Source organism: Peromyscus eremicus, chromosome 5, assembly GCF_949786415.1.
Source record: "Peromyscus eremicus chromosome 5, PerEre_H2_v1, whole genome shotgun sequence".
Taxonomy (NCBI): Eukaryota; Metazoa; Chordata; class Mammalia; order Rodentia; family Cricetidae; genus Peromyscus; species Peromyscus eremicus.
In genome coordinates this window covers 19,052,094-19,124,182 of record NC_081420.1, presented here as the reverse complement: position 1 = coordinate 19,124,182, position 72,089 = coordinate 19,052,094, and the positions used below count along the sequence as shown (strand labels likewise).

The 72,089-nt window shown below is 44.9% G+C and overlaps 1 pseudogene; it reads right to left on the bottom strand.

Moving 5' to 3' along the window:
* Positions 1 to 26,891: 26,891 nt before the first annotated feature.
* On the bottom strand, positions 26,892 to 52,211 carry LOC131910681 (small ribosomal subunit protein eS21-like; annotated as a pseudogene).
* Between the last annotated feature and the right edge of the window lie 19,878 nt (positions 52,212 to 72,089).

Sequence of the window (72,089 nt, the reverse complement as noted above, 5' to 3'; positions counted from 1 at the left end):
ATGGTTCCAAGTGTCAACTAGGCAAGAGGATGGGTGATATGAGGGAAGTTGCAACGCTAGTGAATTAGTGACTGTTGTGGGGGACAGCTCTGGAATCGCCTAGCAGCAGGGCAGGAGAATCCTGCCATTCATGGTCAAGGGGGCAATGGCCTGCAGCCACCCACATCCACAAAGACAGCATCCCTCTTTCCTTCCTTCTTTCTTTGTTTTCTTCCTTCCTTCCTTCCTTCCTTCCTTCCTTCCTTCCTTCCTTTCTTCCTATTTTTTGTAAGACCACAGTCACATAAGGCACCCAGAAACACACCAGGCTAGCCTCACACTCACAGGCACCATCCTGTCTCAGCCTCCCAAGCTGCTAGGATTACATGGGTCACCTCAAGGCGAATTCAAAGCACCCAATGGCCTCCCACTAAATGCATTAGCATTTTACCCTTACTACTGTTTAAAGGCTTAAGTCCAAAACTTAGGCTCCTTAATGTGAAGAAGCCTCTGCTAATTTCTCCTTCTGGTTCATCATCCTACTTGAGCAAGATGTTGCAACCACACTGAATGTACCGGGAGTGTGGCTGTTAATAACCACTTGTACATCTTCACTAGGGGGCTGGTGAAAACACCCAGGTGAAAAGTTACACACCAAGACACATGCAGGCACAAGCAGGCATGTAGACATAAGCAGCAAAGGAGGAATAATCTTGGGAGTGTGCCAACGTTCTCCTATTTGTTACTGTGCTGGGGATAAAAGCCAGGGTCTTATGCATGCTGGACAAACACTCTACCTCTGTGCCACATTCATGGTGCCCAATGTCAACTGTACAATACTTCATTGAGGTTGTTTGGGTTTGGGTTGGGTTTTTTTTATTACATTTATTTATCTTGTGTGTCTGTGTTCACGCACATGTGCATGCTAGAATATACATATACAGAGGCCACAGAACAACTTTCATCTTCTACCATTGGGTCCTGGGGATCAAACTCAGGTAGTCAGACTTGATGGCAGCAAATGCCTTTCCTGCTAAGCCATCTCACTGGCCCTATTATTTGAGACAAGATCTCATTACATAGTAAGTGCTAGCCTTGAACTCAAGATCCTCCTTCCTCATCTTTCCAAGTGTTAGCATTACAGCCCAGGACACCTTGCCCTTTCTGGCTCCCTTTCTCAATCTGTCTTTTCAACATATCTTTACCCCCACATATGAACCTGGGCCATGCACATGTTAGATGAGTGCTCTACCACTCAGCTACCTCACCAGAACTCTTCTTACTTTTCATTTGGAGACAAGGTCTCCCCAAGTTGCCCAGCATGGCCTTCAACTTCTGCTCGTCCTCCTGATCTTCTCATGTGCTTGGATTAGAAGCAGGCACCACCAGGCTTGGCTTCTTTAATTCTCTATAAGTGATGATTTGCTATCTAAGCTGCCTCTCCAAGGTTAGCCATTTCCTAAAAATGGTAAGCCACTGCCGGTAAGCATGTACACCAACCCATCCTCAGGCCATACCCAACCACCTCTATTTTCGTTCGGTCACAGTCTGGCCCCTAGCCGTCTGCCACAGTCACTTCAAAACCAGTTACCAAGAATCTAGAAACCGTCTCATTCCATCCCACCCCACCCCCGCAGAGCCCAGTGAAATTATTCAACCCTGCCAATTCTGAGTCTGTGTATTAATCACTTTTCTCATCGCTGTGACAAAATCCCTGAGAAAAGCAGCTGAAGAGAAGAAGAGTTATTTTGGCTCACACAGTTTGAGGGTGCAGCCACTGGGGCATGGCTACATGATGGTCGTGTCACATTTGAAGTCCAGAAGCAGAGAGAGAGGAACACTGGTACTCACCTTACTTCTCTTTATCAGTTTGGAGTTCCAGCACCTGGAATGGCCCCACCCACATCCAGGTGTGTCTTCTCTTCAACATGCCCACACAGGTATCATCCAGGTGATCACAGATCTGGTAAAATTGACAATGAAGGTTACTCATCGGAGCCTACTCCCCATGTCCTGGCTATTCTTTCTTAGGAAACCACAATAGAGGCTCTTGCCTCTACCTCCTGAGTGGCACACATACTCATAATCCCTTTGTGGTCCCTCATGGCATGGCATGGCCTCTCCTCTTGAGATCTGTAAGAAACATGCTCCAAAGAGAATAGGAAAGCTTTGCTCAGCCAGATTTCAAACTGAAAATGTAAATATCATTCACAATAGCCCACAGGTAGAAAAAAAAAACCAAGAGTCCATCAAGAGATGTCTAGACAAACAAAATGTGCTCTGTCCTCACAATGAAATATCATTCAGCCTTAGGAAGAAACCCTGTCACATGCTGTAACATGAATGAACCTTGAGGACATTAGGCTACATGAAATAGGCCAGACAAAAAGAATGAGTGCTCGATGATTTGATTGACATGAAGAGCCATCAAATTCATGGAAAAAGAAGAATGGTGGTGTCAGGGGGATGGAAATGACAGGGAAAGGAGAGATAGTAAATAAGGACAACGTTTTTGTTTTGTGTTGTTTAAGTTTGGTGTGGATTTTTGTTGTTTTTGTTGTGTTGTGTTTTGTTTTGTTTTGAGACAGGGTTTCTCTATGTAGCTCTGGTTGTCCTGGAACTTGCTCTGTAGACCAGGATGGCTATGAACTCACAGAGATCCACCTGCCTTTGCCTCCCAAATACTAGAATTAAAGGCATGAGCCATCATGCCTGACAAGAACAGCACTTCTGTTTTACAGGATAAAAAAGTTCTAGAAACAAGTGGTAATGATTGGACAATATTGCAAATATGTGTAAAGACACTAAATGATACACTTAGAAATGATTAAGAGCCAAGCATGTTGGTGCATGCCTGCAATCCAAGCACTCAAAAGGCCAAAAGATAGCTAGCTACAAGTTCAAGGCCAGCCTGTTCCACAAAGTGAGTTCCAGGCCAGCCAGGGCTACACAGTCAAACTTTCTCAATTAAAGAAATAAATCCACTCTCCACCGTCATTTCTTTGAGGTTTCCCATGCTGTCCCATGGGCTACCCTGGCTTCAGCGCCTTCTGCCTTCTGCCTACACGCTCACAACCTAAGCCAGACTTGAACAACAGGTCCCCATTTGGAGCCTTTCAAACCTTCACTGTCCCTGCTGTCCCTACCTCCTTCACCCGCTGCCCCTGCTGCCACCTCCAAGGACACTTGTCACTCTCTATTGGATCTCCTAGCCACCTTTCAAAGGCCAACCAGTCCCAAGACCCCCACCCTGTAGTGTCCCTCCAAAGTGTCCTTACTCAATGCTCTCTCACTGTGTCCTTTATTCTTTCATTACACCGCGTATCTACTTGTGTTAGTGAGTCCATTCCGAGGAGTGAAGCTCTAAGGAATGTGAAGAGATTATTTGTTCAAATCCCTTCATTTGTAGTGAGGAAAGCAGCCCTACGTGAATGCGTCCCCAGTGCTCAGCATTCATTAGTGATGGAGGAGAAAAAAGAATCCATGCCTCAGTGTATATTCCCCTTTCTCTCTCTTCCTTTTCTTTCGAGACTGGGTTTCTCTGTATAGCTCTAGCTGTCCTGGAACTCGCTCTGTTGACCAGGCGGGCTTCAAACTCAGCCAGCCTCGGCCTCCTGAGTGCTGGGATTAAAGGCATGTGCCACTACCATGTGCTGTGGGATGTCTTTCTGTACGCTGTGAATATGTGTTGCTCTGATTGGTTGATAAATAAAGCCGCATTGGCCTATAGCAAGAGAGAAGAAAAGAGAGGAGGGAGAGACGCCAGCCACCACAGAAGGAGTAGCAAGATGCCAGCAGACCGGTAATGCCAGAGCCTCGTGGAAACTTATAGATTAATAGAAATGGGTTATTTATAAGAGCTAGCTAGCGAGAAGCCTACCATAGGCTATACAGTTGGTAATTAATATTAAGCCTCTGAATGATTATTTTATAAGCAGATGAAGGACCAAGGGGCCAGGCGTGACGAGAGAAAATTCTGGCTACAACCGCAGGACTCCCTTTTCTTTCTATAACACCAAGCTGCCTCTATTTAACTATATATAAGCATTAGCCAACCAGGCATGCTAGTAGCACCTGCCTTTAACACTACCGTTTGAGATACTAAGGCAGGAGAATCAGAAGTTCAAGGTTAGTCCTCATCTACATAGCAAGTTCAATTCACAGCAATAGAACAGTGACTAAGACACTGGGCTACCTGAGATTTTGTCTAAGAAATGAAAAACAATCTAAATGTGTTAGCTTTGCTGTCCCCAACATGGGCAGTGTCAGGATAAACACTGGCCATATTTCATGTCATTTGTGCCCCCAAAGCACCTAAGAACATCTTCACAAGTCCATGTTGAACCTGAGTGTGTTTCTAGGCCCACCCGCCTACCTGTGGCCTGTGGATTTTCGCAGCTGGCTCTTTCCTTTTATTATTGCTAATTTATGTTTGTTTTGTTTTATTTTTGTTTGTTGGTTTTGAGATGGCCTAGAACTAATGACAGATTTCCTGCCCCAGTCTTTCAAGTGCTGGGTTTGTAGATTTCAAGCTCGAGAGCCAGCTTTATTTTTTTTAATTTCTATCTGTCTATCTATCTATCTATCTATCTATCTATCTATCTATCTATCTCTCATCTATCTATCTTTCATCTATCTCTCATCTATCTATCTATCTATCTATCTATCTATCTATCTATCTATCTATCTATCTATTCATCTATCTATCATCACAGAGTCTCACTAGGTAGGTCAGGCAGGTCTTGAACTCATGATCCTCCTCTTCTACCTCCTGAGTCCTGAGATTGCATGTGGCTGCACTCTGACACAGTTCCTTATGAGCAAAATACTTTGAGACTTGCAGTGCAGCTCAGTGACAGTGTTTGCTCATGGATTAGGTGTGAGGCCCTAGATTTGACCCCCCCCCCAGCAGTGAAAGAAAAAAAGAATAAAATGATGTTATCCTCCAAATCGAGACAGGTTTCCTTGTGAGATGCACCAGCTGGGTGTCTAACACGGCCAGCAGAACGCCGGCCTTGCACACACAAAGCCCTGGGGTTGATTCCTGACATGATCAGGTAAGTGGCACGCACCATAAGCCTAACATTCAGAAACTAAAGGCAGAAGGTGAAGGCATTCAAGGTCTTTAGTTACATGGCACTTGGCTACAAGGCTAGCTCAAGGCCAACCTGGACTACATGAGACTCTATCTTTAAAAAAAAAAAAAAGGCAACGGGGGTGGAGGTGGGGTGGGGGGGTGGGGGGGTGCACGTCTTAATCCCAGCACTTGGGAGGCAGAGGCAGGAGGATCTCTGTGAGTTCGAGGTCAGCCTGGGCTACAGAGTGAGTTCCAGGAAAGGCTCCAAAGCTACACAGAGAAACCCTGTCTCAAAAAAACAAAAAAAAAAACAAAAAAAAAAGCAAAACAAAACAAATAGAAATAGATACTACCCCTGGGGGGAGGGGGGGTGGATTGCAACTTCAAAGCACGGTCTGGTTTTTTTTTTTCTGGAACCTAACTGTGGTGTTTGCAACAATGACACTTGTTCTAATTTTATCTCAACTTTGCAGGCAGATCGTTCCCAAGGTTGGCCTGGTTCATCTATTTCCTAGTCCATTAATCCATCGCTCTCGCTGCCTTGGCTGTGTGGGCATTTTTTCAGATGGAACATACACGAGCTGCTTCCTCCCCCACATTGCTCTTGAAAAACAAAAAAGAAAGCAAACGCAGCCAGCCGTCCTGCAGAAGCTTCCTCTCTCCTTGTAGACGCTGGCCCCATTGCAGGTCCAACAGCATTCTCGCAGTTATTTGTTCAAGTCCCATTACTTAGGGCGAAACACACTCCTCTGCAGACAAGCTCATCTTTCTGGGAGACTATTCCTTTCTTGGCTTAATGGATCCTGTCAAAGACAGGATGTGGCTTTTGCCATCACAACCCTTCTCCCTCCCTCCCCGCCCCCCAAAAAAGACCCATAGGGATAAAGGCAACGGAGATGGTGCCTCTGTGCCGGCCCCATCAGCATCAGGATTTGATGAAGAGGAAGAGGAAAAATATGGAAAGTTCAGAACACTAAATAACTTTTGAGAGACACTCAGATACATAATTACAAGAGTGGCTTGCAATTTTTAATTAAAACTTGGGTGGAAACGAACACCCAGAAATGAGTGTCATTCATCAACTTAAAACACCAAGTAAGGTAAACACTGCCACAAACTCAGGGTGGGGGAGCCAAGGAGGAGAAAGGAAAGTGGAGTGATCACTCTAGATATCAAGCAAATCAAATTACCCTGAAGGCCCTGCCAGACACCCACATTAATCATTGGTTATCCCAGCTACACACCTGTACAGAGGAGAACCTGGCTACTCAAAAAACAAAAACAAAAACCATACAGCTAGCAGAGTGGATGAGCAGGAGGGATGTGGAGGCAGACAGTCCACACACAGGCCAATCCGGAAATGTCTAAATGGCACTCCCAGCTCCCCCTAGGCCTGGTTATAGCTAGAGGAGCTGGTTCTGGGCAGAACTATCCTTCACTCTCAGCCAATTCCCAACCCATTTTTTTTTTTTTTTTTGCGCTCTCTCTCTCTCTCTCTCTCTCTCTCTCTCTCTCTCTCTCTCTCTCTCTCTCTCGTGTCTGTGTGTGTCTGTGTGTCTGTGTATATGTGTCTGTGTGTGTCTGTGTGTGTGTGTGTGTCTCTGTGTGTATGTGTGTCTCTGTGTGTATGTGTCTGTGTGTGTGTCTTTTTCCCTGGAGTCCTGGGGGTGGAAAAACCACCCCAGACACCAATTCCCCCAAAGGGAGCTGGGGTGACATGGGGACAAACAGCCTCTGACTTTGTTTCTTGTGTGGCCCAGGCTCTGGACACACACCCACAAGATGTCCCTAGGGCTGGTCACACACAGGAGGCTGGGAAGCAGCTTGCCATCAGGCTGGAAGCTATTTGCCCTTGATGAGCACTTTCAAGTGGGGACCATCTGAGTGTGTACTGTGTGCATGCCAGAGTGCATTTAGAGGGAACAAATGATTTATTATTAGGGCCTCCACACACCCTCCCTCAAAAAGGGAGGAACCTTTCCCCCTAGCTCTTTATCATGAAAACCTTAAAGCAGTGGAGTCTATCTGGGCTCTTAAGCCAGCCTGGAAGGGAGTCACAGCTAATCAAGCAGCCAGCTCCGCTCCTCTGAGTACAACAATATGTAGAAACTGGTAAAATGGACTGCAGATCACTTGGATGTTAAACAGGGGAGGGGGGCTCTCAAACAATGCAAAAACCGTGTCTCAGATTAGCTCTTCCATGTCCTTCTTGCAGAACAAATCTGAGGTGCACACAGCGGGACTGCCCTCCAGAGGTGGGGGGCGTGGTTTGGGGGGGGCTAAATAACGACTCCTTTCAGATACAGCACTTCCCAGCAAAACAGATTGGCCAGTCTCCTCTTCTAAATGACTGCTCTGACTAAGCATGATGCTGCTAATAAAAGATAAATATGTAAACAAAAACAAAACAACAACAAGGAAAAAAACACCACTATCTTTTAAGCAGTTGCTGGGAATGATGCTCCGAGAATTTTTAGGGGCTGAAGAGATGTTTAGGGCCAGGATTAGTTTCCACATGGTGTCTCACAACCATTCCTAACTCCAGTTCCTCGAGATCCCACGCCCTCCTCTGACTTCCAAAGACATGCATGTGGTACATACATACATACACACATACACACACACACACACACACACACTCACACACTCACACTCAGAGGCAAAATACTCATACACAGAAAATAAACCAACTTTTTTCTTTTTAAAAAAGAACTCTGCACTCACTAGCCCTCTATCCCTGCAACGACCAAGTGAGATACAAATAATTTTTTCCACCTTGACTGTGGAGGAATTGGTGGAGGTTAAGGGACAGGCCTAGAGTGCCGTGGCCTGCAGAGGGGCTCCATGCTTGGGTCTCTGAGATCCCAAGTCTCTTTATGGAATACATAGTTATTCTTGCTTCCATTTTTATGAACAAAGGTGGCAAACCTTCCTTCCCTTGGGAAAACAATGTTCTATATGAGCAAACAGTCTGGACACTTCAAACTAATTCTTTGAATGTTTTTAAGTTTTCAGGTCACTGGAAATGGAACTTTTCTAATTGTATGTTCTATGTTTCCACGGCCAACAAAAGAGCCAAAGCTGAGGAAATGTCCCGAGGAACAGTTCCCCAGCAGGCAGGAACTGCAGCCTTTAGTCTCTGAGGAGCTAGGGGAAGGGAATCTGGCACCCAAGACTGCTGCTTGTGGCAATGGAGGAATGGGGGCAAGATCCAGGAGATGAAAGCCAGAGAGGAGAGCCAAAGAGGTTGAGGGTTGTTAGTTGAATGAAACCCACCCAAGAATAAAGAGATTGCAAAGGCTTTTAACCACCATGGAATGAAGACACTACTATGGATCAAGAAATAAAAACAGCCAGCCAGTGTAATGACAAGTTTTAATCCCAAGATTTAGAAAGCTGAAACAGGAGGATTACTGTGAGTTAGAGTCTCTGGACTACAGAGACTCTGTCTCAAGAAAAGTACAAAATATATTAAAACATAGACACAGGCCATTAATGGTATCCACATCTATATTCACAGCACTCAGGAAGCAGAGGCAGAAGAATTGGAGTTCAAGGCCAACTTCGGCTACATATTGAACTCAAGGCCAGCCTAGGCTATGTGAGACAATGTCTGGAAAAAAAAAGGAGGAGGAGAGTGTCCTGGAGAGGTTACAGTGTTCCTGCAGAGGACCTAACTTCAGTTTCCAGCACCCATGCTCACAATCATCTAAAACTCCAGATCCAAGGGATCCAACACCTTCATCTGGGTTACTGAACTCACACATGTATATAACCACACACAGAGACACAGATATATAATTAAAAATAAATATATTTAAGAATATTTAAGTAAATAGATAAATAAAACCAGGTGTTGCAGCTTATACTTATAATCCCAATGAACAGGAGGTTGAGGCAGGAGGGTCACCAAGATCATCACATAGAAAGATCCTCTCTAAAAAAAAAAAATAGAATAAAATTGTTTTGCCCAAGCCCCTAAATGTTATGCCCAGATCTAGGGGACCCCCAAAAGACTATCACGGAGACCAAATCCCGCATGTAAAAGCAAAGAGCCTTTATTTTCAAGCTCTGGGGCTTAGTCTGTCTGTTCCACACAGTGGTAAGAGCAGAGAGATCCCTGAGCCCAGGTAGGATAGAGTTTTTATCATAGAAGAGGTTGGGGTAAGGGGATTTCCAGGGTTCAGGACCCTGATTGGCTGACAGTTGTCTAAGGGTATCTGTAACACAAAATTAGGTGTGTGCTAGACTCAGGGACATCTGGCCACCTTATCTAATGGTTGGAATGTTTGGGACATCAGGTACTTCCTCACCCCTGGGTGGATCCCTGGGTGGTGTCAGCTTAAGGCTTTTCCTAGGTCTGGGTGTTGCCTGCCAGTAAGCCTGTCACAGAAGCTGTGTCTGGGCCCCTAAGCCTGTCATGGCAGCTGTGTGGTCAAGCTGTTTTGGGGCCCCTGCACAGAAATAAAACAAAATTTTGGCCAGGTAGTGGTGGCATACACATTTAATCCCAGCACTCGGGAGGCAGAGGCAGACAGATCTCTGTGAGTTCAAGACCAGCCTGGTCTACAGAGCGAGATCCAAGACTACACAGAGAAACCTTGTCTCGGAAAAATAAAAAATAAATTTAAAACAGCAAATGTAGTGGAGCACACTTGTAATCCCAGCTGGATACAGCAGGACCAGAAGTTCAAGATCATCTTCAATTACTTAGCAAGTTTGATGCTAGCCTGGGCTACCTATCGCAAACAAACAAAAAGAAAACACACACATATACATTCAGTTTTTTTAATTCATAATTAACTTTAGGTTAGATATTTTGTTTTGTTTTATTTTGAGACAGAGTCTCATTATATAGCTTTGGCTGGCCTAGAACTCACTAGTAGATCAAGCTGGCCCCTAACTTACAGAGATCTGCCGCCTCTGCCTCCTGAGTGCTGGGATTAAAGGTATGGGCCACAATGCCTCACAATAAATACATTTTTAAAAAATAAAAAACATGTCAGATGTTGGTGGCATGTGCCTTTAATCCCAGCACTTAAAAGGCAGCAGCAAGAGAATCTCTATGAATTTTGAGGCCAGCCTGGTCTACAAAGTGAGTTCCGGGACATCCAGGGCTACACAGAGTAACACTGTCTCAAAAAAATCAAATAAATAAATAAAAGACATTATAAAAGTTTTTTTAGGCATGTATATTGTCTCACTTCGCCCAGTGACAATATATTTCAGGACACGTTACCTCCAAAATATGACCTCTCGGCCTCCAGAAGAGAACAGGACACACTCTCATCTTCCTCCCAGCCTTCCTCCCTGCAGTCTTTTTTTTTTTTTTTTTTTTTTTTTTTTTTTGGTTTTTGGAGACAGGGTTTCTCTGTGTAGCTTTGTGCCTTTCCTGGAGCTCACTTGGTAGCCCAGGCTGGCCTCGAACTCACAGAGATCCGCCTGGCTCTGCTTCCCGAGTGCTGGGATTAAAGGCGTGCGCCACCACCGCCCAGCCCCTCCCTGCAGTCTTAAAACCCTCCTTTGAGATGGGCTCCTTTCAACCCTAAGGAAGGGAGCCTCCTTATCTCTGAAGACCCAGGAACTCCAAAAAGAACCGGAGCACAAGGTAGATTGTGCTCCCAGTCAGGAGCTCTTACAATTAGATGTCTCATTCTGATAGACCACACCAAGACCACTCCTTCATCACCAGCCCACACACACCTGTTTCTTCAGGGTCTCTGTTTCTGGCATCCCTCCTATCTATCACTCAGCACTTACATTAAGCATGCTGATATGCTTTTCTCCTAATAATCTGTCTTCTGTTATGAGGACCCCCAGCTATGAACTCAGCCATAAGTGGAAAAAGACACATACTGTTAACCCTCACAGCCCTAAGTCACCTGGAGGAAAGCAAACCTTTGCAAAACAAAAAATGTGCATGAACAAAATGTAAACAATTGTGGCAGCTAAATGATGGCATTCCCTTTCTACTTCTTCCTTACTGCGTGGGGACTCCGTTTATTATTATTGTTGTTGTTGTTATTATTATTATTATTATTACATCTACTTGTGTATGAGGACATGTGTAAGTGTGCACATGCCAGGGTACATGTACAGAGGTCAGAAGACAACTTGCAGAAGTTGGTTCTCTCCTTCCACCATGTGTGTCCCTGGGATTGAACTCAGGCGGTCAGTGGGAGGGGAGGGGCAGTGTCTTTACCTACTGAGCTGTCTTGTTGGCCCCTGTGGACTCCGTTTTAACTGACACCAGAGAAACTTGCTGGATACACAACTTTGGAGCCAACTACTGTCCTCAGAAAGCAGGTTATAATCCAGTTATTCAGAAGGCCGAAACAAGATGATTGTAAATCCACAGCCATCATGGGATACATCTTGGGAAAATTCAGTTTGGGCAACTTAGTGAGACCCTATCACCGAAAAGGAAAGAACACACATAAAGAAGACGCTATGTGGCCTCAAAACACTTAACATTGCCGGGCGGTGGTGGCGCACGCCTTTAATCCCAGCACTCGGGAGGCAGAGCCAGGCGGATCTCTGTGAGTTCGAGGCCAGCCTGGGCTACCAAGTGAGTCCCAGGAAAGGCGCAAAGCTACACAGAGAAACCCTGTCTCGGAAAAAAAAAAAAAAAAAAAAAAAAAAAACACTTAACATTTACAGCCAAACGTGAGACACCCGACTGTGTTGCTCTGTTGTGCTAAAACTGGGCTTCCAGAAGCCTGGAAAATGGAGATGCTTTGGAGCTAAGAGGAATTGATTTGGAATCTTTGCTCTGTCTCTTCTAGCCGGGTCACATTGGATACTTAATTTCCCAGCCTTGGTTTCTCTTTCTGTAACATGGGACTTCACAGGACTGCCAGGAGAGTCAATACCTAGTGCAGAGGGCTCGGCATGTTATTGAATGGATTGCCTGATTTATTGAATGAATACACTGGAAGCGTGCACGTGTGTTTTGCCCACATCACAACAATACACAGTCTCCTGCCTTCTTCCACTAGTTGTTAGCCCATAAAATTCATGCTGAGATTTTAAGGACTGTGGCAATTACCAACTGTAAGCTGAAGCTGTAGCTGAGACTATCTTCAGATAAAGCCATCATGCCGAGAATCAATGTAGATGATCAATTAAATATATGGAGTTGATATTACCACATGACTTATCTCACTCAGTTATTCAGCCTCCTAAGGGTAGCATTATCTCCAAAGCATAGAAAGGTACAGCAACCTGAGCTGGCAAGATGATTCAGTTACTTAAAGTGTTTGCCACACAAGCTCTGTGACCCCAGTTCAATCTCCACGAACCCACATAAAAGTGGAAAGAAAACCAATTTCACAAAGCTGTCCTCCACATGTATACTGTGGTACATATGCCCATGTACACATATGATATGGAAACATAGACACAATAATAATATGGTTTTGTTGTTTTAATTTTTTTTTTTCAAGATATGGTTTCTCTGTGCAACCTTGGCTGTCCTGGAACTCACTTGGTAGGCCAGGCTGGCCTCAAACTCACAGACATCCTCCTGCCTCTGCCTCCCGAGTGCTGGAATTAAGAGGATATACCAGCATCACTCGGCTTTTTTTTTTTTTTTTTCAATTTTTAAGAAGATAAGTTCAACAGCCTCCATGATCACAGCATCAATAGTTCACATAACTAGGCTTTAGACCAGACCCCACCGAGGCCAAACTCCATTTGTACATTTTATTTCATATTGTCACTTATTTCCATAACCAACTTACATACAGCAATTGTGAGCCACCTGCAGGGTGTGGGTGCTGGGATCTGAATGTCAGACCTCACGAGAGAGCATCAAGGGCCCTTACCCACTAAGCTAGCTCTCTAACCCTAGATACAATGTGTGAAGCATAGCACCCACGGGCTGGAGAAACGGTTCAGCCATTAAAGACTGGGCTCACAACCAAACAGACAAGAATGGCACCCAGAACATTACTTAAAGCTGGACAATTTCAAGGAAGTTTTTCAACCATTTATGATCTGTAGATAAACAATTATGAATATTACTGGTAAAAAGCAATCTCTCTCTCCATCTGTCTTTCTCTCTCTATTTCTGTCTGTTTCCTCCTCCCCTCCCCACAATTCATAGAATTCCTATAGATACAGAAAAGGGGTTGGAAATCCAAGATGTTAATTCAAACTTTTTCTTCTATTTGGTGTTCCAAACAGAAAGAGGGAAAGAGAAAGGAGAAAAATAAACACCTCTAAGCCCCAAGGGTTCATTCACCCTTTGGGGCCAGGCCTGGTGGTGTGGCCTATAAACCCAGCACTTAAAAGGTAAAGGCAGGAGGATTGAGAGTTCAAGGCCAGTCTCAACTACATAGCAATTTTGAAGCCAACCTGGGCTACATAAGACACAGTCTCAAAACAAACAAACAAACAAAAACAAAAAACAGAGGCAGGGCAGGAGGGGAAAGAACGTGCACTTTGCATTTGAATCAAAAGCGTTTTACCCTGCAGTGAAGCTAGTGCTTGCCTGCTTCTGCTAGGGCTTTAGGCAGAATTTCCCAATCAGTGTGCTGAGATCACCGGTCATAGAAAAGATACTGATCCTTCAAGTCTCGAGACAGCCAGCGTCAGGGTGGCCAGTGACCCCAGGTCTGTTTCCATCTGTCATCACAGAAAAAGATTAGGAAGTTCTTGTCTCAAACAGAGAAACGGGGTGTTGAGATAGCCTCCGTGGTTAGGAGCACTCACTGGCTGCCCTACCAGAGGACCCAAATTCAATTCCCAGTACCCTGGCAACTCAAAACTGTCAGTAATTTCAGTTCCAATCTGACACCCTCAACTAGCCTCCAAGGCCAGGAGACATGCAAGTAGTGTACAGACATACAATGCAGGCAAAACACACAAACACATAAAATTTTTAAATTTGAAAAATTCAAACAAAGGAAGGAGCAAACATTTAGGATAGGAACAATTTAACGCAAGTCTCCTTTGAAATGTTCCCTGAAGAACCAAGGTGTCTAAGAGTGCGCTGACACTCATTCCTCCACTGGGAAAGATGAGAGTACAAAATCTAAACGTGGAACTGTCACTAGCCTCCCTGAATGTCCCTTCCCTCTTCGAGTAGGGCATGACATTCTGGAGTAACCCCCATTTCTAACCTCGAAGTTAGAAGTAATAGTTTCATTATGAAGGGGCAACTTCACAAAAGAAATAAGCCAGTGTTCACCACATAAAGAGTGTGAAGGGGCCCCAAAATAGCTTGACCACACAGCAGCCATGACAGGCTTAGGGGCCCAGACACAGCTTCTGTGACAGGTTTACTGGCAGGCAACACCCAGATCCAGGAAAAGCCTTAAGCTGATACCACCCAGGGATCCACCCAGGGATGAGGAAGTACCTGATGTCCCAAACATTCCAACCATTAGATAAGGTGGCCAGACATCCTTGAGTCTAGCACACACCTATTTTTGTTTTACAGATACCCCTAGACAATTGTCAGCCAATCAGGGTCCTGAACCCTGGAAATCCCCTCACCCCAACCTCTGCTATGATAAAAACTCTGTCCCACCTGAGCTCAGGGCTCTCTGTTCTCACTGCTGTGTGGGACAGACAGAGGGACCAAATTCTGGAGCTTGAAATAAAGGCTCTTCGCTTTTACATGTGGGATTCGGTCTCTGTGGTAGTCTTTTGTGGGTCCCCACGATCTGGGCATAACAAGAGCTCAATGCCAGGCTAGGTGTGGTGGCATATCCCCTTAAGCCCAGTACTGAGCAGAGGCAGAGGCAGGGGGATCTCTACGAGTTGGAGGCCAACCTGTTCTACATAAAGAGTTCCAGGCCAAGGACTTCACAGTCTACTACAGAGCCATATCACCAGCCCCCCCACCACATACACATACACACACAACACACACATATAAACATATACACACCACACATACACACACACACACACACACACACACACACACACACACATATACATGCTTGCGCACGCGTTTTTTTTATTTTTGAATTTTACAGTGATTGGGTGGGCACCTAGCTGTCTTGACAGAACTTCAAGTCTTATGAAGTTATTGTGGATGAGACCTGATTCCTAGATGCCCCAACAACTCGTAGTCTATCCTGCCTAGGAACATGCTGGCATTCTTGCGCTATCGCAGATTACCTCAGCCCACTGCTGGTAAATGTGGTGTCCTTATTTCTTCAACACCAAACCTGGTGGGGGCTTTTGACACGAAGGACTCAACACAACTCTGGCTTGCTGTTTCATCTTCCAATGTTGGCATCTATTATTTCAACAATCATTTCTCCAATACACAGGTTTCTTAACTCTCCGGGTCTCAGTCTCCTCTTCGGTCAAGTGATAGAAATGCCAACCCCAACACCAAGAAATAGGAAAATTAGAGACAAGACCTATAAAGTGCTTGTGCAGAGTAACTGGTCAATAGGCGCCTTCCGGTTAGTTTTGCCTGGAGCTTGCTGAATAGATGATGAGTAAGAAGGCAATCTATTGATGATAAGCCAAAGAATCCTTGAGAAGAAAGAACTGGGTTCAAAGTCACAAGCTTTTCCTGGGATGGACTGGTAGGCAGAAGTAAGATAGTTCCCTCGGCGGTGGTGCACACCTTTAATCCCAGCACTCGGGAAGCAGAGGCAGGTGGATCTCTGTGAGTTCAAGGCCAGCCTGGGCTATAGAGTGAGTTCCAGGACAGGCACCAAAACTACACAGAGAAACCCTGTCTCAGGGGGAAAAAAAAAATAGTTCAGTAAGAGAGAAACTGAACTAAACCCTAAACTACTAAGCTTGAAGCTCTTAGGCAAGTGGAAACTTGTGAATATAAGCCTAGCCTTTCTTTTTTCCTCCCTCCCTCCCTTCCTTCTTTCCTTCCTTCCTTCCTTCCCTCCTTCCAGTAAGGTCCCATGTATCCCACCATAGTCCCCCAAACTCACGGTGCAGTAGAGCAGTGGTTCTCAACCTGTGGGTTGTGATGACTCTTTCACAGGGGTCGCATATTAGATATTTACATCATGATAACAGTAGCAAAATTGCAGTTATGAAGTAGCAATGAAAATAACTTCGTGGTTGGGGGTCACTACAACGTGAGGAACTGTATTAAAAGGTAGTTAACCTTAGGAAGGTTGAGAACCACTGCTGTAGAGGATGACCTTGAACTTCTGATCCTCCTGCCTCCATCTCCAGAGTACTGGAATTATAGGCATGTGCCCCCACACCTGGTTTATTATATGCTTGAGATCAAACTCAGGGTTTCCTGCATGTTAGATAAGAACTTTGCCCAATGAGTCCAGCAATTTTGACATACATACATTTATTTTTGTTAGTTGGAGATCGAACCCCAGTCTCATACATGCTAGGTATTGTTCTACCCCTGAACTCTATCTCCAGTCCTTGGTTTTATTTGCTTTGATTTTGTTATTTTGTTTTACTTTATGAGACAGAATCTTGCTATGTATCGCTGGGTATCGAATTCACTATGTAGTAGGCTCACTTTGTGATTCTCCTGCCTCAGCACCCAGAGGGACAAGATATACCACCATTCCCAGGTTTACTATTTTTTTTTAATTCTACACATTAAAATGAAATTGACACCATTTGTGAGAGCTTTTGGACTATCTTCACACATGCCAATGAATAATTTGCTTCATTATGGATATGGCTCCATCAGAGTCAACTGCTAAACACACACACACAGCCATGGTTTTGGGCTGGGAGCCTAACTGGGACCCGGCTACGAATTGAGAGGGAGTCACACACAAGTTCTGTATCAGCAGGCTTTAAAAACAAAGTGAACAGGCAGCACAAGACAGGTGGAAACCAAGCTCCCACACAGGCTTACACCCTTGGCGTGACATGGAAGCTCCCGCCTCAATCCTTGACAAAAAGCATAAGCTGAAGGGCCCTGAGGCTCACTCCTCAGTTACATTCTGAGGTTGATCTCCCTGGCCTACAAGGAATGTGACTTTGAAATGACCAGTCTCTCTGGGATGGTTCTTCACTCTCCAGCTCTTCTCTGACTATACACCAAGCTCCTGCTCCACTCATTAGAGCATTCAATCTTTCTCATGAAATGAAGGGTTGCCCAATACTAGGATGAAAAATAAAGCCAATCAAGATCTTTGAACTAAATTGTTATCATTCTGTCCTCTGGGATAGCATCACAAAGTGGAACCCCAGGAATGAGTGTGGCGAGTCACTTCCAGGAACACGTAGCCATTAAAACCGGTAGCTGGGGTGAGGCATTGTGACTCACACCTGTAATTCCAGCACTCAGGAGCTTGAGACGTGAGGACCAACATGAGTTTGAGAACAGCTTGGGGGAAGAGAGGGTGAGACTCCAACTCAAAAATAAAACAAAACTTGGCACCAAGTCTGACAGCCTGGATATGAGACCTGAGACACACTTGATGGAAGGAGAGCACCAGCTCCTGCAAGCTGTCCTCTGATCTCCACACATACACTGTGGCACCCATACACACTCACATGTACACACCCATACACACTCACATGTACACACCCATACACACTCACATGTACACACACACACACACTCACATGTACACACACACATACACACAAATACATAAACAAAAGTAACTTTTTAAAAATGTTAAAGTAAGCCGGGAGGTGGTGGCACACGACTTTAATCTCAGCACTTGGGAGGCAGAGGCAGGCAGACCTCAGTGAGGTGTTTGTTTGTTTGTTTGTTTGTTTGTTTGTTTGTTTGTTTGAGGCCAGCCTGCTCTACAAAGCGAGTTCCAGGACAACCAGAGGTGTTACACAGAGAAACCCTGTCTTGAAAAACCAAAAAAAGAAAAAAAGAAAAAAAGTTAAAGCAGAGAGAATGAGTCTAGATGACACAAAATAACAAATGCCTATCACATATTTCTTCTTCTCCACCAGGTCTCCATTATCTCCCACCAAGGCCCTTCTTATCAAACCAGACATGGTGGCTGTGATGGTGTGAATGAGAACGGCCCCCACAGGCTCATATATTTGAATGCTTGGTCCCTAATTGGTGGAACTATTTTGGGAAAGATTAGGATATGTGGCCTTGTTGGAGAAAGTGTGTCACTAAGGTAGGCTTTGAGGTTTCAAAAGCCCATGCCAGGCCCAGTCTCTATCTCCCTGCCTCTGTGGGTCCTCTGTCGATCTGAGGCAGGACCGGTCCAGCCGGTCTCTCCCTGGGGCTGAGCAGGATGATGAGTGTCGACCCAGACCTCCCCTGTCCACCAGAGAGCAACACACTGGGCCGGGAGTCTTGTCGAAGCAGGAACTCGCTTTATTGTATCAGGAGTGAACTTATATAGGTTGGGTGATGGGGGTGATGGGGTGAGGATAGCGGGCCAATGAGATGATGCCATCTCAGCAGTTACTAGGTAGAGGCCGATTCTAGGTCAGGTAGTGCTGAGTCACTCATGCGGAAGTCACGTCCCAGGACAGGTCACCAAACTCGAGCTAGGCTCGGGAAGTTACACTGGGCCTCACACCCGGGCCTTATGGGGCCCAACATGCCTCCAACTCGTCAGTAAGATATAAGATCTCAGCTACTGCTCTAGCACCATCCTGCCTGCCTGTTGCCCTGCTCTTTGCTATGATGACCATGGACTCACCCTCTGACACTATAAACATGCTCTCAATTAAGTACTTTCTGTTATAAATTTCCTTGGTCATGTTGTCTCTTCACAATATAACAATATAACAGCATAACACAATATACAATGTAACAGTAATTAAGATAGTGGCAATCACCTGTTGTCCTAATACTTGGGAAGAAGGATCAAGAGTTCAAGATCATCGTAAGATAAATAGCAAGTATGAAGCAACTCTGAGTTACTTTACACTATCTCAAAAAAAGAAGGAAGGAAGGAAGGAAGGAAGGAAGGAAGGCAGGCAGCTAATATCTCAGGGCCAAATTTAAACTCTACATCTTCCAAAGAATTTGTCCTAACCTTTTCCGCCACCATTACCATAGCAATTTTTTTTTTCTCTCACACCACAATTTATTTTCAGGATTTGTGTTTTTGGATTTCATCTCCCCTATCACATAAGAACTATTTAAAGATCAGAGTCGACACAGAGTCTCAAGCCCAGCAAAGCACACGCTCATTCAGCCTTGACAAGCACGCATTGAGCATCTTTGTGCATAAGTCTAGAGAACTGTAGATTCACAGGGTGTGCTAGAGAACTGTGTCCAGTGATGAACAAGAGAAACGTACTCACTGTCTTTGTGAAACTTGTATTTTTTTGGGTGCATAGGCAAGAAAACGGCCAGTAAGAGAATGGGGTTAATACTCCTACAGGAAGAGGATAAATAATGTAAGAGTATGCAGAGTAAATATCTAGGATATGATTGATGACTAGCCAGTGAAGAAAACTTCATGGGCTTGTATTAAATATAAATTATTTGGATTATAAATTACTAAATACACCAACAATGATGATATAGTCTAACAAGCAAAAATGAAGAACTTTCAAGTTTTTCTTGTCTAGTTTTGATTTGGGTTTTTGGTTTTGATTTTGAGGTTTTTTTGTTGCTCAGAAGTGGTCTCAGATAACCTCGGCTGGTCTCAAACTCCCTAGGCAACTGTAAATGACCTTGGACTGCTAATCCTCTTGGCCATATCTCCCAAGTGCTAGGATGACAGGCTTGTATCATCATGTCCAGTTTATGCAAAACTGAGGATACAACACAGGACTGCACACATGCTGGGTGAGCATGCTGCCAGCTGAGCTACATCCCCTGCCTGTTTTGTTTTTTGAGACAGTGTCTCGTGTAGCCCACACTGGTCTCAAATAAGTAGCCAAAGCTGATCTGGAGGGCCTAATCTTGTTTCTGTCTCAAAAAAGCTAGGATTATAGGCATTTGCCGCCTCACTTAGCTTCTGTCTGCTTCTTAATTAATATTTTTAGCATGATAGAGTATTATGTTAAGCCAGTACTCTGGAGCCTAAGACAGGAAGAGTATGGATTTAAAGGTCAGCAATGAAAACACAGCAAGACCCTGTACCAAAATACATTGGATGTGGTGGCACATATCTGTAATCTCAACACTTGGAACATAAATGCAATAGGGTCAGGTGTTAAGGTCATCCTCTGCTATATATCAAGTTTGAAGCCTCCTTGAGTTATAGGAGACCCTATCTCAAATAAATAAGCACATTTAATTGATTCTTTTTTATTTGGGGAGGGGGTGCATTGTGTCACGGTAAGCATGTAGAGGTCAGAGAACAACTTATAGGAAAATTAGTTCTCTCCTTCTATCACGTGGATCTTAGAGATCCAGCTCAGGATGCCCTACTTGGTGGTGTCAAGTGCCTTTAACCATTGACCCATCTCACTAGCTCAAACTTAACGGATTCTTAGCACATAACAATAGCACATTTTTATGGGGTACACTGTGACATGTCAGGTCAAGTATTCAATGTGAAATGATCAGATCATTGTGCTTGGTGTGGCCATCTTCTTCTCCACATTTCAGGAAGATACACACATGGGGTTTCTGTGTTGTCTCCAAAATGATTGTATTATACCAGAAATATTTTTTAAAGATTTATTTATTTATTTATTATGAAGATACACACATGAGGTTTCTGTGTTGTCTCCAACATGATTGTATCATACCAGAAATATTTTTTAAAGATTTATTTATTCATTTGTTTATTTATTTATTTATTATGTATAGTGTTCTGTCTGGAAGCATGCCTGTACACCAGAAGAGGGATCCAGACCTCACTGTAGATGGTGAGCCACCATGTGGTTGCTGGGAATTGAACTCAGGACCTCTGGAAGAGCAGCTAATGCTCTTAACCTCTGAGCCAGCTGGCCTCGAACTCACAGAGATGCACCTGGCTCTGCCTCCCGAGTACTGGGGTTAAAGGCGTGCGCCACCACCACCCAGCCAGAAATATTTTTTTTTTTTTAACGTGAGGATAAGATATTTAGGAAGGTTAGAGGCAGGAATCCCCATCAAGAGCTAGCACTAGCACACCAGCGTTGGGCTGGAAGCTGTCCAGATATGGCAGTGTGAGCATTTTGCTGGTGTGCAAAGCGTAGTGATTAGGAAGGAGGGAGGCTGGGAGGGAGAGAGTTGAAAAGAGGTTACAAATCGTGAAGAGAAATAACAGCATTTATTTCCAAATGATGACTCTTTATCTTCCCACCCCAGGCCTATTTGTTGACAAGCCATTGTATCAAAATTTGTCGGTCAGGGAAAGAGACGCCTTGTGTTCACGCTGTACGCTGGGCCTTGATCTTGTCTCTGCTGGAATTCGAGAGGCTCCCCATAAGCAATCAGCCTCCTAATGGGCAAGAGGCACCTCTGGGAACGAGAATTTGACAAGGCTTGTCAAAACTGTCAGGCAGAGTCTTTTTCATTCCCTCGTCCCTACCACAGGAGGGGGACAACTCCGTGAGCTATGCCAACCCCTTGAGGACAAGTGCTAAAACCACCAGAAATGCTGCTCAGACATGAGCAGGGCACACACACCAATCTACCATATTTCTTTTAAATGCTAGATGAGTAAAACTGTAGGTTCAGTGCACAGTATATCTAGGGCCAGTGAGAAGAGATAGTAGTAACTAAAGAGTCTCCCTCTTTCTGTCCCTGTTCCCCTCCACTCCATGACCAGGCAGAAGTGATTAAATTGCCCAAGGAGTCAAGCAAGTTGTAGTCACCCCTCTGGAGATACAAATTTATCTATGGGCAGTTTTTCCCTGAAGCTGTTACGTGATGTCCTTAGCACTGCAGTGCAGAAGCCTACAGGGATAAAAGTCAGCTTCATCGTGGGTGCAGGCACACCCTAAAAAGAAAAGGCGTCATTTGGTAGGGTGCCTGCTTAGCATGTATGAAGTGCTGGGTTCAATCCCCAGCTCGGCATAAAACCAGACATGGTGGCACATGTCCACGATCCTAGCATTGATGAAGCAAAGGCAGAAGGATCAGAGAGGCAAGTGGATCTGTGAGTCTGAGGCCAGCCTGGTCTACAGAGTGAGTTCCAGGACAATCAGGGCTACACAGTAAAATCTTGTCTCGAAAAACCAAAAAAGAAAGAAAAAAAAAAAGGAAGGAAGGAAGGAAGGAAGGAAGGAAGGAAGGAAGGAAGGAAGGAAAGGTATCAAAAGCTTAGCATGGGGGCTGGAGAGATGGCTCAGTGGTTCAGAGTACTTGTATCTACATTGGGCAGTTTACAACTCCAGCTCCACGAGATCCACTGTTCTCTTTTGGCCTCTGAAGGTACTCGCGTGCATAGAGCAGTAATAAATGAGAAGCATTAAAGAAGTTAGCCAAGCACAGAGTGGGGTATAGGCAGGAGGATTAGAAGTTTACAGCATCCTCTGAACCACAGTGAGTTTGAGACCATCCTGAGATCCATGAGATCCTAGAGAGAGGGGATGGGACAGAGACAGAGAGAAAGAGACCGGCCAGTCATGGGGCACACAACCATCATAGTCTTAGCATTCAAGGGATGAAGCTGGAGGATTGCCGTGAGTTCAACATCAGTCTGGACTATATAGTGAGTAGGAGGCCTTGTCTCAAAAAAAAAAAGAGAGTGAAAGAAAAGAAAAAAAAAAAGGGAAGACAAAAGGTACTACCCCCTTCATGTGTTTTTGGAGAGTCATAAGCAGCCAGGGGATTTAGCAGCAGTTTGAGGCCTTCTGGGTGTGTGTGGGAGGGGGGCATCTGGGTGTACGGGGGAAGGAGGGACCAGCTGGTCCACACAGCAGACCCCCTCATTCCATGCTCACAAGCATGCAGCCCACCCCAGAAATGGCACCACAGGACACAGCTGCATTTGGGCTTCTAATTACTTCACTGTCTAATTCATGCTAACACAGCAATTAGTGATAAAGCTCAAAACACTCATACACATTAGCCTGACGACATTTAATTATGACATTAGATGCACTGCACTTTGCTACATAGGTAGCTGAGCAAGTGATAAGAAATCTACATGTCTGGCCCCTCGAACTGACAATGTAGTAAAAGTAAGAGAAGCTGCTGTGAATCCCTCAGCTGGTCATTAAACCGAACGTGTGTTTTTATGGGCGGCGCACCGTTTCTAGATGCTGGTGAGAACAGCAGCATTCCCTGGTCAGGAGACATGACTAGATCTTGATAGTAAAAAAAAAAAAAAGCAAAAGGAGAAGCTGATCCTGGTGGTGCACACCTGGGCTAACCATGAGACAACGGCAAGAAGTCAATGAGTTCAAAGCCAGCCTGGGCTACATAGTCAGACTGTAAAATGAAGGATAGACAGACAGAAGGAGAAGGAGGAAGAGAGAGAGGGAGAGGGGGAGAGAGAGAGAGAGAGAGAGAGAGAGAGAGAGAGAGAGAGAGAGAGAGAGAGAGAAAAGGGAAGGAGGGAGAAAAGGAGAGCAAGAGGAAAGGAAGGAAAGAGGGTAACAAGAAGGGAAGGAGAAGAAAGGAAAGAAGAGAGGAGGGAGGAAGGGAGTGTGGGAAGGAAGGAAAGAAGGAAGATCAGCAATTGGTTATGACTTTCGGCCTCTCTGTATACAATCTCATTTTCAGTGTCTTAGATGTTAGCAGGAAATAAAGGGGAGATTTGAGATTTTTTGCCAGAATAGTCCACGGGCTGTGCTGTTCGCTGTTGGTTTACATGGAGCCTGTTCATGAGACATGATTAATAGTTCAGCAGCACTGCCAAAAAGCACATAAATCTGGCCGTCCACAGTGTAATTGACATGATGCTTGTCTCACAGATACGAACGGCACTTGCTTATCGCAGCCCGATCCCCAAGTGGGCATTCGAAGCAGCTGATTATGCAATACGCAGTTGCTGACACTACAAGTTTGGGGTCTGTTCCTTATAGCACCCAATTAGCAGTCACATAAAGCCCAACTCGCCTTGATCAGCCTCATCCAGATGTGAAGAGCCAACAAGAGGAATACAGGTGACCACACAAACCCAGCTAGAGCACTCAGGCCTGAGTAAAGGGAGTGTGAGACAGGGCCCTCAGATCCACAAGTTCCCCTTTGCTCACCAGGCAGCCTGGCTTCAGCAGAGAGCAGCATCCTCACCGGCCCGCAGGGTGTCTTCTGTGAGCCCCACCCCACAAGCTTGCTCTCCCTCCACCTCATCTCCTTCTCGTTTATTTGACAGCTTTGCTTTTCAAACTCACGTCTAAGTTCTCAACATGTTGTGTGCTACTTGAATTTAAGAACCTCACTGCCTTCCTTTTGGGTCTTCAGATTTCTCTGAAGCAGACACAAAGCCCTGGGTTCAAACCCCACCATCTCAAAAACCAGGTCTGGTGTTGCATGCCTATAAACCCAGCACTTATTCAAGGTTATCCTTGGCTATATAAGGTGCTGGAAGCCAGCCTGGGCTACAAGAGACTATCTCAAAGAGAGAGAGACAGAGACAGAGACAGAGACAGAGACAGAGAGACAGAGAACTTTTAAACAAAAACAAGACAATAATGACTTCACAGGCACTATGAAGATTAAAGATTACATAACAAACAAGTTGTAAAAACCCCTTGAAAGCATAAAAATGCCTACGAGTAATTACTACCATTGTTATTAACCACCTCGGTTCATCACATACAGTAAACAGAAGACAATAAAGAGGGGACTCTTAAATGCAGTATCAGCAGCCAGAGCCATTTATTACAATGCTATTTGCTCTGATTCCATTACCGTTATAAAATTTTACGCTCATCTAGCACTTTTCATCTGAGAATGTCGGAGTGCTGGAACAGCATGGCTCTAATTACACTAATCCTTGGAATGCGAAGGAAGCAGCCTCCGAAGGCCACTTCCGATGCCATGACTCACCATCCAAGAGGCAAGAGGTCCAGTCCAGATCTGGGGAGGCCTCCTGCTGAGAGCTGCACCTCAAAACTTCTAAAGTCTGAAGAAGTTGTAGGTAAGCCTCTCTCTCTCTCTCTCTCTCTCTCTCTCTCTCTCTCTCTCTCTCTCTTTCTCTCTCTCTTTCTGCATGCTAACGATGAAACTTGGTGCCTCACATAAGCTAAGCATTCACTCTATAAGACAGCTACATGCCAAGCCCTCATATCATTTTCATTCTTTTCCTTCTTCCTGTGCTGGGGTGCTGGGGATTGAACCTAGGAACATTTATTTTAAATTTGTGTGTGTTTGTGGTATAGCTGTGTATATGTGACGTATGTACATGTGTGTGCACACACTTGTCCACTGAATTTTAAGCCAGCATGCCCATAAATGTTACAAACACAGATGCACGTGAATCTCACTCGAGGTTGAAGAGCAGCTGTGTTGGGGTTGGGGGTGTAACTCAGGGCTAAGATCTAGTGGCTGCTGGAGCCTCTTTTGAAATGGAAGAGCTACTCTAGGGGGTAGGGATCTATTGGGATGGTTCATTGGATAGCAGCACTTGCCACCAAGACTGACGACCTGAGTATGATTCCCAGAACTCACTTGGTGGAAGGAGGGAGCTGACTCCCGCAGGCCTCCACGTGTACACTAAGTAAATAAATGTAAGGAGCAAAACAAAACAGAAACTGGGCTAATTATACTGGTGTTCACCTGTAATCCCAGCCCTTGGAACGCAGAAGCAGGAGGATCAGGAGTTCAAGGTCATCCTCAACTACATAGCAAGTTTGAGGCCAACAAATGCTACAGGAGACCCTGTCTCAAAACATATAGAAGATGTTTTCCAATCCTGGCTAGAAACACGTACAGGAGGAAACTTGACCCAGGGAGTAATTGTGTTAGCATTTCTTTCCATCTCCCTCCTTGATCTCCACCGAGCTGCATAAGTCAAAGAAAAGAGGAAGCTCCCTCTGTTAAGACTGTCCCCTAAAGACTCCCATAAGTGCGCTTATTCCAGCACACAGTGACTCTTTGGCCCAAGAGCTTAAGACACCAAGTTTACATATTCAGGATGATGGAAAGCAGAGCAGCAGAGTTAACCAACAGCAAAAGAGTAAACAGTTTCATTTACCCCTTAAACAGAGAGAAAACAGCCAGGCTGGGGTAGGCCATCCACATCACACGGGCCAAATTGCTCTTGTGATTACCATGTTACTGCCACACAAACCCCCAGCCTCCTACAGAGCCAGAATATCAGAGGTGAGCCATGCCCTATGCTGTCCCAATTGTCAACTTCTCTTGTCGTCGCTGAGCTCAAGCTGAGCCACTACTCAGCTTGACAGACAATAACAATAACAACAACAAAAAAGCCCTGCCTGGTAAATTATTGTTTTTATACACAAAGCAGATCAGTTTGGTAGACAGTTTCCACAACATCCAACAAGCCACAGACATGTTCTCCAGTCTTACCCCATTAGATCCAAGTGTACCCTCAGGGCATACGATCCTTCTCCAGGCCACTGCGGTCTTACACAAACATTATGATTAGTACCATGCTTGTTCCTATTAGCGTCAGCAAAGAAGAATGAGAATGGCGGGGGGAAACCCACAGAGTCCCAAGCAGAGAAATTAAAGTTGATAATGTTTTTTAATTGATAGATAATTGTACATCTTTACGGGATATGTAAGATACAGAACATTTATACATTGGATAATGATTAACTTAGGATATTAATCATCTCAAACATTATTGAGTTGACATCTTTTTTTTTCTTTTTCTTTTATTTTTTTTTTGGGGGGGGCAGCTATTTAAGACAGGGTGTCCTATAGCCCAGGCTAACCTCAAACTCAAATTCCTGATCCTCCTGCTTCTGTCTCCCAAGTACTGAGATTACAACCACCTCAAACCATACTCAGTGTTTGCTTGCTTGATTTTTTTGTTGGTTTGGTTTGGTTTGGTTTGGTTGTTATTGGTTTGGTTTGGTTTAACTTTCTCACTTTTATTTATGACAAATATTCTCCGGTCTCTTCTGATCACAAGTTCTTTGAAACAATTCCATGAGCATTAGCCAATCGTAGAATAAAATCATCTGGCTCTCCCATCCTGCGAATGGCCCCACAGATAGCATAGGTTTCAGACTGGCCATTAACCCACTTGTGACCTTGCCAGCCTCAGCCACATTCATCTGGATGAAGGTGTCGTCCTTGACGACAATGATGCGGTTGCTTTCAGAGCATTTCCAAAGCACATGTTGGTTGATGAACTTGCCCTCGTGGTTCTGCACGTGGAGGATGTGCCTGCTCACTCCAGGTCCAGTGGGAGTGCAGAAAGATGGTTTGCTTGTTTGTTTTAACCTTGGGGTTTTTTGCTTTGTTTTGTTTTGACACAATGTCTCACTATATAACCTAGGCTGACCTTAAACTCAAACTTCTCCTGCCTTTGTGCCCCCCCCCCCGACTTGCCCAGTACGGGTATATTCATTTTTACTACATAAATTATATACATAATAATGGAAAACCAGGCAAGTCCCAGGAACTCATTTCTATCTCTACATAATTTATTTCAAAGTTGACAAGCACAGTTCCCAATGATGACCTCCAGGTTCACAAATGCAAACGAGAATAAATTAATCAGGGAAAGTATCTCACCATGAACCTACTTACTAAGAGCAACTGAATCTGGTATAGCAGACCCCACTCAAGTTTCACAGTAGAATTCTATATAGCTGTAAAGAAAACTGAAATTGATATGTCAATGGATGAATTGGAAAATACTGTACTGAGTGAAATAACCTAGACCCAGAAAGACAAATGCCACACGTTCTCTCTTATTTGTGGTTCCTAAATCTAAAGCTTTAGATTTGAGTGCATAACCTGGAATAACCACAGAAGCCAATAAAGTAGAATACTGCAGGAGTGGGGGGGAGAGTGGAGAAATGTCAGGACACTGATATCATGAAGAGGGAAAGGGGAAATAGGGAAAGACTTAACTAGGTGGCTAATATAGAGTGAGGGGGTGGGGGGAAGGGGAATAACACTAAGGGTGTTTGGAAAAGCCATAGGGAAGCATATTATTTTATGAACTTTTTTTTTTTTTTTTTTTAAGGCAGGGTTTCTCTGTGTAACTTTGGATCCTGTCCTGGAACTTCCTTTGTAGACCAGGCTGGCCTCGAACTCACAGAGATCCTCCTGCCTCTGTCTCCCAATTGCTGGGATTAAAGGTGTGCACCACCACTGCCCGGCTATAAACTTATTTTAAAATACATATATAGACAGGCAAATAGACAGTAGATAGATAGATAGATAGATAGATAGATAGATAGATAGATAGATAGACAGATGAGTTTTAGTGCAGTTACCTAACAAAGCAGGCTAATGATCCCCTACATCCAGGAGCTCCAGACTAACAAAAACCCCAGTGTAAGGCCGGTGATATCTCCCTTCATCAAATAAACCTCTTTTTGCAGCAAACAGACAATATTATGAGATCTACAACCTACCAAAATGCAGAGAATAAATAACTGTGGGGTGCCCAGCCCCAAATGGGGCATCTATAACACAACTCTCACACCTGAGGTTCAGGGAACATTGAGGAAGAGGAAGCAGAACAAATGTAAGAGCCTGAAGGCCTTTGCTCAGTGACTGCCGTCTGAGTGTCTTCTGGACAGGACAGCCTTCAACTCTCAACAACATGGCTGACTGTCTGAGGCCTGCAAAGATCACACCAATGGACACACCAACATGGATGGAGAAAAATTTCACAAGCCCTCACCACTAGATGAAGAGCTACAAACAGTCAAGGCTGCTGAGAGAGAAAACTAGTTTTTGCTGGAAGTTTTCCCGCCCCCTTTCTTAGATAGACACACACATACACACCTCCCAGTCCTAACAGGTCAGTCACAACCACATACAAATAAGGGCAACACTAGTTGAATTCAGTTGGGGTGAGAGTGTATCAAAAATAAATACAGAAGAAGAGATCATGAACATGAGGGAGGTGTGGAGGGGCACAGAGGAGTTGGGGGGAGATGAAAATACAATGTACTTCTGTATGAAATCTTCAAATAAAAGAAAAACTAGGGTTCCTTTCTCCTCTCCAGTGGCTTCTACCCTGTGACATGGGTCTCTGCAGAGTAATCACAAGGACATTCCAAATCTACACTCATGCCAAGTAGCTGCCAGTGATGAAATAATTAAGAGTATAATGACCATCACATAAGGCTCATTAAGTTCTTTGGTACTAACAAGGGGTCCTCACCCTCGTAAAGAATGAGGGCCATTACTCTAGTCTGTGTTGGATGCCTAAGACTTTATTACATTCATTTATTTTTATTTATTTGAGGTGTGTGTGTGTGTGTGTGTGTGTGTGTGTGTGTGTGTGTGTGTGTGTGCTCACCCACCCCACAGTGGACCTGGGAATTGAACTCTGGTCGTCAGGTTTGGCAGCAGGTCCCTTTACCCTCTGAGCCATCTTCCTGCCCTGACTCCTGAGACCTTGTGTTTACGTTATCTCCCATCTAGGCCCATCCCCCTTCAGAGGACATGGCCACAAGCTTTCACTGTCAGGATGGCTTCGAACGTCTAACTTTTGATTTCAAAGCCTGTAGTATAGGCTTTGTGAATGGGTGGGAGTCTCAGCTACTCCACTGGATACTGTGTATCTGCTCGTCTACAGTAGCTTTCATTCAAAGGCAACTTCTCAAGCTGAGCATGGCAGCACACATTTGTAATGTCAGCTGTTATAAGGCTGAGACAAGAGGCATGTTTGAAGATATCCTGGGTTACGAATAAACACCAAGTCTAGCCTTGGCTACATAGCAAAACCCTAGCTCATAAAAGAAAGGACAAAAAGGCTTTCAAGATGGCTGGGTGGGTAAAGACACTTACTGCCACAACTGACTGCTTGAATTCAATCCTTCGGATCCACTTAGTGGAAAGAGAGAACCAACATCTACAACTTGTCCTCTGACTTCCACACTTTAGCCAACCATGGTATGTGCACAGACACACACACACACACACACACACACACACACACACACCAAATACACATTAAATAACTGTAGTTTTAAATTTAAAACAAATTTTAAAATGTATCAAATTTTTCCCTTTAAACACATTTTTTAAATTAAGGGAGTACTAACTTTTTTTTAAGGTTTGTTTATTTTATTTTATGTGTATGGCTATTTTGTCTATATGCATGTGTGTGCATCATATGTGTGCTTGGTACTCACGAAAGTCATAAGAAAAGGCAATAGGTTCTCTGGATCTAGAGTTATGGAGCCACTGTGTGGGTGCTGGGAACCAAATCCATGTCCTCTATGAGAGCAACAAGTGCTTTTAGCTGAGGAGCCATCCCTCCAGTCCCATCTTTCAACTTTTTAAGTGGAAAACAGAAAAAAGGTATTTATTCAGCTGTGGCCACATTAGGAAGTAGGAGAAAGAGATCCAGCAAACCCCTCAAGTCCAGCTTTGGGGTGCTCAATTGTAAATAGAGGGCCCAGGGCCATATACACTCGGCCATCAAGGTCAACCTGTGGTCACAACCACTTCTGATCCATCATTATCTAGGCCTCAAGCTCATATTGTAAGGTGGTCTGACAAGGTGTTAGAACTGTATAAAATCTCTTTCTGGGAGATAAGTTCCCCCATGGAAGAAGTTCCCATGGCTGGGGTGAGGAGCATCCATTGTTTCAATAATTTGATAATCAGATTGAGAGACACAAGTGTCTCTTTGGAATATTTTCATTCCTCCTTTAAAAAAAATGTAAAAATAAATCCCAGCACTCAGAAGGCAGAGGCAGGTGAGTCTCTGTGAGTTCGAGGCCAGCCTGGTCTACAGAGTAAGTTCCAGGACAGCCTGGGCTACACAGAAAAAACCTTGTCTCGAAAAACAAACAAACAAAAAAATTTAAAAAGAAACTTCTCATTGAATGCTTGTATGTAATTCCTTTGTTTTGTTTTGGTTTTGTTTGGTTTTGCTCACTATGTAGCCCAGGCTGGCCTAGATCCACCAGCCTCTGCCTCCTGAGTGCTGAGTTTAAAGGCATGTGCCACCATTTGAAGTATGTGAAACTCTTTTTATCTTTTTAATTTTTTTTTTTGTTGTTTTGTTTTGTTTTGTTTTTCGAGACAGGGTTTCTCTGTGTAGCTTTGCGCTCACTTGGTAGCCCAGGCTGGCCTCGAACTCACAGAGATCCGCCTGGCTCTGCCTCCCGAGTGCTGGGATTAAAGGCGTGTGCCACCATCGCCCGGCTAATTTTTTTATTACATTTACTTGGAGGGCGTGCAAGTGGAGAGCATGCGTGCATGTACATGTGTTCATATTTGTGTACTCACAGATCTGGTATAAGGACATGAGTTCAATCTCTAGAACCCAGCTAAAGGTGGAAAAAAGAACTGACTCTGCTGACCTCTGACCGCCACACACACACACTGGCATGCATTTGCCAACATGTCATACAGACACAAAATAACCAAATAAATATGTCTTTAAAAATGCATAGCCTGTTTTCTACTGGTTTCATTCTTAGGCAATGAACAGATCCAGCCAAATGTCCCCTTTAATCCCATATCTGTTGTGGAAAATTCCTTTATACTGAGTGAAGATGTGTCACTGTGATTGGTTTAATAAAGAGCTGAATGGCCAATAGCTAGGCAGGAAAAGATTAGGCGGGACTTCTGGAGACAGAGGGGTCTCATGGAGGAAGAAAGGCAGTGTCCCCAACCAGACGCAGAGGAAGCCAGGCATACAGGAGGAGAGGTAAAAGCCACCAGCACATAGATTTATAGAAATGGGTTGATTTAAGTTATAAGAGCTAATTAGAAACACGCCTTAGCTAAGGTCGACTTTTCATAATTAATATTAAGTCTCAGTGTCTTTTTTTGTGAGCTGGTGGCCCAAAGAAATATCTGCCTATCTAGCTCATTTCTCTGAACCTTAGTATCCTGGTCCCTAAAGTGGAGATCCTATTTCCCATATATAAACTATGGCATGGGCTTGACCAAGGGCTGGGCCAATAGTGGCTGGAGCCGTTGTGTCTTATTATCTACCAGGACTCCTATTATTAAAGACCGCAGAGGAATTCCACCAGTGTGGAGTGGTGAAGGCAAATGATTAAGAGAACTTCTTGTGGAAGTGCTAAGTCAGCTCAGGTCCGGACTCCTTATCTAAGCCAATTAAAGTAATCAGGAGAGAGCTGTGGTGAGGATTTTGGTCTGTGAGAAGGAAGTCATAATTTGGCCAGGATGGCTTAGTTTCAAAATAAAAATTTTAGTGAGCATTATTTTAAAAGAGCAAAAGAAACCCAGGTCATCTTAACAGAGCCCCTTTTACACACACACACACACACACACACACACACACACACACACACACACACGGCTTTCAAGTATCCTTGAAGTCAATAAAATTATGACCCTGATACATGAAGAGAAAATGCCCTAGAGCAGCCAAGAGTGAAAATAAACATGAGTACACAATAAATTAGGATCTCCTTCCTCTCGTTCTACCTCCTACATGCTTGGGTTTTGCAAAGGGGTAAAAATACAGCCCATCTGGAGGCTATGGCATAATCAGGGCTCCACTCCCCAATGTCGATGCACATGCGCACACACACACACCTCCCCCAGGTGACTCTGGGCCCTTGCATCAGGGGCACTGGATAAACATGAGCTGATATAGATGGAATGAGCAGATGTCTGCAACCCCACGCCTAGCCTGCAGAGGACAGACAGTGAGTAGGAGGCCCGGAGAGGAACAGACACCCCATTTTCTGCCCACTCCCTGATCCTGTGAGTGGGAATGGTGAAGGTGGGAAGAAGTGCTCATTCCTGCCTTCGGTGACACCCTCCTCCCATCTTTGGTGACACTCTCCTCTGCTCGAAACTTTCCCTACACTGTGACTATTTGGGTTTGAATGTGAAATGTGCCCCCCCCACCATGTAACACTTGGTCCCATTGATGGTACTTTTTAAAAAGGTGGTGGGAATATTAAGAGGTCGGACCTAAATGGGAGAGTTGTTCCTGGGGGCACGCCTTTAAATGGCATCCGTGGTCCCCAGTCCTTCCTTGCCCTCTGTTTCTTGTCTACCATGAGGTTAAAAAAAAAAATCTTCCCACTACACATTCCAACCACCATGATGCTCCTCCCAACCATATGGAATCAAGAGACCATGGACTGGACCCTCTGCAAAGGTGAGGCAAAACAACCACACACACACACACACACACACACACACACACACACACACACACACTCGTCACCTTGGACTATTTTCTCAGGCATTCTGATCACAACAATGCAAATTAACACAATGACCTTGAAATATAGATAAAGTATTAGAGCCAAAGCAGGCTAAAGTTCACGTGCAAAAGATGAGAAAACTGGGGTTGGAGATTTAGCTCAATGGTAGAACGCTTGCCTAGCAAGCTCAAGGCCCTGGGTTCGGTCCTCAGCTCCAGGGGGGAAAAACATGAGAAAACTAGGAAGACCCTTTTCTTAAAACACAAAGCTTGTTACATTTATGTGTATGTGCCATCTTGCCAGCTCCAAAGCCTCCTTCCTGCCCTCTCTCCCTCCTCCACCTCTCCCCCTGTTGCTTCCCCCCTCTCATTGGTACTAGGATCTAACACATGTTCAGCAATCGTTCCATCCCCCAACTATATCCTCAGCCAAATATACATCTATATCTTTTAATTTTCAACCAGAGTCTCAGTAAGTGTCTAAGCAGGCTTTGAACTTGTGATCCTCCTGCTTCAGCCTCCTGAGTGGCTGGTATCACAGGCCTGTGCCACCAGGCCCAGCAGAAACAGAGCCTTGAAGTGACTCATCCAAGCTCAACTACTATTTCACTGGAGGAGCAGAATCAGACTTCAGGTCTCCTTCCTCCTTCCCAGACCAGTCTTCCTTTGTTATAAATTATCCTTCTATATGGCCAAAGACCCTAAATATGATGTGGCCAGGATTGGGTGGGCATTTGAAACAATGAGATTCTTCTAGAGCATCAACAAAATATCTCTCTGAACTTTCCAGATGAAGAAGAAGGCTGGGTGGTGGTAGTACACGCCTTTAATCCCAGCACTTGGGAAGCAGAGGCAGGCGGATCTCTGTGAGTTTGAGGCCAGCCTGGTCTACTGAGCAAGTTCCAGGACAGCTAAGGCTGTTACACAGAGAAACCCTGTCTCAACAAACCAAAATAAAGAAAGAAAGAGAGAGAAAGGAAGGAAGGAAGAAAATGACTTGGAGAGGGGCCTGCTCATCAACTTCAAACATCTGTACTTACGATGTGTCAAGTTAGGTACCAGGTGCCAGAAAAGGAAGAAATGGATGAGACATCTCTTGGAGGTGTTCCTCAATTAAATTCTAGTCCATCAAAGTGGATAAACAGAGAGGAGACTCAGACCATAAATGAACGTGGAATAAACACAGATAACAAGGAGACAAGATTAAATATTTAGATTATATATCGGCCAGGGGTTAAGTGGATTAGTGGTGTGATGAGTTGGGCCAAGTTACAGGATTTCCATGTTTAGACAGAGTGGATTAGGTTTTGCAGTATATGAAATGCCGAGCTGAAAGTGCTGTCCTCAGCACTGACACCCCACATTCATCACTAGGGGTGCCTTTCTGTCAAAAGGCAGAAAGAACAAGACCTCGATGTCTCACGCATCTTTATGACATCTCAGTGAGTCAGCTAGCCAGCCCTGTAATTCCCAGACTTCTGAGGAGGACACAGATGCAGGGCAGGGAGGGGAAGGTCAAGAGCCACTAAAATCCAGTCCTGGCTCCTCTTCCAAGCCCTTCGAAATGACTCCCTGGAGCACTTGGGCAATCCAAACAGGCACCAGCATGGCGAGCCATTGTACCACAACCCTTTTGATCTTCTCTCAGAGGCTGAGAAATTGTGAGTTACCTTGTCATTATCTCCCTCAAGTGTACAACTCAGATTTTCTCTAGAGCATAAGTTTCCTAAGGGCAGGGGCCAGCTTCATAGTCCCACTCACTCTGCTTGGTAGCCAGAAACTCTGAAGATACACACATGTTCCCTCCTTTGTCTAGAGAGCAGAGGGCTGGGCAGAAGGTCTGGCAACCAGACGTGGTTCTCACTGTCCACGGACTTCCTGCCCTGTCTACCTTCCTCCCCCAGGAAGCTTCTAGAACAAGTCTCTGCGAGGACAGTGATTCATGTAGATGCCCCTGAGGTCATCTGCTTGACACTATCCCGGGAACAAAGAGGGGCATTCTCCAGGACCCGTGAGAAGGGCCTGGACGCCTCCATCTTTGCTTTTCTGGAGAGGAGGATACCACAGTCATAGTTTTGTGGGACTCCCACAGATGATACTTCCAGGAGAATAATGAAAGGCACAAGCTTGCTTCCAGTTCCAAACCTGAACTTGTACCTTCCTGTAACTTCTCCCAAGCATGATGCTCAGTTACCACCCAGTACGTGAGAAAGCTAAAAAAAAAAAAAGTTTTTTAAAAAAGTTATTAAACATGTTTGTTTGTTATAGTGTCACTGGGTCTTCTGTCTGTCTTCTAGGCCTTGGTTATATGTGGAAACTGACTTACAAAGCTTCTAAGAGTGAAATACAGCTACCACGGAGGGAGATAAAATAAAGACCTGGGTTTAACTCCTGGTCCTGTTGAGACAGAATACCTTGATTCAGTCTTTGCATATTCCTGTACCATGTGGTACAAAATATATAAAATTTTTTATGCGTTAATTCAACATATGAATGAACCAATAAATTAAATTGCATTGTATAATAACAATAAAAAATAAATGGGGTGAACTAATGAAATACTTTCTGTTGTTTTACTTCATTTCGTTTTGTTTTGTTTTGTTGTGATAAAGTCTCATTCTGTAGCCCAAGCTGGGCTCACATTGGTGGCGATCTTCCCGTCTCAGCCTCCCAGGTGCTGGAATTACAAACATGAGCTGCTCTGTCCGGCTTGGCTGTTGTTCTTTTCAGACAGAGTCTCATCATGTAGCACAGGCTGGTCTTGAACTCCATACATAACTGAGGTTGGGAGCTCTTGATTCTCCTTCCTCTACCTCCTCAGTACAAGGATTACAGGCATGTAACACAAAGCCAGGCTCTAATGCAACCACTGATAAACAGGAGACAATTGAGATATTAAATAAACTACCTATCAATCTAAATATTTGTCTCTCAGCCGTATACAAAGAGAACTGTCCTAGTCTCAAAGTGTATCCCGGCTAAGCATAGTCCTTCATGTTTACAATCTCAGCACTCAGAAGGAGGAGGCAGGATGATCAGGAGTTCAGGGTCATCCTCAGACTCACTGAGATCAAGGCTAGGTTAGAATTCATGAAACCCTGCCTCAAAAATCAAACAAACATCTGGGCATGGCGGCACATGCTAATAATCCTAGCAATCTCAAGGCAGAGACAAGATCTCTATGAGTTCAAAGCCAACCTGGTCTACACAGAAAGACCATGTCCTAAAAACAAAACAAAACATTTTATTTCAGTAAAAAACAAACAAAAGGCACAAGCTCTCTGCCTTGTTTGTTTCCTTGTAGGGTGTTTTGTGGGACAAAGGGTTATAGTTTGGATATGAAATGTGTGGGACAGTTTTAGAAGGTTGTGATATTCTGTTTGTGTTCTGACAAATAAAGCTTTCCTGAAGATCAGAGGGTGGAGCTAGCCACTAGTTAACCATAGAGACCAGGCAGTGGTGGCACATGTCTTTAATCCCAGCACTGGGGAGGAGGAAGCGGGAAAATCAGGAGTTCAAGGCCACCCTGGGCTACAGGAGATTGAACCAGTCTAAAAGAGAAACAGAGCCAGGCAGTGGAAGCTCATGCCTTTGATCCCAGCACATGGGAGGATCATGTCTTTGATCCTAGCACATGGGAGGATCATGCCTTTGATCCCAGCACATGGGAGGATCATGTCTTTGATCCTAGCACATGGGAGGCTCACATCTTTAACCCCAGCACTAGGGAGGTGGAGATAGGAATAAAAGGTAGGTAGATACAGGACCTGCTGTCTCCCCCCCCTCCATGACCCCCATTCAATCTGAGGATTCTTAGAGACAGGATGGCCCATTCAGTCTGAGGATTTGTAGAGACAGGATCTTAAGCCCCCCATTCAGTCTGAGGTTTCTTAGAGATAAGTTTCTGGTGGCGGCTGCTGCTGCTTCTCTGATCTTTCAGCTTTCACCCTCAATAGCTGACTCCAGGTTTTTATTGCTAAGACTAATTAGGATCTCACTTTATTTAGGAAGTGGGGCCTAACTGGAGAATGGAAGCCCCTAGAGGGCTGGACTTTATGGCTTATACCCTACCTCTAGCTATGGTCTAGCTCTCTGCTTCCTGGTCCATTGAGATGTGAGAACTTCTATCCACCATATGAGACCCTCCTGCCACCACGAACTCCACCATAACATACCCTACTGTGATGGAGTGTAGTCTCCCAAACGATGAAGCAAAATGAATCCTCCCTTACATTGTTTCCGTCAGTGACTTGGTCACAGTACCAAGGAAAGTAGCTAACCGAGGATGGGATGGGGTCTCATCACATAGGCCAGGCTGGCCTGGAACTCCAGACGCCTCTCCTTCTGCCTCCACAGTGCTAGGATTGCAGAGGGGTCTTACCACACCCAGCACCGTTCCAGTGTATTTGACTACAGTTGATTTGCCTGTTACCTTCACCTGCCGCAGTAACTTGGTCTCCTAAGATGAAGTGAGAGACCACACCTCTCCTGGCTAAGAACAAACTGTTCCACATCTAACCAGAAGTTTGACAGAGACAAATATTGCAAATGGTTGCCAGGTGTGTGCAAATAGGCTCGTGACCTTTATCCACCCTCCTGTTGGGCGAGGTCATCATCATCCTACTCCGAATCACATTGGATGGGGATCCTGGACCATCTGTTCACCCACTTTCCCTTCAGTGCCCGCCTAGTCAGTCACCTGCACTTCCTCAGAGAGACATATGTCTTCTGCCCTCCCTGGCCACCTCCCCAGCTGATTTTCCCGAAGCACTAACCGGTTCGTCCTGGTGAAAATCTTCAGAATAAATGTGTCCATTACAGCTTCCCTCGTGTGCTCTTTGTTGGATAAATGACAACCTAACACAGAGCCCTGAAGTTCTAAGGGACTCTCAATCCTTGAAAGACCAGCTTATATATGGCCCTCTCAGTGAGACAACAAAAGAAACTGTTAGACCAAAATGACTTTGGCCTTCACTGTCCATGTGAAGGAGATGCTTAAAGGGGTAGGTGTGGGGGAAGTCCCGAAACAGTTAAAATATTCCTTGAAAATACAAACTGGCAGACTGAATTCATTATCGTGGAGTCTCTTTCTTTCAAAAGCAGAAAAACATTTTTTTCACTCCCTGGGTTATGTGCTTTAAACATGGTCCTGACATCTGTTCTCTAAACACAAAAGAAAAGCATGCTTTCAACTCCAAACACAGATAAAATATGAAAACACAGCTATGTCTTCCTGGGCTAGGGACAGGCTAAGTGACAAGGATTTGCATGACTAAGCTTCTGCTATGCTGACATATGCAAAATTCAGGAGCAATCAAATCATTCTTAGCTTGACAAGGTTGAAATGAGAAACAGAGCTTTTACCTTGGGCCTGAAGCCCATGGGCTCACCTGAAAACTCTGCCTGAGCCAACTGAGCAGCAGATCTAGCTGAATGTTGGGTCTCCTTATTTGAAGACTCGTGGAGATAGGAAGAGTGATCAGTAGAGATTAGACCAAGGCAATGGTCACACGGTTCACCTGAGAGACTTCATAGGTACAAATTGTATTGTACAATTTGTACCTACAGATATCAAGTACAAATCGATGTGTCTGTTACTGTTCCTTGCCTTCAGTGCTGGACCTTACGCATGCCAGGCACTCTATGCCTCAGACACGTGCCACAGTCCACAAGTTGCTTTTTAAATTCAATCCTAGCTCAGACACAAAGTCTGCAATCCTAGCTCCCAAGAAGCTAAGGCAAGAAGACTGCTGTGTGGTCCAGGACAGCCTAGGATGCCCAGTGAGTTCCAGGCCAACCTGGGATACATAAGTGAATTCTTGTCTCAAGACATCAGAACTAGGGACAGCAAGACGGTTCGATCAGTAAAGGCACTTGTAATCAAGCCTGACGACCTGAGTCTAATCCCCAGAACAACCCACATAAAAGGAGAAGGGAGCCAGCTCCACGATTGTCCTCTGACCTCCCCATATGTGTACTATAGCATGTGTGTGCTCCACATATATCACGCACACATGCACGCGCTAATTAAATTATAGTTTACTTGTTTATTTTGTGGGGTGGAAGGATACACATGTGCCATGGCAAATATGTGGAAGTCAGAGGTCAAACCTGCTGAGAGTTGGCTCTCTTCTTCCATTATGCAGGTCTCATGAACCAAACTCAAGTTGTCAGGCCCAGGGACAAGTGCCAGCCCCCAAACCCACCCTTTTTTTTTAATTAGAAGAAAAATAAAAAATAGGAATGGTAGTAGACACCTATAATCCCAACATTTAGGAAGTACAGGTAGGGGGATCAGGGGATCAGGTTAGTGTCTTCTATACAATTAATTCAAGGCTAGCCTGAGCTACATTAGACTCTGTCTCAAAAACAAAAACAGACTTGGGTGTGATGACACACATCTTTAATCCCAGCAGAGGCAGAGGCAGAGGCAGGCAGATCTCTGGGAATATAGGGCCAGCCTGGTCTACACAACAAGAACCAGGTCGGCCAGGGCTGCACAGTGGAAACTGTTATTTATTTGCAGCGCTATTTACAGGGCTAGAAAGAACACAGGTATATGGAAACCCACTACAAGAGATTTATTAGGGGAGGGAAAGGGGGACCATGCCTACTGGAAACGAATAGTGCAGAAGAGAGAGTAGGGAACGGGTGGAATCTGCTTTTATAGGTCGTGTGTCCATCGTGTCCCATCCCCCCCCCCCCCCCGGGCTGGTAGTGAATTGGAACCAATCTTGGGATTTATGAGACCCTGTCTCAAATTTAATTAATTAACTTAATTAAACTTTTAAAAATGACAACCAGGACTGAAGAGATGGCCCAGCGGTTAAGAGCACTGGCTGCTCTTCCAGAAGACCCAAGTTCAATTCCCAGCACCCACATAGCAGCTCACAACTGTCTGTAATTCCAGTTCCAGGGGATCTGACACCTTCACACCAATGCACATAAAATAAAGTTTAAAAGAAAAAAAAAATGACAGCTGGTATGGTGGTGCACACCTTTAACTCCAGCATTTGGGAGGTAGAGGCAGGTAGATCTTCATAAGTTCAAAGCTGATCCTGTTTCAAAGAAAATAAAAAATATTTTAATAAAAATAAATTCACCATTGGGGCTCAGTGGTAAGAGAGCATGTTTAACATGCTTAAAGATAAATAAATTACCTTATCTTTGGAAAAAAATAACAAAGCCTAGAAAACTGGACACGGTGGCTAACTCTTGCTATCTAGTTACTCAGAAAGCTGGGGCAAGAGGGTCACAAATTCCAGACCAGCCTCAGCTATATAGAGAGACTGTCACATAACAACAAAAGCTAAAACCCAGAAAGTAAGGAATGCTTATCCTGAAACATTTCATGCTGAGTTTTTGAGTGGTCTTTGGTGCTCTTTTTTGTTTGTTTGCTTGTTTGTTTTATTTTGTTTTGGTCTTTGTTGTTTATTTTGAGACAAAAATCTCACTGTGTAGCCCAGGTAGCATGGAACTTGATGTGAAGACCAAACTGACCTTGAACTCATAGAGATTCACCTGCTTCTGCCTCCTGAGTGCTGGGATTAACGGTGTACACCACCATGCCTGGCCTCAGAGCCTTTTTTTTTTTTTTCCATTTTTTTTTTTTTTTGTTTTTTTTTTGTTTTTTGTTTTGTTTTTCGAGACAGGGTTTCTCTGTGTAGCTTTGCGCCTTTTCCTGGAACTCACTTGGTAGCCCAGGCTGGCCTCGAACTCACAGAGATCAGCCTGGCTCTGCCTCCCGAGTGCTGGGATTAAAGGCGTGTGCCACCACCGCCCGGCTTTTTTTCCATTTTAAACAAGTTTATCTAAACAAGATATTTGAATGAAATGATCTAGGATCATCTTATTTTTCTTTCCCAAGGGTAATTTACCCCTACTTAAAGACAGATTGAGCTACATATAACAGCTATGTACAAAAGAGTTATAAAATTGTTTTTGCCTTGGATCTATTTAATAAATGTGTGACCTCCTGCAGTAAACAAATTCCCAACAGCTCACTTAGCCAAACATGTCAGAGACAGCATCTCTGTTGTTCCCTTTCTAGTACAATCAGGCCAAATTAGGGGTTCCTGTCACGGGAAGTCTGTCACTGGTCCGCTAGCCAGCTGAGAAGAGCATCTTAGCCCAAGAAGCGGAGTTTTCATTGGGAATGGACTTTATAGAAAGAAAAGATGGGGCTGGAGACATGGCTCAGTGGTTAACAAACCTGAGCATGTTTGTTAAAAGAAAATTCAAAGTCTCTTCTCATATCAGAAGAGCCATCTGGTATGGCACAGAAGAAATCAAAATCTAAGGACTATTATATTGTCATTAATCTCATTCCCCTGAAATTTACTTTGACTCTTCAAAAAAAAATTTTTTTTTCAGTATAAGTACTATTTCAAAATTTAAACATTCTGTTTTGATATTGATGATATTGTTAAGTACTAACCAATTCTAACCTTAGGCTTCATGTAACTTCATGTATGTGATTTCAGAATCTAGTTTACACAGATATTTAGAAATTAAGCCTGGATATCCCAGTGTCTTTAATAGATCATGACTCTTTAATCTCCCAAGATTTACAACATATGACATTTAATATGTTTAAGTTTTCTACAGTGAACAATAAAATTTCCTAACAGCAATCTCTGAAGTCTTTAAAAAAATGATGGGGCCCCAATGATGATTCTGCCTGAAAATACCACTAAATCGATAAAGATCAGCTTTAGACAACAAACTGCTCAGGTACCCTTGCTGTGGAATAATCCTCTTGTACACTACAAAGATTTGTCACTGGAATTGGTTTAATAAAATGTTGATTGGCCAGCAGCAAGGCAGGAAGTATAGGTGGGGTGACCAAACTAAGAATGATAAGAAGAAGACGAGCAATGTCAGAGTCACCAACAAACACAGAGAGGCAAGATGAGAATGTCATACTGAGAAAAGGGACCAAACCACTTGGCTAAACATAGATAAGAATTATGGGTTAATTTAAGAGTAAGAGTTAGCTAGTAACAAGCCTGAGCTATCGACTAAGCATTTATAAGTAATATTAAGTCTCTGAGTGATTATTTGGAATCAGGCAATCAGGACAGGAAATGTTTGTTTACATCCCCTAGAGATGCCATCACCCACCCCACCCCCAGACAGCAGGAAGAAATTTAAAACATGATATCCACTTTACCAAGAGGTGGGATGGGTGGCTTTTGGTCTTTCTCAGAGTTATGGATATTTGTCATCTTATAGCGGGTTGGTTACAAGTTGCTATAGGGTATGGGGCTAAACAAAAGAGATTAGATTCAGGAAAAGAAAAAGGGGGATAGACATGATAGGATAAAAAGGTAGATTATTAAATCTACTTTCAAACTAAAAAAGCAACTATCAGTCTTAAATAATTTACAATGGTATAGATTCCTGTATGTTGGTAAAAATTTAAGATTATTTTCGTTATACTGTATATATGCTTCTACTTCTATTTAAGATATTTTTGTATATTGATAGAAATTTAAGGTTTTTTGTTATACTGTATATATGTTTTTACATCTGTTTAAGATGCTTTTGTCTTGATTAATAGGTTTTTCTGTACCCCAATAATAAGTTTCTCCACTAATGCAGTAAGCCAGATCAAGCCAAATTGAAAAAGTCAAAGAACAGGTTTATTTGAGCAAAGCAACTCCTGGGTGAGCCCTCCAGCCCCAGAGATTGGGCCTGGAGAAGTCACACACCCAAACTAAAGCAGGGAGCTTATATAGCCTGTAGGTGAGAGGTGATGACCTGTCCACCACAAGCTGCGTTTGTGCCCAAGTATGGTCAAAAGCTGGAATGCTTGTGCAGGGACTTGGGCTGCTGGCAACTTTAGGAGAGAACTACAATAACCATCAAGAATTCAGAACTGGGGTCTTTGGTGCCTTCCCTTTGTTTAGAGATCTCTGAGTGGGCGGGGTTTGGAGAGACAGGAATGGGGCTTTCTGGATCAAGCAGGAGTGAGCTGGAGGCTCCAGCCAAATACTGATGAGGACACACTTCTGGCTGGGGAAAGAAAGTGATGCTTGGGCTAAAAGAGTTCTAGTAGTCCACTTATACCAGAGTTACTTCATAGTGTGAAAATCCAGACAGGTTCAGGAGTGCAGCTTGAACATGGATCTTAACTTTTATTTTTTGGATAGGGTCTCTTCTATATAGCTCTGACTACAGAGAACAAGACTTGGATTTTACTGTTTTCTAGTGTCTCCCCATGTTGAATGGAGCTGCTGGCCAGTGTTCATTTCCTGACTGGGTCTTTCTCTTTCTGAAAGGAGTCACTGGCCAACCACACCCGATGCCCATGTCACAAAGTCTGCTGAAAGCAGAGGTCATCCTGGCCTGGAGTTGCCTCTCTCTCTTTGAAACAGTAATCTCAGGCTGGAGCACATTTGGGACCTGCCCCCAGGATCTGGGGTAGGGTTGGTTCTGAGAGAATAAAAATGGATGCTGGTGCTTTGACAGTGGCAGGCCCTGACCACCCATGTCCCCAGTCATATGTCCCCAGCCATGGTGGGACTTCTGACTGACTAAAACCAAGTCCAGGGGACAAAGGAGTTACAACTCAGAGTTTTTCTGGCATTTTGAGGGGTTCTTGATTTTCTCTCTCTCTCTCTCTCTCTCTCTCTCTCTCTCTCTCTCAATTACTAGAGCTCAAACCCAGGCCCTTATTTACACAAGTCAACTGCTGTACCACTGAGCTGCACTGCCAGCCCTTGTTTCTTTGAGAGGCCCACCATAGGCAACTCAGTGTATGTGTGTGTGTGTGTGTGTGTGTGTGTGTGTGTGTGTGACATTAGGGACTGAATTCATGCCTTGTACATGATACTCGAGTGCTCTACCAAAGAGCTATATCTCTAGCCCAATAACTGGTATTGGTCAAATTACCCACCCTAGGAGATGGCTTCCAAGAAGCCAAATTCAATTTGATTTAGAAAAATTAAATAAAAGAGTTTCCCGCATTCATGTGTTGTAGAGCAAATTCAAGCTCATTTCTTGTAACACATGCTTGCCCACTAGTAATTTAAAGCTTTAACACAGCTGTTGCCCATCAAAATAAATCAGTCATCCAGGACCAGACTCTGTGTGTGGTACCCATGGCATCTCCATGACATCACTGCATCTCACAGATATGGCCTCCATCCCCTCGACCCAAAGACCACAAGAGAGAGTTCTTCGGTTATTAAAGTAGCTTTATTTTTTGAATGGGATGATCGCATTCTAAAAATCTTGTAGAACCATTTCATAATTTCCCTTTTTTTTTTAAGATTTATTTATTTATTATGTACACAGAAGAGGGCACCAGATCTCATTACCGATGGTTGTGAGCCACCATGTGGGTGCTGGGAATTGAACTCAGGACCTCTGGAAGAACAGCCAGTGCTCTTAACCTCTGAGCCATCTCTCCAGCCCATCATAATTTCCTTATATTTCCTTGTCCAGACTGAAATCCCAGATAAATAATCTTTCACTACATCGCCATGCTCTCAGAATCTGTTATTTCAGACATCGTGCTTTGCCCTTCTCTTACATGCTGCATCAGTTACCCCTCATGAAAGGTAGACTATGTCTTCTTTCTGCTGTTGTTGTCACTGCTGTCTTGTTTTGAGACTGGGCCATTCATGTTGCTCAGGCTCTCCTCCTGGGCTCAAGTGATCTATCCTCCTGCCTCAGCCTCCTGAACTGCTAGGATTATAGATGCATGTCACTGCACCCAGCTTAGTCACATTGCAGCTGAAGAAATTGCTTCTCAAAGAGCTGAATAACTTGTCTGCTTCTGCTCAGTGGTTAAACTGAGAGTAAAACTCGAGGCTGTTTGAACTGTAGTTCTTTTGTGGTTTGTTTCTACGAATCTATATAATCCTTTAGCCCTCTCCCAGGTCCACAAATAGTCCTTAGCATCACCTACCTACTTTACGTTTCACCTCCCAGAAGACCATCACACCTTAAAAAAAAAAAAAAAAAGGACAGGAGCTGGAGAGATGGCTCAGCAGTTAAGAACACTGGCTGCTCTTGCAGAGAATGCAGACCCAACTCCCAGAACACCCACATGGCAGTTCATAACCATCTTTAACTTCAATTCCAGGGGATCCTTATTCCCTCTTCTGACCTCCTCAGGTACCAGGCATGCATGATGTACACAGACATACAAGCAGGAGAAACACCAATCAATACACATAAAAAATTTTAAAAAATAGGCTACCTAGCCAGGCAGAGATGGTACACGCCTTTAAACCCCAGCACTTGGGAGGCAGAGCCAGGCAGATCTCTGTGAGTTTGAGGCCAGCCTGAGCTATAGAGAGAGTTCCAGGACAGCCAGAGCGATCCAGAGAACCCCTGTCTTGAAAAACAAAGGCTATCTTATCTGAACATCCCACCATTTCTAAAAACTAAAATTTAAAAACAACAGACTAAACAAAGAATAGAATGTCCTGAGTTGTATCTCCATTGATGGGAGTGTTTGCCTAGCATGCAGGAAGACCTGGGTTCGATGCCTAGAACCAGTGGCATGAACTGGGCATGGTGTTGCACAGCTACCGTTCCAGCACTTGGGAGGTAAAAGCGGGAGGATCAGAAGTTCTGTTTCATCCTTGGCGAGGTAATGACTTCCCGGCCCCACTGGGCTATGTGGAACTGTACTGGCTAGGTGTTTTTTCCTGTTTGTTTATTTTGTTTTTGTCAACTTGGTACACATAAAGAAGGCTAGGCTCATCTAGGAAGAGGGAACCTCAAATGAGAAAATGCCTCCATCAGTTTGGCCTGCAGGCAAGTCTATAGTACATTTTCTTGATTAATGATTGATGGTGGAGGGTCCAGCTCACTGTGGCCAGTGCCACCCTGGACTTATGGTCCTACATTGAATAATAAAGCAGGCTGGCGTCTGAAGAGATGACTCAATGGTTAAGGGAACTTGTTGCTTATGTAGAAGACCCAGGTTCCATTGCCCTCTGACCTCTGCAGGCACTAGGCATGCATGCAGTGTAGATATATACTATTAATCCCATGGATAGAGAATAAGACCACTAACACAGTTTAGACAAATTTGAGACAAGCTTTAATTAAATACTGTCCAGGTGGATGGGCTCTGGCCAGGTCCATACCCTAGTTCCTGGGAAATGGCCCAGAATCAAATATGGCAAGAACTTAAGAAAGAAAATCCAGCCGGGCGGTGGTGGCACATACCTTTAATCCCAGCACTTGTGAGGCAGAGCCAGGCAGATCTCTGTGAGTTCGAGGCCAGCCTGATCTACAACAGAGCGAGATCCAGGACAGGCACCAAATCTACACAGAGAAACCCTGTCTCAAAAAACCAAAAAAAAAGCACTGGCTGTTCTTCCAGAGGACCCTGGTTCAATTCCCAGCACCCACATGGCAGCTTATAGCTGTCCGTAACTCCAGTTCCATGGCATCTGATATCTTCACACCAATGCACGTAAAATAAACGTTAAATAAATTTTAAAGAGAGAGAGAGAGAGAGAGAAAGAGAGAGAGAGAGAGAGAGAGAGAGAGAGAGAGAGAGAGAGAGAGAGAGAGAGAAAACAGGCTGAACAAGCCATGGGGAGCAAGCCAGTAAGCAGCCTTCCTCTATGGCCTCTGCTTCAGTTCCTGCCTCCAGGTTCCAACCTTGAGTTGCCTTCCTGCCCCAACTTCCCTTCCTGGTGGACTCTAAGCGGAAATAACCCTTTCCCCGCCCCCAGTTGCTTTTGGTCATGGTGTTTGTCATTGCAATAGAAAGCTAACTAGCACAGGGACCTGACTCAAAAAAGGAGGAAAAAAATTGAACTGAATACTTCATACCAGGGCCTTAACTTCCTTCCTTTTTAAAATCTGTCTCCTTCTTTCCTTTCATTTTTTCCTTTCTACCTTTGTGTGTGTGTGTGTGTGTGTGTGTGTGTGTGTGTGTGTGTGTGTGTGAGTTGTGGTAAAGCTGGATCTGCTGATGTAGCTCAGGATGATGTAGATCAGGGATCTTCCTGTCTCAGTTTCAGGCCTAGTGTGCACCCTTCTAGGAATTCACAGACACTGTCCTTCATCCCTAAGACAGATGACATCATTAGATCCACTAATGCAGGATCATTGCACTCTCCCAAAACCATTGGTTTGGAGTCATATCTCCCAAGACACACTGAAGTGTCCTTGGCATGAATGGCCACCCTCATCAGGCAGATAACAGATGAGTTATGGTGATATTTTGTGTATGCTCTAACAAATAAAGAGAAGAAGAACAGCCAGCCACTAGTTCTTACCTCTATGAAATCCTCAGCCGAAAGGGGGTGAGCGCCTTTCTCCTCCTGCCTTATATTCTTTTTCTCTGCCAAGCCATATCACTTCCTGTCCCAACCTTCCTAGTGCTGGGATTAAAGGTGTGTGTGCCTCCCAAGTACTGGGAGCAAAGGCATGAGATCCCAAGTGCTGGGATTAAAGGTGTGTGCCACCACTGCCTGGCCTCTATGGCTATCTAGTGGCTGACTTTGCCCTCTGATCTTCAGGCAAGCTTTACCTGTTAGATCACACACAAAATATCACCACACTGCATAGATAGTTTCCAAATACCCAGATTCAAATGGGACTTCAACTTACAAGCTAAGACACATTGGGCAAGCTACTCTCCTTCTCTACATCTCAATTTACTAACTATAAAGTCATGGCAGGGGCCACTGGTTGTGAGACTACTAGAAGGTAGTGGGAATACCCTCTGAAAAGATTCTGGTCCCAAATTCTGTACAATGAATGAGAGGGAGGCCCCCCAAGAGGTCAAGAACTCCATCTTTATTGCTGCTCATGCTCTATCTTGTCTGAGGGTTATAATAGGGATTTGAATCACAATTATTTTTTATCTCTCTTCCCCTCCATTAACAATCTCATCTCTGGCAAACTTGAAGGCCCTTTCCATTTTAGTTGGATGGAACACCAAATAATAACTGTAATTTTTAAATCTTATCTGTCTCTGCAAATACTTCCAATACGGTAAGTTGGCCAAGTGTGGGTTGAATAGAGTTTTGTCATTCTCCTGAAATGGTATGTTGGCCTGTGTCTTGATTACGTTAGATCTTATCTACGTGACCTCTCTGCTTAAAAAACTGCTGCAAAAGTGCACACATGGACTGTGGTTTACCCCAAAGCATGTGTATCATCTATCCACACGTCAGTGACACTTCATCAGTCGCCTCTACTGAACGTCTTTGCTACAGTTATTCAAATCCTATGTGTAACCCAGACCCTGGATTTTCTTTTGTTCTAGCTCAGAGTTAACTAGTTTTTAAAAAGCTGCTTTCCAAATCAGAGTTCAAGTTCAGGTCAAAATGTCCCTCTACCCACCCCCCTCCCCACCACCCCTGCATCAGCCCCCTCGAGGCCTCTCAGCAAACAGAGCTAGGCACAGAGTTGAACAATTGAGTGAATAAAGGCATGAACAATCGTCCCAGCAGGTTCTGGGGCACTAAGTCAGGAGCGCTAGGACACAGGCCATCTGCTTTGTATCTTGACACCACAGGGCGTTGGTTTAGTCATTTCTCTTAGGTCTCTCTAACCTCCTCAGCAGCAGCATATTTATAGCCATTCAGTCATACCCCTTAGTGAGGGAATTTCAAAGCAGTTGAGATGAGTGACAATAATTAACAGTCCTAGGAAATTATGTCTATGGATAAGGGGAGAGAATTGCCAACGTAAAAATAGAACTCTCAGGTGTTCTGTTAGCTACAACCGTATAGACGCTGCCAGCTTCACACTCCTGGAACGGCATGGATGACCCCCTTTCCTACCGTCCATCCTTAATGACTGGTCAGCGACCTCTTGATGCCCACTCTTCCCAGTGTAATCCATAGACCGTCAGCATCAACAGAGCCCCCAGTAACTTGTGAGAAATGTGGACCGGTGAGCCACTCCCCATACCTACTAAATCAGCAGTAGCCTTTATACCAAACCTAGAGTGATGATAATGGTGCTTTTGCAAAAACTACCCTCTGGGTAGTAAGGCTCTAGATAGCTCATTTTCACTAAAGAGGTCACCCATACGGTACTCGTCACAGCTCTCCAGTTGAAGAGAAGCAGCAGAATGTATAGGAAACTGGGGACTGAAGAGATGACTCAGCCCCTAAAGGTACTTGCTGCGTGCAAGTATGGTGACTTGAATTTAACCCCTTTGACCTGTGTACGAATGGAAAGAGACCTGCCAGGATACACTTCCTGAGGTGCCGTCGCTGACAACAAATGACAAGCAAAAGCTTTAGAATTTCAGGTGGATGATGAACTTCTAGGTCAGTGTATGTCACGCTGAAACATTAGGAACAGCCCTCTATTATCATCCAGCGAGGTCAAGAATCTGTTTAGTAAGTAGCGTTGTTACCTCCCAAGACAATGGAGGTCCTTAAGCTGCATTTGACAGATTTATTCAGCCATTTCTTTGCTTGTTTGTATTTGTTTTTGTGTTAGGACACTTCGTTTCAACCACACAGGCTCCTGTGTACACCCGTGCCTTTTTTGTTCGTTGTTTTTAATGAGACATGGTCTAACTATGTAGCACTGGCTAGTCTACAGCTTTCTATGTAGACCAGGCTGGCCTCAAAATCACAGCGATCTGCCTGCCTCTGCCTCCAGGGTTCTGGGAGTAAAAGCGTGCACAGCTACTCTTCGCTCCACCTCCACCTCCTTCACCACTGGATCTGTTCCGGTGTCTGGCTTCCAGCAGCGACCATCAACTCCTTAAGCAAACCACTGGGAAGGAGGAAGGCAAAGACACTGTGCTGGTCCCAAGAAGGGCTGGCACGTGAATCCAGGCACCAAGAGATAACACTGTTTTTGAGGGCTAGGGATATAGTTCAGTGGTAGATTACTTGCCAAGTATGCACAGGGACCTAAAAAGAATACTCTTCTTGAGGACCATCATGAGGATTAATGCAATTCATTCTAACATTCTGATCAATCTTAGAAACTGTGGATTCAAGCCAGGTGTGGTGGTGTACACCTATAATCGCAGCAGTTGGGAGGCAGAGGCAGGAGCATCAGGAGTTCAAGGACAGCCTGGGCTATCTAGTGAGTCTGAGGCCACATGAGACTCTGGCTCCAAACAAAGAGGAGGTGGGAGCACTGAGAAGATGACTCGGTAGGTAAAGAGTTTGGACAGAAGGACTTGAGTTTGACTTTCCAGGATCCACACAAAGCTGGGTACAGAAGTCTTGGTGGGATGGCAGGCTGGGGGGCAGAGCGAGAATATTGAGACGCTCTTGGGCCAGCCAGCCTGGCACGACAAGCACACCATTAAACAGTGACAGAGAGTCCTCATGTTGAATGAGGTCGAGCTGGCAGTGAGACTCTCAATGGATAAGTTTGGGGGTTTTGACAGTACAGAGTGTTACCACAGGGATACTGCAAACTTACTATGATAAGCTCACCCCCCCCCCCCCCCCCCCCCCCGCCCACCCCGGAGCTGAGGACCGAACCCAGGGCTCTACTACTAAGCTAAAACCCCAACCCTATAAGCACATTTTATATCTATGTAAAACTAGGTAAAAACTGACCTTTTACTTGTTATTTATTTATTTATTTATTTATTTATTTATTTATTTATTGTTTTAGACATGATCTCACTATGTAGCCCTGGCTGTCCTGGAACTCAATATGTAGACCAGGCTGGCCACAAACTCACAGAGATCTGCCTGCCTGTGCCTCCGGAGTGCTGGGAGTAAAGGCGTGCACCACCACACCCAGCTCAAACTTTTTCTTTATTAAAAGAAAGAAAAGATCCTGTTGCTGGAGAGATGTCTCAGCACTTAAGACCACTGGCTGCACTTGCAGAGGTCCCAAGGCCTTTTCCCCACCCCCACACAGCAACTCACAGCCCTGTGTAAATTCAGTTCCAGGGGACTCTATGCCCTCTTCTGACTCCACAGACACCAGACATGTATGTGGTGTACACACAGACGTGCAGCAAAAACACTAGTGGATACAAAATAAAAATAAACTCTTTTTAAAATAAAATACATGCGGCCAGCATAGAGTATATTAGAGAAAGATTGTAAGCCTGGGGCCCTTAGCATAATCAATCAATAGGTTATCTTTCTAACAACAGGTTTCAAATTGCCAGGGAAGACAGAACAAACTGACCTTGAAATTCCAGGTCTAAGTTGAGTTTCTTGCTGCCTTCTAGCTTATATGGGACCCACTCAGTTAGCCTCTTGCCTCAGTCTCCCCCTCCGTCTGATGCTGGGAGCAGCTATCTATATCCAAGAGTTGGTCTGAATAAACAGGATTACAGATGTCAAAGTATGTCGGCCAGGGCTCCTCACCAGGTGTCTGTGGACCCTCATGGCCTTGATCTCAAGATTTTCATGATAGCCAGACATCAATAAAATCTGGCATGTGTATACACACACACTTTCTTCCTGGGTAGAGAGGTCCATTGCTTCCATTAGATTTTCAAAGGAGTCTCTGACCTAAATAAGTACCCTGATCCCCTTTTTCTCTGTAATTAATTACAGAGTGTTTACGGAGCCTTCACGGTGGAATCTGTTACTAGTGGTACAGCTAACTTCCTCTTCTCGGCTAACCTCAGCACTGTTCGGAGGGTTTACAGGGTTTGAGTTTATATGAGGTTGAGATGAGTTTGCATTTCACTTCATAGGAAGGAGTGGGTGAGGACCATGCCACCAGAGACGCCTCCAAGCCTGAGATCTTCTCGCGGGGAATCCAAACCTAAGGGCTCTCCCACAGCCCGGCGGGATGGAGTGAGGCTGAAGGAAGAACCCATTCTGGGGCTCACTGCCTGCTTTCCACTCAACTGATACCTGACATATGGCATGTGCATCGATGCTTATGAAGGTGATGATTCATTCCTAATCCTTAAAAAAAAAAAGTCAACCCTATGTGGCTTTGGCTCTGCTCCCCGAGTGCCCTTCTGTTCGCCAGAATGTCTGTTGTCACCTGCCACTGTGTGTATGTCACTTGCTCCTTGGCTTACCTCTCCCGCGGGCTCCCGGCTGGGTCTGCAGCACTGTCTCCTCTTCCCATGGCTCGTCCCTCTGCTTCTCTTTTGTGCTTTGTTTTGCTTGGTTTAGTTTAGAAACAAGCTTCACGTTGTAGCCCAGGTTGACTGGGCTCGCCATGTAGCCTAGGCTGGCCCTGAATGCAGTAGAAGCCTCCTGCCTTACCCTCTGTGTGCTGAGATGACAGGTATGAGCCACCATACCTGAGTCCTCTGTTCTGCTCTTCCGTTCCACATATGTCCTGGGTCGAATGTTCCCCCTAGGCTCTCCTCACACCTCTCTTACAGTTCAGCAGGTCAAGGTGCTTGCCACCAAGAATGAGGAACTGAGTTCAACACCTGGGACCCACGTGGTAGAAGGAGAACCTGCTCTGCCAGTTTGTCCTTTGACCTCCACATGATGACTATGCACTCTAACACACACACAGGCACGCACGCACGCACGCACACACGTAGGTATAAGTATGATTTTAAATTTTAAAAGAAAGGACAGTCTTCATTGTCAGCTTGGTGATACTTAGAAACATCTAGAAAACACACCTCAGACATGGGTAAGTGTGTTTCCAGAAATGTGTAACCGAGGAGAGGACTCAGCTTGAATGTTCACGGCACTATCCCATGGGCGAGTGTTCCAGGCTGAATGAGAAAGGAAGAAGCCTGAAGCCACTCAGGTGAGCATGTGTTCTGTCTCTGCCTCTCTCTGTCTCTCTGTCTCTCTCCCTCCTTCCCTCCTCCCCCTCTCTGACCCCCCCACTCCCTTCCCCTCCCCCTCTTCCCCTTCCTGTAAAGACAAGCTAACCGGCCATCTCACAGCCACTGCAGTTATTTCTCCCCTCCTGGGTTTCCGGTCATGATGGACCACATCCCCTCAGGGAGCTGACAGAAACCCTCCTTTCCTTAAATTGCATTGGTCAGGCCTGTTGTTCCGACGACGACGACAAGAAGTAACTCGTGGCCAGGGAGGTAGCAAAATCAGTGTGCAAAATCACATGCCAGGAGCTTGACCACCGAGTTCCATTCCGGGAGACCAAATAAAACAAGGAGAAGGATGGCAGTGATCCCATCACTCCAAAGGTGATATTGGAGCAAAGACAGGAGAATCACTCCAAAGCTAGCAGGCCAGCGGCCAAGAGAGACCTTACCTTAACAAGACGGAAGACGGAAGGAGAGGACAGACTTAATTGTTTTGTTCTAAAGAGAGGTCAGAGTACAACTTTCCGGAGTCAGTTCTCTTCTCTCTTTCTTTTTCTTTTTCCTTTTCTTCTTTTTTTTTTTTTTTTTTTTTTTTTTTTTTTTTTTTGAGACAGGATTTCTCTGTGCAACAGCTCTGGCTGACCTGAAAATCACTCTGTAGACCAGGCTGGCCTCGAACTCACAGAGATCTCTCTGCTTCTGCCTCCTGAGTGTCGGGATTACAGGTGTGCACTTCCACTGCCCAGCCAGTTCTCTCCTCTCTACGATGTGGGTTCCAGAAGTGTGCTACCCACGGAGTCACCTCCTCAGGGTATTGGTGAAATTATTAAGGCCACTCCATGTAGTTAAAAGGGAGGTTTATTTTGTGGGGTAACTCACAAATGAAGGGATAGGTTACAGGGTCTGGGAAAGGTATAGCACAGTCCGGCAGTGTTCTCTGGAGAACTCTGTTTGGTTTACCTCCAGCGTCCAGGGTCCAGGAACCAAGAGAGCTGGTGCGTCCAGATCTCAGGTCTTCAGCGTCCTCTCTCGGCCCCCGCCTTGTAGGCGTGACAGTTACCGAAGCCTCAATGGGGGTTGGAACTTCCAGATCAAAGCTGGAATGGCTACCCACTATATCAGGGCCTCATATATTCCAGCAGGCCACAAGCTTACTATGTAGCTGAAGATGACCTTGAACTCTGGTCCTCCTCTACTCCTGAGTGCCAGAATTACAGGCATGGGCCACTATGTCTAGTTTTATATGGTGCTGGGGATTGAACCCAGTGCCTCATGAGCGGTAGGAAAACACTCTCCCAGCTGAGCTACATCATAAGCACCTGATTTTATTGTTGCTATTGCTTCCGAAGTGTCTTTTATGTTCTTCCTCTGTTTCCTTTTGGGAGGAGAGGTGGCTTTTGTGAAAACACACTCAGCAACTTATCTTAAAGCTGTAACTACTTTTCCTGTATCCTAAATCCTCGAGGGTTTGTGAAGCAGGGAGGGGGAGAGTAGAATAGATTAAACCTTATCCAGTAGAATTTAGAGAGGCAGAAATAAAACAGCTTTCTCTGCTTTATGATTGTACTCCTTCACATCTGTTGAGGGACATTTTCTGACCAAAGGGCTTGCCAGTATCAATGAGGAGAGACACGTTCCTCCCTGTTCTAGAATGCATGGTGCCTGGGGTTATTGAAATGGATATTCACCAAAGGGTGAAAAGGCAGAGCTGACAGAAAGGTAAGAAGAGCAAGATTAAAGTGTGGCGTGGCCCTTGGCTCTCCTTTGAACCCTCTCTCCCTTTTTGGCACGGAACCAGGATCAAACAGGCAGTCACAGGCAGCCCAAGGCTTCCGGTTCTCTGTGTAAATTTAGGAGTCGATTTTGAGGTTAGGATTATGAAGTTCTGTGGTTGCTTTAAAGTGGACGGAATTGCATTCACCTTGTCTTTTCCCCAAGGAAAGAAGAGATGCCTCGCCATGCAATGAAACTCCTTTCAGTCTGACCACTGCATTAGGGGGTCACCGCGCACAGAGCAAACCTCTGCCAGCGGCCTGCAGTGCCTCTCTACCGTGATCGCACCCAAGTGTCAGCATGCCAGCACCTGCGACAGAGTGTGCAATTTTCAGGCAAAATTTCATGGGTAGTGTGACTGGAACACAGTATCTTGATCATATCCATGGTTGAGCAATCAGCATTGATTACTACGATAGCTACAGATCCATACAATGGCAAAGCAAGCTCTGCAGATTGTCTCAAAAACAATGAGAAGAGCATCCGAGCTCCAATGGCGCAGCCTTCATTCCTGGAATAAGAATTCTTCATCTAGCTGGGTGGTGATGGTACACGCCTTTGATCCTAGCACTCAGGAAGCAGGTGGACAACCCTGTCCACCTGACCCTAGTGTGTGTCTGTATGTCTGTCCTTTTATCATTCCCTCATCCACCCCAGTCAGGTCAATCCCTGGAACTGTGCAGGACATGGCACCTTCCTTCCCCAACTCCAACCTCTCACAGGTCTCAGTCTATAGTCCAAGTGTTGGAATTATAGATTTGAGCCACCATGCCTGGCATTCTTTTTTTTTTTTTTTTTTTTTTTTTCCGTTTTTCGAGACAGGGTTTCTCTGTGTAGCTTTGCGCCTTTCCTGGAACTCGCTTTGGAGACCAGGCTGGCCTCGAACTCACAAAGATCCGCCTGCCTCTGCCTCCCGAGTGCTGGGATTAAAGGTGTGCGCCACCACCGCCCGGCCAACCTGGCATTCTTTATTTCCTTTTTATATAGTTCCTGTGTCTATTCAATATATAGAATCTTTCTTAGGAAACACAGATTTGAGAAAGTTTATAAAGGAAGTATTCGCACGTGTGTGTTGTGTGTGTCCTGTATAAGAGTGTGTGGAAGTCGGGCAGTGGTGGTGCATGCCTTTAATCCCAGCACTTGGGAGGCAGAGGCAGGAGGATCTCTGTGAGTTTGAGGCCAGCCTGGTCTATAGTGTGAGTCCAAAGCTACATAGAGAAACCCTGTCTCAAAAACAAACAAACAAACAAACAAACAAACAAAAAAAAAAAAAAAAAAACGAGTGTGGAGGGTGAGCATGCCTGTGTGTTTAGGGGAACAGAAGTCAGCACCAGATGCTGTCCTCCAGCTCTCTCATCTTTCCTTAAAACAAACACAGCTGGGATTGGAGGCATGTGCTACCATGCCAGGCTTATTGTTATTTTTTTTAAGGTTTATTTTTAATTATATGTACTTGTAAGTGCAGTTGCCCAAGGATGCTAACAGAGGGTGTGAAATCCCCTGGAGCTGGATTTACAGTTGTGAACCAGCCAGTTTGGGAGTTGGGAACTGAACTCAGGTTCTCTGCAAGAGCAGTGCTTGCTCTTAACCCTTGAGCCTTCTGACTCTACCCCACTTAGCCTTTGAGACCAGCTCTCATACTGAACCTGGAGTTAACTAATGCACATGATTGGCTGGCCTTTGATCTCAGGAACTCTCTTGTTTCCACCTCCCAGGACTGCTGTTACTGCCATGCACCCACCTGTTATTATTATTATTATTTAGAGAGAGAGAGAGGCAGGGTCTCACAACGTAGCCCTGGTTTCCCTGGGACTCTCTCTGAAGACCTCACTGTCCTTGAACTCAGACATAAGACTGCCCCAGGTTTTAATCCTGCCAGGTACCAGGAGTAAAATCCTACACCACAGCCAGCATTTTCCACGGGTGCCAGAGATCCCAACTCAGGTCCTCATGCTCACATGGCAGGCACTTTACCCACCGAGCCGTCTCCCCAGCCCAGAGGGAAGGTTTTTGGTTTGTTTTTGTTTTTAACAAACAAATACTATATACATTTTAAATCTCACATTTGTTTCTTCAAAGGTGTCTATAAACAAAGTAGTCCAGCAATAATTTTCTCTTTTACAAAAAATGTTTTTCCTCTTCTGATGGTTTTTTGTTTGTTTGTTTGATATTGTTTTTTGTTTAGCTTGTTTGTTTCCTCGAACCTACCAAAATCCACCTGCCTCTGCCTCCTGAGTGCTAGAATTAAAGGCGTACACCACCATGCCTGGCTTTAATTTTTTTTTTTTTTTTGGTTTTTCGAGACAGGGTTTCTCTGTGTAGCTTTGCACCTCTCCTGGAACTCACTTGGTAGCTCAGGCTGGCCTCGAACTCACAGAGATCCGCCTGGCTCTGCCTCCCGAGTGCTGGGATTAAAGGCGTGCGCCACCACCGCCCGGCTAATTTTTTTAATATTTATTTTTAATGAAAAAAAAAGAAATTAAAAGGAAAGGAAAGGACATAACTACTCTTAGGTATGGTGGAGGAGCAAGTTTGTTGTAGATAACAGGGAAAGCACAGCCAGGACAGGGACAGGGACATCTGGGAGCTCAGAGTGGATGTGAGCAGGCTGAGCTGGGCCATGTGGGGAGAGGGGGAGGGCAAGAGGGTGGACCAGGAGCAGCAGTCAAGAGGGCAAAGGTACAAGAAGGCAGGTAACCAAATGTCTGGATTATTTAAGGAAGAGTCTCTGAGGGGAGGGCAGCCCAGTCCCTGGGCTGGAGAGTTCAGGGTAGAGGGGGCGGGGATGTGATGGGGGTGGAGGGGTGGGGAGGGAAAATGGGTATGCCAGCCATACCCTGTAACAGGTAGGGACTGAGGGATACTAGGAGAAGCTGGCAGTCAGGTCTGCTTTGATATGTTACATAGGCACCTCAGCCCTTTGTCCAAGGTTGAAAATGTAACATTTTTATCTTGTATATAGATGTGTATGCGCATGGGTGTGCATGTGGACCTGCCAAGGCCCATGGAGAGAGGTCAGAGGACAGCTCGAGGGAGTTGACTCTCTCCTTCCACTGTGTGGGTCCCAGGTATCAAAGCCTTTACTCGATCCATCTCTCTTTCTTTCTTCCTTTTCCACACTTCACTTTAAAAAGATAAAACAGTATTATTCACATAAATATCTCCTACCAACACTTTCCAATATGAGAAGCTTTATAGGCTACAAAGTCTGTCGTGATTAACCTTCCTTGAATGAAACTTTAGGGATCTGCTTTGAACCCACAAAAGAAATTAAATGCACAGTTAAGGCTGATTTTCATCATCAAGATGCATCCGGGAATTGTCGTTAAAGCCGTCTCCTGCTGCCTTCATTAAAGTCTTGATCTCCTGTTTCAAATTTATATTCCTTTGTGGGTTTAAGGCAGATATTGGATATCCTTTTAATCTATATTTATTAGGCAAGCTATTGATGAATCTGATTCCATCACAAATTCATGCACAGTGTTCTTATGGCCACTCTGGTAGGAGTCTTAAGAGAATACAATAAATGGCCATTTTTCACAGAGCAAGCGGCATATTTGAAAACAAAACCATTCAAGTAAAAAACATGTCCCACCCCCCATACCCACACCCACCTCCTTTAAATTGCATTTTGAAGCTGGGCTTGGTGGCAAAGACCTCTAATCCCAGCACTTGGATGTGTGGATAACAGAGAAGGTCAAGAGAATGGCTTGCTGTCCCCTTCCCCATAAAATGCCTACTCTCACATACAGGGTCCTCCTGGTTTGGAAGAAACTGCGTGTGGGAGAGGAAACGGGGGCTAGCCTAGAGTCTGCACTGTTCTGTATCACAGAGGAGCCAACCTGCGCAAATGCCCTCCCTTGGGCCTCCCTACCATCTGGCATTCAGCTATGCTCAGCTATGGAAAGCACTGGGAAGAGATTTGGGGGACGAGGGGCCTTTGAGAGGAAGACAGAAGTCAGAGTATTTCTCTCCCTTCCTACCTTGTGTAGGCAACATCTTGGGCACGTGTAGGCACGTGGCCTGTCATGGCAGTTCCCACCCGGCAGCCATTTGGCAAGGGGAGACTAGGAAAGTTTGCAAATCAACTTCCTGTACACGACTCAGAGAAGACCATAGAAGGGTGAGAATGGGATCTGAAAACAGGCAAGTGACCGGCACAGAGGACACAGAGGGATCTGAAGTAGGTAGAGCAAAGAATGTCAGTGAACCCCAAACCCTGCGTTCAGTGCTTCAGAGCAGACATCAGGTGTTAGGAACTAAAAATAACACACCATCCCAGCTCTGTGTCTCTGGTTTAAATCCCGGCTCTATCCCTTTATTGTACCTGTTTGCTTTCCTGGCCTCCCTGTTCACAAGACCCCACCCCCACCCCCCACCCCCGCAAGTCTCCTTATCCTGCCCTGTAAAATGGATACTCCACAGCTTCGTGGATTGTGGATTGCTGTGTGGCTGTGTGGGTTACAGGAGGGGACTGCTTTCAGTGGATATGCACTGGATATGCACTGGGGTAGGAATGCACATTGGACAAAACTTCACGGGGAACTGAGGTGACATTTAGTGAGCTTTCTTGGTGCTAGGCCTGTAAGCCAGTTTTTCTTGTTGATGTTGTTTGGTTTTTGAGACAGGGTTTCACATTGCAGACCAAGCTGGTCTAGAATTTACTATGTAGTCCAGGCTGACCTCAAATTAGGGGCAGTCGTCCCACAGCAGCCTTCAAAATGCTGGGATCTCAGATGTGAGTTACATACCTGTACTATGTTATTGCTTGCTTAGAATACAGTTTGGGAAGGGTTGTGCCAGGGCAAGTAAAGGGGGAAAAAACTCAGGAGAGTGTCATGAGCATCTTCTACAGAAACCCATAGGAACACATAGAGAAGGCAGGGATCTTTCCGCATGGTAAAACTACAGCCCGAAAGGGAGTCAGGACCCAGAGAGGTGGTATCTTGTACTATAACAATGGTAACAATAATAATCTGAGGTCTCACTGAGGCCCAAACTCCATGCCTCAGTCACTCAGCCTTCATGAACATGCTATCACCTCGTCTTGTCGTCTTGTCCTATTTTGAGAAAAAAGAAACGTATCTTCTAATGCTTTTATTGTTTGTGTGGCTCTCGTGCGTGAGGTCAGAGGGCAATTTACAGGTGACGGTCGGGTCTCTCCTCGGTGTGAATCTGTAGGATGAAACGCACGCAGGCCGGCAGGCTTGGCAGCAGATGCTTTCAGCCACTGAACCAGCTCACCAGCTCCTGTTTGTTTTTGAGACAAGGTGTTGCTATGTAGCCCTGACTAGTCTCAATCTGTCAGCAATCCTCCTACCTACTAGAATTTCCGAGTGCTGAGATTTCAGGCATGGATCCATCCCTATGCAGATTGTGTCTTTGGGAGGTTTTTTTGTTTGGTTTTTTGGTGTTTTTGTTTTTGTTTTTGCTTAGTGGTTTGGTTTTGTTTATTTTTCGTTTTGTTTTTAAGCAATAGAATCTTGCTATGTTGACCAGGCGGCCCTCCAACTCCAGCTCAAGTGTATAACATGCCGTTCATTCGAATTAACCCATACAGTTGCTAGATAATGTGGCCAGGTCACCCAGTTAGCAAGGGTAAGATAGGATGGGATCCAAAGTTGAATGTGTGCAATCCCAAAGAGCACTCTGTGGGGCAAATGTAACTCTCTGCCTTCCTGAAACTGTGTTTTATTAACAGTTAGCCAGGTGAGGTGGCACTCCAAAGGCTGAGCAGGAGGATTATGGGTTTGAGGACAGTCAGGTCTATACCAGCACTTGGGAAGCAGAGGCAGGCGGATCTATGAGTTCAAGGCTAGCCTGATCTACAGAAACAAATTCCATGACAGCCAGGGCTACACAGGAAACCCTGTCTCAAAAAAAAAAAAAAAAAAAAAAAAAAGGCAGGGGGTAACCAGGATACAACAACTGGTCAAAATGACAGCTGTAGGCACTAGCAGCCAACAGAATATAGACATGTATAGAGTACCCAGAATGTGTAGAATATGGGTAGATCAGTTAAAACTGGGCAGATGAACCTGCTGCTGAAATGTAGAGTGCTTCAGGAAGTCTCTGTGTGGATTCTCCCAGACACTTTTGTGAAACAGGGAGACAAAGGACTCCATCATGGGACAGGGAGGTGGCAGGTGTGAGTAAAATGCTCTCTGTAGACGATCTTGAGAGATGAGAATTCTGTGAGACACCAGGCTACCGTTCAATGTAATTACCTCTTCCAAAGTACTAGATGATGTTCCAAGTCTTCACGGAGCAAATATGGCCCTCAAGCTGGCCCCGTCTACTAACCCACTTCGGGCTCCAGGCACCTGTCTTCTTGTTTGATGGGTTTTGTTCGTTTGTTTATTTGTTTTTCTTTTTTGCTCCTGATAGGCAAGATCACTGCTTTCTGCTTGAAAGAAGATAAGGAAGACCGGGTATGGTGGCGAACGCCTTTGATTCCAGCACTCTGGAGGCAGAGGCAGGCAGATCTCTGAGTTCAAGGCCAGCCTGGTCTACAGAGTGAGTTCCAGGACAGCCAGAGCTACACAGAGAAACCTTGTATGTGACAGGGGAGGGGGGGATGACACTTGGGAGGGGACAACAGGAAAAAAGAAGGAAAGAAAGTAGGGAAGCCAGGTGTAATGGCACATGCCTACGCACAGGAGACACAGAGGCAGGAGGATCAGGATTCAAGATCATCCCCCTTTATAGTGAGTTCAAAGCCAACCAGGGCTACATGAGCCCCTGTCTCAAAAAAAAAAAAAAAGAACCTAATGAGAAAGAGAGAGTGATAATTTCTTTTAAAATTCCAAAATTGCTTTTAATGGAAAATACTAATCCTTTTTTTCTTTTCTTTTTTTTAATGCTTAAACATTTATCTACACAGTTCTTTTGATTTTTGATCCATTCAAACAAAAATAATAATAATAAAAAAGGGAATTTTCTTTCTTTCTTTCTTTCTTTTTTTTTGAAAATACTAATCCATACTTATTTCTCCACACATCTGTGCTAGAGGGGTGAGGGGAGATACCTTGCAAATAAAAGAAGACCTTTTCTTTGTATTTCAGAGCTGTTCAATTATAAACATTGCCAAAATCAATGCAAGCACAATCCTCCTTAAGGCTTTTTAAACACAACTGCTAACCTGTCTAGATGTTTAGCTTGCGCGTTTCAAAACCTGTCAGTTAAGCCTTGCTTTCTGGTGCCGCGTTTCTCCCAAGTCACCAACCAGAAGAGAAATTATGTAGCAAATTGGAAAAGCACAACTTACACTTGATGGCAACACAGATGACTGGCAGGTGCGTCTAAGACACGCCAGTCTTTGCTCTGGAAACTGAGTGTGGATTAGAGGGCTCATCCACTGGCTGCCTCTAGTGAGGGTGCACCTTCTGAGTTCCGAACCAAACCATCAGGTGATACCCCTTCAAAGCACACCTGTCCTATTCCGCTGTTTGCTGAGTTTACCAGCTAATTTCTCTAAAGTTGTGACGTTGGTGGCAATGAGTGGGAGTGGCTTATTAAAAATATCTTGGGCCAGTGAGATGGTTCAGTGGGTAAAGACAGTTGCCGCCAAGGCTGATGACCTGAGTTCGATCCCTGGATCTCAAATGGTGGAAAGAGAGAGTATATTCCAATAAGGTGTCCTCTGACTTCCACATGCAAGCTGTGACATGTACACATACATAAGTAGATAAATACAATTTAAAAAATATCAGGGGGAAGATAAGGAAATAGATGAGCTGGTAGAATGCTTGTTTAGTATGCAGGGAGAGCTGGGTTTAATCCCCCAATCCCCAGGACTGCAAAATAAGTAAATAAATATGTAAATAACTCTAGGTGTGGTTGCACATATCTTTAATTCTAGCACTCTGGAGGCAGAGGCAGGAGGATCTCTGAGAGTTTCATGCTGGCCTGGTGTGCATAGTAAGACCTTGTTTCAACGAATTCACTGGGATCTGGGGGTGGGGGGCACATACCTATAATCCTAGCACTTAGAAGATAGAGACAAGAGGATCAGGCATTCAGGAGCATCCTTAGCTTTGCAGGGGTTCAAGGCCAGCTTTGTCTACAAAAGATACTGCCCTAAAGAAAACATAAGTAAACAAACAAACAAACAAATAACAGGATAGCCTGAAATAAGAGTGTGCAAGATTTCATCAACAAAGTGTGACAAAAATGTTCACGTTCTCCACAGTCTCTGGGCTCTAAGCAAGAGGAGAAAGAATAACAGAGAAAAAGAACTGTGTGAAGTTTTAAGAAGAGAGCTGGGGCTATAGGTCCCTTGGTAAAGGGCTTGCCTGGCATGTACAAGCCCTGGGTTTGAGCTTCAGCAACAGGCAAACTGCATAGCAGTACGTGCCTGAAATCCCAGCTCTCAGAGGATAGAAACAGGAGAATCAGGATTCAAGATCATCCTTGGCTACATAGCAAGTTTGAGGCCAGCCTGAGCTACAAGAGACCCCGTCTCAACCACAACCACCAAATAGCATTGGCAGAACTCCTGAGACAGGGGAAAGTCATTAACTCGTTCTGTTGGCCTGAGACAGCTAATCCAACTCCCAACAGGAATAACTTACTTTCTGTTTTGCAGAAAGAAGAGCCAAGCCCTCAGTTTAAGGGGAGGCTGGGCTTTTGGTGCGGTTGGTTTTGTTTTGTTGTTTTGTTGTTTTGTTTTAGCAGCCTTGCCCTTCGGTTCTCTCTGACACCCCTAGATGGGGTGAGCTGGGAGATTCACTTGGCACTTCTGGCGAGGGGGCCTTTCCGGGTCTGATGCTGGAAAAAAAAAAATCTACGCCTGTGAGGAACCCACTCAAATACATACAGATCCCCTGGCTCTGTGGGCCAGGATTCTAAACTCTTACAGACTTTAAGCAGCTTGGCCAGATAAATCTACATCAAGAGGTGGCTCAGAGGTGCCTGGCTTAGAAGCAGCCTATGAATCTTGGGGTACACCAGTGTGAACAGTTCAGGATCGACTCTGGTGGTGGCCCAAACAGAGAACAGACATTGTTACCCTCCTGAACAACAAACACCTTTTATTTTTTTTCCCATGATTTTTTTATTGATCCTTTGTGAATGTCACACCATGTACCCCAATCCCATTCATTTCCCAGCCTTTCCATATTTGCCCTCCACCCTGTAACCTTTCCCCAAAAGAAAACAGAAGAAAATAAAATACAGTTCTTGCCATGGAAGCTTCAGTGTGTCGTGGTGAGTCACACAGCCTTTTGTCCAATTAGCTTTACTTGCAAATGTTCATTGAGATGAGTCATTGGTCTGGTTCGAGGCCTCTGGCTTCTGCTACAACATCCATACTGGACCTTCCCCAGGACTCGCAGATATCCTGCTGTTGCCCTGAGTCATGGAGATCCTGCAGCTTTGGTTCTGCAGAACCAGCCCCTTCGTGTGCTCCAGCAGCTCATAAATGGGGTAGGTGTTGGAGTGGGCCAGCACAAAGCTTTAGATCTGGGCCTGAGTGGTAGCTGAGTTGGTCAGCCCTCCAGCTCTCCTGCACCCACACCACCAGGCCAGCTCTCCTACCCTGTACAGTTGAAGGGTGCATCCATATCATTGCTGATGCTGCCTTGTGGTGGCTGGTGAGGGGTTGGTTCAGCTCAGCGTGGTACTCAGACATCAGAATGGCCTCAACTGGCAGCCCAGACCAAGAAGGTCCACATGGTCTTTGGTGGTGACAGACATCGGCACCAACCCCTGTTGCAAAAGGGCCACAGACCCAAATGTGGCCCTTGGTGGCAGCCCAGGCCCAAATATCACCATGGCCTCAGGTGGCAGTGCAGGCCTCTCACATCAGGCTGTTCCTCTTCACCTTGGTCTCCAGTTCCCCCTCTTCCTACTGCACAAACCACGCCACTTCTCTCCCATCTCTCCACCACATACTTGCTCACCATAGTGGGGCTCACCCCGATGGCCTCTGCAGCCTCTGGCTGTCTCTTCTGCCCCACACAAACATCTTTATTGCAAAAGAAAATAGAAATTGGGGTTTGGGGATTTAGCTCAGTGGCAAAGCACTTGCCTAGCAAGTGCAAGGCTCTGGGGTTTGGTCTTCAGCTCCAGGAAGTTGGGGGTGCGTGTGGGGGGGTGGGAATGGGACATGGTATCTCAGACCTTTGATCCCAGCACTTTGGAGGCTAAAATAGGAATATTGGCCAGATGTGGTGGCATAAGGCTTTGATCCCAGCACTGGGGAAGCAGAGGCAGGGGGATCTCTATGAATTCCAGGGTTCCAGGATAGCCAGGGTTATTACACAGAGAAACTCTGTCTTGAAAAACCAAAAGGAGCCGGGCGGTGGTGGCGCATGCCTGTAATCCCAGCACTCGGGAGGCAGATGCAGGTGGATCTCTGTGAGTTCGAGGCCAGCCTGGTCTACAGAGCTAGTCCAGGACAGGCTCCAAAGCTACAGAGAAACCCTGTCTCAAAAAACCAAAAAAAAAAAAAAAAAAGAAAGAAAAGAAAAGAAAAGGAAAAAGAAAAACCCAAAGGAAAAAAGAGAGAGAGAGAGAGAGAGAGAGAGAGAGAGAGAGAGAGAGAGAGAGAGAGAGAGGAATACTGACATGAGTTCAAGGCCAGCTTAGACTACATAATGAGATCCTGTCTCAAAATGAAGACAAGACGATGGCAACAAAGACAAAGAAGTAGAAGAGGAGGAGGAGGAAGAAGGAGAGGGGGAGGGAGAAGCAGCAGCAGCTGAAAGGCCAGGCATAGTAGCCACATCTGTAATCCCAGCTTGGGAGGCAAAGACACATACTTCTGTGTGAGCCGGAGCCCAGCCTGGTCTAAATATCACGTTCCAGGCCAGCTGAGGCTACACACTGAGACCCTGTCTGACTGATAAAATGTAACGTGTTACACAAACATTAAGCTCATTCATATTACTGAGCCGCCACCACCATCGATACAGTCTTTACCTTTCCTAACTGAAATACGGTATCCATTAAACACTAACACCCCAGCCCAGCCCTTGGCAATCACCATTCTACTTTCTTTTCATCTGAATTCTTTTGAAACGAGTCTCTTGCAGGTCTGGAACTCACTATATAAACTCACACAGATTAAAAGAGTGTGCCACCACGCTTGGCCATTGTGTGTGGGTGTGTGTGTGTGTGTTCGAGTGTGTGTTTGGTTTTGGGGGACAGGTTTTTACTGTTTAACCTAGACAGGCCTCAAACTGAAAGTCTCTTGATTTAGGCATCCAGAGTATTAGGACTGTAGGAACAAGTCACCAAGTCTAGCTTGTGGCCTCCATTTGTTTGTCTGCGTTTGTTTTGAGATAGGATTTTTTTGCCCAGACTGATTTTAAACTCCCAATGTAGCAGAGAATAATACTGATCCTCCTGCCTCTACCTCCTGGGTGCTAGGATTACAGGCATATGCCACCACACACAGTTTAGTGGTAATAGAGATTGAACCCTGAACCTTGGTCATGCCAGACAAACACTCCATTAACTGAGCTACATCTCCCACCCCAGTCTCCACCCTTTTTAAGGCTGAATCATATTCCACACAGGCATGTAGTATCTGTATGTGTATATTACTTTCTTTAATATTTGAGATAAGCTCTCATGTAGCTCAAGCTGACTTTGGTCTCTATATGTAGCTGAGGCTAGCCCTGAACTGCTGCTCCTCTTGCCTTATCTCCCAAGTACAGGAAATACAGGCATCTGCTACCCTCTTTGGCTATATGGTGCATTTTTATTATCTGTTCATCTTCTTTCAACGCTAAGAACAGAAACCCTGGGCCTTCTACATGGTACGTAAGCACTCCAGCACACAATTAAGCCTCCAGTCCCCCATTCACGGATTTGCAGGTCACGTCTACCTTATGGCTACTTCAGTAACTCTGCTTTGAGCAGAGATGTTCCTACTTTGAGTTCTTAGGGTATACATTCCACTTCATCTTAGTCAAAAGGCCCAGAGCCATCCTTGAGTATAAACTCCATTTGGCTGGGGGAAGGAGAACGGATTAGGGTGAAAGGGGAAAGATGGACGCCGAGAGAAAGACATGGCGCGTTTCCGGTCAGTGCTTCCACACAGCGGAGATAGAAAACAAATGGAGAGACACAAGCTCACAAAGAGACAGTCCAGAAAGCGAAGGGTGTCTCATACATCACGAGGGAAGACAGGTAGGAGAGCTACAGCTTGGATTTATTTGTTTGTTTGGGGTCATTTTGCGGGGAGAGTGGTTTGGTTTTTTTGTTTGCTTGAGGTTTTTGTTGTTGTCTGACACACAGGGTCTCGCTATGCAGCCCTGGCTGTCCTGGAACTCACTATGTACGCCAGGCTGGTCTTGAACTCACGGAGAGCAGCCTGTCTCTGCCTCCCCAGTCCTGGGGTTAAAAGTGTGATACCACGATGGCCAGCTTGCCTGGGATCCTTTTTGAAACAGGATCTCCCGATGTAGCCCTAGCCGGCTTAGAACTCACGATTTAGATTAGTGATACAGCACGTTAAGTCAGCACGTCATTGTAATTTAAAACAACTATTTAAAAACATATTTCAGGGCTGGAGAGATGGCTCAGCCGTTAAAGGCTAGGCTCACAATCAAAAATACAAAAACATATTTCAGAGCACAGTTTGCTTTTCTGTACTGGTGACCGAACCCAGAGTGTGCGTGCGTGCCATAGTGTAAGCTTGGAGGTCAGAAAACAGCCTTGGGTGCCAGCCTGTGTTTGCCCAAGCCCGGTCTGCTGGCCCCCAGGCTTCTCCTAAGATTCTCCTGTCTCTAGCTGGGATTTCAGAAGTGCATGTTACATGTCTGGCTTTCACATGGGTTCTAGGGATTCAAGCTCAGATCCTCCCACCCATGCGACACAGCAATTTTGGCCGCTGAGTCGTCTCTCCAGCTGCGGGTGGTGAATAAGCATGAAGAGGAGCGGCCGCTTTGCCGCCTCTCTCTGCTCTCATCAAAGCCTTAAATGAAATTCCTTTTAGTTGTGGAGAGACTGGTTTCGGGGAAACCCCTGGCCTACCCAGATATCAAGGACAGTACAACCAAGCTTCTACTCACTCGTTTTTTGTAATTCATTTCAGTCTTAATCCTGTGATAACCCAGTTTCATTCTAGAGAAACAAATGGAAAGGTGTATGTGTGTGTGTGTGTGTGTGTGTGTGTGTGTGTGTGTATTTGGATATTTCTCACTATATTGATGAACACTGTTGCACTACAAATCAACAAATTATTCCCACAAGAGAATCCATAACTAAGGTCCCTGTGTTCTTCATGTTGTTTAACTTTTGTAGGATTCATGTATAACATGAATACATGTGTGTAGGGTGTCAAAGGTCAATTTGTGGGAGTTGGTTCTCTCTTTTCATCATGTGGGTTCTGAGGATTGAACTCAGGCCATTGGTCTTGGAACCAAGCACCTTTACCAGCTGAACTATGTCCTCCTGCTCCCAATTTTTTTTTTTTTTTAACATGGTCTCAGTATGTAGCCCTTGCTGGCCTGGAACTTGCCATGAAGAACAGACTGGCCTCTAACTTACACAGATTCACCTCTATCTCTCCTTCCTGAATGCTGGGATTAAAGGCATGTGCCACCATGCCTGTCTCCAACCCTTTTAAAGACAAGTTCTCGCTGGATGGTGGTGGCACACACCTTTAATCTCAGCACTCGGGAGGCAGAGGCAGGCAGATCTCTGTGAGTTCGAGGCCAGCCTGGTCTACAGAGTAAGTTCTAGGACAGGCTCCAAAACTGTACAGGGAAACCCTGTCTCGAAAAGAACCAAAAAAACAAAAAGAAAAAAGAAAAAAGACAAGTTCTCACGTAGCCCAGGCTGGCCTCCAACTCAAAATGTAGCAGACATTGGTCTCAAAGTCCTGATCCTTCTGTCTCCACCTTAGATGTGCTAGGGTTGCAGGCACACACCACCACACTTGACATCCAATAGAGGAATTTAAATGTAGAGTGTCCGATGTTCTGAAGATCGCATGCTCCCCAGTGTAGTGATATTAGCAAGTGGAGCCATTGGGAATCAGTTAGGTCATGAGACCTAGCCCTTATAAATAGTCTTTTATAAAAGAGGTACCCTGGGGGGAAAAAAAGGAAAAAGAAGAAGAATCAGTTGGGCGTGGTGGTGCATGTAATCCCAGCACTTAGAAAGCAGAGGCAAGTGGATTGCTATGAGTTTGGGGACAACCTGGTCGACATAGCAAGTTGTAAGGCTTGATAAAGTAAGGACACCGCTGTCTGGAATCGGTCCCCAACAGATTGCTATGAGTTTGGGGACAACCTGGTCGACATAGCAAGTTCCAGGCCAGCCAAGGCTTCATAGGGAAGCCTTTGTCACAAAATCCAAGAAATAAAAAAAAAAAAAGAGGCAACAATCCTTGCCTAGTCCATGCAGATTGTTGGATTCAATCATCATAACCCAAAAGAAAAAAAAAAAATAGCCACAGAAGCATCCCTTTCCACTTGTACCACGTGAAAACACAAGATGTCAAGATGTTACCATTCAGGAACCACTGTGAGCTCTTTCCAGACACCAAGTCAGCTGGCATCTTCATCTGGATTTCCAACCAAGACTAAGGTTGACTGTGTATTATACAATCAATATTAAATAGAGGTCAATTTCCTCTGATAAGAAGATAATATTGTAACTTTCTGTTTCTCTGTTTGTTTTAAATTAACTTTTTTTTTTTTTTTTTTTTTTTTTTTTTTTTTGGAGCTGAGGATCGAACACAGGGCCTTGTGCTTGCTAGGCAAGTGCTCTACCACTGAGCTAAATCCCCAACCCTAATTTAACTTTTATTACACTTATCTATCTGTGTGGGGAAGGGAAGGGCATGTGCACACCATGGCACTCTGCGGTGGTCAGAGGACAGCTTAAAGAAGGAGTCCTCTCTGTCCTTCCACACATGGGTTCCAGGAACCATACTCAAGTCATCAACACCTTTACCTTTACCTGTTGAGCCAAGTCAAAAGTCCTGTTTTTGGTTTGGTTTGGCTGTTTTTTGTTTGTTTGTTTGTTTGTTTTGGTTTTTCAAGACAGGGTTTCTCTGTGTAACAGTCTTGGCTGTACTGGAACTCACTGAGACCAAGCTTGTAGACGAAGCTGGCCTTGAACTCACTGAGATCCACCTGCCTCTGCCTCCAGAGTGCTGGGATCAAAGGTGTGGGCCACCACCACTCGGCTGTTTTTGGTTTTTTGAAACAAGATCTCATGTAGCCAAGGCTAGCTTGGAACTGCTGATCCTCCTGCCTCCAGTTCAGAGATTCAGACATGAATCACTAGGAATCACTATGCCCTGGCAACTACTGGAATTTTTGTTTGTTTCTGCTGTTTGTTGTTTGTTTTTGAATCACAATCTCATGCTGTAACCTGGACTAACTTAGAAATCACTAAATAGCCCAAGCTAGCTTCTAATGCAAGCAATTCTCCTGCCTCAGCCTCCTAAATGATGGAATTACGGGTAGCAACACACTCAGCAGTATTGTGACTGAGTAAAAGATAAGGTCCTGCTTTGTAACCCAGGTTATCCTAAGCTCACAAACCTGCCTGTCTCAGCCTCACCCCAGTGCTGAATTACACATGTGTGCACTACAATAACCAGTAGAAAGTCCTTCGTAGGAGATACAGGACAGTGTGTTGGTTTTAAATAACATCCACAGGAAGCCAGACCTTAACTTGTAGTTCAGCTTGAACCACAGTGCTGAAGTCTGAACAGGGAGCCACTTGCCCTAGGGGAAACCTGTGATGTCTCGATGAGCCCATAAATTATTATTGATGGATGCTATTATTTTGATCAGCAGGGACCAGGGCATCCCAATACCCCACACACTTGATTGGATGAAGGACTTTTCTGTAATCCATTTGCTGACAAGTTGTAATAATGCAAATGCTTTTTAAAACTCCCTTTACACATCTTGGATAGGCTCTGTCAGGGAGTACATTAGAGGAAGGGATGTCCTAAAACATTCTGTTGCTTTTAAACCCTAATTGACCTCTAGAGAGAAGGCCATAGACTCAGCTCTCAGAGTTTCCTTTGCCTCTAAGAGACACTGATGTCTAATGAGTGTTGTTTCAAAGAATGGCAAGAATTCTTACACAGTTGAAACTGTAGTCTGTGACTGTGCTCTGGGAATGGAAATCCTGATTACAATATTCTAAATCCAAGAATAAAATAAGAAATGCCTCCCAAGTGTGTGTTTCTATTGCCTTCTTTCTAAATCTTTGTCACCAACTCTACTATTTCAAAGTCACAAAATGTGAAAGAAGAACACTGTTGCATACCTGTAATCCCGGATGCTCAGGGGGCTGACAGAGGAGGATCCTTCAGCCCAAGAAAAGACATCTGGATGACATAGTGACAGTCTTTTTTTTGGCGGGGGTGGGGGGGGTGGGGTGTGGGGGGGTGGGGTGTGTGTGTGTGTGTGTGTGCGCGTGCGTGCGCGCGCGGCGCGCGAGGTGCGGGGAGCATAGTTACAGAATATAACTTCTCACTTCTTGACAAATTTGGCTGACATGGTATTCAGCTGTATCGTGGAGGCCAGCCTATATCCCCTTTGAACTTCATGGCAGAAAGCTGGTGGTGATTGTAGATATTATTGATCAGAATGGGGCTTTAGTTGATGGACCTTTCTCCCATATAAGGAGATAGGCCACACCTTTCAAATGCATGCAGCTCACTGAATTTATCCTTAAATCCAATACAAATGCCTGCCAGGAGTATGTATAAAGAGCCTGCAAGAAGATGGGTACCATTGCAAAACAGGCAGTCACGAGATGAACCAAGAAGATTGAAAGTCAAGATGATGGATTTTGATCATTTCAAAGTCATGAAAGCAAAGAAAATGAGGAACAGAAGAATAAAGAATAAAGTTAAAAACTTCAAAGAGCAGCTATTCTGAAGGTTTCTCCCCAAAAAAGTACTTGTTGCTAAAGCCCAGCGTGATATACACCTTTAATCTCAATACTCAGGAGGACGCTGTGTGTGTGTGTGTGTGTGTGTGTGTGTGTGAGTGTGCATGCGTGCCATAGTGTAAGCTTGGAGGTCAGAAAACAGCCTTGGGTGCCAGCCTGTGTTTGCCCCAGCCAGGTCTGCTGGCCCCAGGCTTCTCCTAAGATTCTCCTGTCTCTAGCTGGGATTTCAGAAGTGCATGTTACATGTCTGGCTTTCACATGGGTTCTGGGGATTCAAGCTCAGATCCTCCCACCCATGCGACACAGCAATTTTGGCCGCTGAGTCGTCTCTCCAGCTGCGGGTGGTGAATAAGCATGAAGAGGAGCGGCCGCTTTGCCGCCTCTCTCTGCTCTCATCAAAGCCTTAAACCCGGGCTCCGGTTTTGGTCATTGTCAGCTCTAAGGGGGGACATTGCATCTTTGCCCTCATACAGGTACTCTCACTTTTAGGCATTGTATGAATTATCTGTCAGCCTTCTGCTTTTACTACTGATTGTACCCTTTTGTCTGGAGGCCCTGCTTGCTGGGGTTAAGGTCATGGGGACCTTTTAAATAAAGGAATGTAAAATAAATGTACAAATGTATAAATAAACAAATGCAGAGGCAGCTTGAGTAG